General features: G+C 40.6%; 1 protein-coding gene across 1 annotated transcript; it reads left to right on the top strand.

Moving 5' to 3' along the window:
* The first annotated feature begins 7,862 nt into the window (after positions 1-7,862).
* Positions 7,863-10,843, top strand: LOC148035366 (trans-cinnamate 4-monooxygenase-like). Its single transcript, XM_087680401.1, has 3 exons — positions 7,863-8,781; positions 9,252-9,388; positions 9,628-10,843. Exons 1-3 carry the CDS (start codon positions 7,883-7,885, stop codon positions 10,326-10,328), a joined length of 1,737 nt encoding a protein of 578 aa, XP_087536527.1. The 5' UTR covers positions 7,863-7,882; the 3' UTR covers positions 10,329-10,843.
* Positions 10,844-72,089: the final 61,246 nt, after the last annotated feature.

Here is a 72,089-nt window from a genome sequence, read left to right on the forward strand (position 1 = left end):
ATACCATGTGTGAGAAGAGCTTGAGAAACTACAAAAAGTAACATTCATTTATGAAATTTAGCATATGGGTTGAGTACAACCCACCATCTTGAATGAAAAAAATTGAGTATGCATTAACCTCTTTATAAGCATCAACAAGGTCTGGCCCTTGGGCTTGGCTATGGGCTTCCCATGCTCTTTGTAAGCTTGTGTCCCTCTCATGGTAGATGGTGATATGTTAATTAATAGTCTCTACTAGTTTTGAATGGATAAACATTTCATGTAAAGCAACTACTAGAGGTCAAGCATTTTATGATATTTTATGACTTTGGTAGATGAATATTAACGTTGATACCCAAGGAGAAAAATTTTAAAGGAGTATCACCCCATGGTGGGATTAGTTAGTATGATGCATGATAGTTTTACAAAAGTTAGAATAAGTTATGTACTCATAATGATAATATGTATATTGGACAAATGCAAAAACTTATAGCTAAGCTCTACAATAGAGAAAGACAATTAGGATTCTCTTCTTTGACTTACATTCAATTGAGTTTTAAGTTAAACCTAGTTGAGATTTCTCTTAAAGAAAATTATATTAAAAAATGATGAGGTTCATAAAATAACATCATTTTATTTTAGTCCATGCTAAATATTAAAAAGAAAGCTAAGTACTAGCTAAAATAGTCTGAATGAAAGAAAAGGATAGCCACACCTGATCATGTTTCCTAGCAAGCCCTCAGAAAGTGGGGGATAGACTTGAATCAGTAGCATAATATGGATTATTTTGTGAGCTTTTCTAGTAGCTACCTCATTGAATCTAAAATGGATTACTCCATGATAAAGCAAGAAGGATTATTGATAATGTATACCATCAAGAAGTTACACAACTACTTGTTGGCTGTCCTATTCATATTTTTTGTACACCTCACCAAATCTTAAATGAATTAATCCATGATAGAATGGTAAGGATTAGCAATGGTGTACATTGTTAATACCTAGTGTCACTAATTGTTGGATATCTTTTTCACGCTTTTTGTAAACTATCAAGAGAACTACTCTATTTGGGTTAACAAATCTTGTGCTATAGGCCACATTGCTAGATGGTTTTTTATTTTTCTAGAGTTTGATTTTTCCATGGTTCTATGCATAAAAAAGTAACATTTTACTATTGACCACATGTCTTGTATAACCAATAGAGAGTAAGCAGTTGGGATTGCAATAATCTCCTTGATGTCCATTTCTTTCGTATCCACCATCAATATTCTTAACTCTTCAAGGAAGATCTTATACCACATTGGCTAGATGATATCATCCATATATTAGAAAATAGGCCATGAGAGTGATCCATTGAAAAGAAGTGTCTTGCCCATCTCCTAATCAAGATTTGACCCTATCCAATGATTGCTAGTCACAATTCTATCCACTAGGACAAGATGGTCATTTTTGCATATGCATTTATGAGTGTGAAATAATTTTTTTAAAAGGAAAACTTTGATACAAATCCCAATGCAAGAAAAAATATACATTTCCCATTATGGTGGCCTAGGTTAGGATTGGGGCTCGGGCTGGAGCTCGTGGACTGGGGGCACTTGTCCTTGGGATTGGGGCTTTTGGGGTAGGGGCACTTGGACCTAGAACTAGCTAGGGCTAGGGCTCATGGGGAAAGGGCACTTGGGCCTAGGATGGGGGGTCAAGCTCAAGATTATGGGGCTCAATCTTAGGCCAATGGGGGTTAGCACATTTTTTCCTTCTAGTTGGCAGGGCTAGGGTGCTCCTCATTCTCTTTATAAGCATTGACATGGTTTGGCGAGCTCTCTCTTGGGCTTGGCTATGGTGCTTCTCATGCTCTTTGTAAGAGTGTGTCCCTCTCATGGGAGATGGTGATATGTTAATTAATATTCTCTACTAGTTTTGAATGGCTAGGTCTTGTGACATTGTAATTCCACCCATTTATAATTGTATCCAATTTAATGTCACCAAAAATATCACCGATGTGCTTACTAACAACGTGGCTAATTACAACATCCTTCTATACTATTATTGGCTAGAATTAGGTCAACAAACATTGTATCCCATTGAAACAAAGCTAAGAATGTACAAAGGCTAACATTATTCACTATTGGGTAAATGTAAAGTACACTTAACAATGGAAACAAAAACCATTTTGATCTCCTTCTATGTTTCTAACTAGTAGAAAAGGGGCTAAAATCAAAATCTTATTGGAGAATTCATTTAAATTTGTCACAAACTACTATGTCAACATAGTTGAAAAGTGTATACACTTCAAGATTTCTAGCAAAAAAGGATTATGTTGGGCACTACACGCTCAATGTTAGGACTTTGCCATTTGGACACCCTCTTATTGATTCAAGAAGTTCAACCACTATGTCATGACTACCTCTCACATAGTCTCTTGTATACAAATCCATCTTTGTTTGTAGTGAAGGTGCAAAAGGTATATCTCCATGCACAAGAATGCTCTCATATGCCCTACGATGGAAGGTGCACTCCTTGCCTCTCAAACCCTCTATGTCCTTCATCATGCAAGAGGAGAGTATGGATAAGTCATGAGAGTGTACACGAGAATAGTCTGCTTCACTCTTAGTCCCTCACCACCCACATTCACTTTCTTTCCCCCAAATTATCTCAACCTCTCTCCCTTACTCCCTCTCCCACACAAGACAAAAGAAAGAATGCAATAGCCAATGGTTAGCACACACAAGAATATCTTGTCCCATTCTTTTTTATCCTTTTTATACAAGTTTTTAGGGCTAGGGTACCGCATCTCCCCTTGGGCATTCGAGCCCTCTTTTTTGCCAAGTGTTTGATCACTCCTCCATGCATGTACCTAGAGCTATTGATTTATGTATTTTCAACTCAAGTGCTACTTATTTGTGAATAAAAATTGCACAAGAGGGAGCCCCAACTCTCTTTACATATTTCAAAATAATGATCAAACAAAAAAATTCAAAGTAGTTGTGGCCCTTTTAAGCTTTTTTTTTTTCATATCTTCATATTGCTAACATTTTACCCCCTCTTCATAGTCGAGCGCTAGTCCCATGGCACTCATGTCATAAGAACATAGTGTAGATGGAGTAGACAACTAGGTTAGTTGATGAAGAGATCTTAGAGGGAAAGTGTTCTTTGATGATGTAGAGAAAAGGTGGGGTTGGCGGTGTTCTACAAGTTGCGATGAAGAGAAGGACGATTGTCACTAGAAGTGGAGATTGTAGGAAGAAAAAGATGCAAGCCATCTATTTTGATGGTCTTATATGTGCTTAGTATATTGGTCATATATTTATGCTCTCCATGAGGGGTGTGTTTACCTATTCTTTGCACTGTGGGTGTCCATGCTAAGCAATTGGAAGCTAGGTCAAGTTCCAAATATATTTCGAATGTTGTTCTCTACCCTTGCCCTTTTCCTTGCACTTGTCCTCACGCATTTTATGGCATTGTGGTCGAATATGCCCTGTTGTTCCATAATATTGACAAGTCAATGAGGACTTATGGCCATGGGACTTATTACGAGATTGTCCACATGATTGAGAATGAGACTCGTGAGAGTCTCTCACATGACAGTCATTACCGTTCCTACCATTATTGCATCAAACTGTCAAAGTATGAAAGGTGCATGAAGCATCTATATTCTTTCGGTTAACTTCTTCATTCAAGATTGCACCATCTACATCCTCTAAATCTAGGCCATCAGTAGGCATGTTTACACACATAGTAGTATAAAATGTATCCCATGATTCAAGCAATGTAACCAAGAGGAATAAAGGGGGAAGATTGCCCTTGAATTCAATCCCCTACAAAACAAATGGTTGGGAATAGAATGAAACTCATTTAAGTGGAGTGACATGGAAGTACCCTCCTTCGTGTGAAGGACGTCCATGAGTTGCTTCAACAACAAGTACATTTGAGAAGAAGGGCTTTTCTTGTCATAGACATCGTAAATATTTTTCTATAAGTTCCATGTAGACTACCAATCAGAGACAACATTATAGAACATCCGCTTAGAGAGGGACAATATGATAGTGGACTTACATAGCTTATCTAATTCGGCCCAATCCTTTGTATCAATACATTTGGGCCTAACATCCTCATGTTTCAAAGGTTTAACTTGCATTTTTTGCACTAAAACTCACTAGATTTGGGCCTTCCAATAGCTGTAGTTGGTGCAATCTAACTTGCCAATACAAAGATAGCACTATCCTTGGAACCACGAGCCATACTAAGACCAAGTAAATGCATAGAAGGGCAAAACAAGTTGTTGTAATAACCTACAAATCAGGCCCAAAACCACTGCCATATCAACTTCAAAACAAATATTACTGACCAAGTAATGAACTTTCCACAAACTCAATGCAAAAAATTGATAAATGGAAGTGATTGCTTGCATTAACAATGCAATAAATTGTAATTATAGCATGCTAAAAATGAAGTACAACAATATGAGATCAATGCTAAAGAGGGGCAATCACTTATATAAGACAAATTAAAACTGTGATGGAATAGCTCCAACTAGCAGTGGAGTGAATATGGGACTTGCACCGAGAACTGTCAAACAATCAGTGTGTCAGATTGAGAAACATTCCATAGGCATAACCATCATGATTAGAGTGTGTCTCATGGATAACATAAGAGACCAACCAAAGGCATAATGAACCAAGCAATGTAATGGAAGCTCAATACATAACCAACCAAGATGCATACATCACTAACAACATTGTGACAAAGAATATAGATTCTAGCCCAAAAGTAATGTTGGATCAGTCCACTAAGCATCAATTGCATACATAAAGCATGATAAGATCATGTGCATGTCACCAAGTCCCATGGTCTCACTTGAAGACCCTCAAGCTAAATTACATAACCAAATGCTCAATGTAATATTCAAGTGTCAAGTAGCGGCTCCCACTGGAACAAAATTCCAATGCCAGACAAGCAAACAAAGCTCAAAACATCATATGGAAGGCATCCATACATCCAAGACCCAAGTGACTTGCAAAGCTCTTACAAGAGTATAAAATAAGCATACATAATAGAAAATGAAAGCAAATGTCAAGATTCAAGGCTCCAATCTCAACTCAAAAGCAATCTGAAAGCATAACCAAGTATGTATGTTCCATGATATACCCTAGTGTACCATCGAAAATGCTTGAGAAGCATCCAAGAGCAATAGACATATAAGATCTCTGATAAAATAGTATGTTTTCCTCTTATTCCAACAATGAAACAACCTATGTAAACTAATCCAAATGAGCTTAATAGAAGCCCAACATGCATCCCAAGCATCAAGCTAAAATACAAACATTCATGTCAAGCCCTGTGACCATCAAATAGGTAGAGACAAGCTCAATACTTATTGTACACACAGGCAATATATAGCAAACTACTATAAATACATAGTCAAGGACTGAAATATGAAGGCTCAAATCCAACTCCATGAGCCAGTAACCAATGCCGGGTTGCTAAAGTGTGAATGCCCAGGAGTCAACCAATTAGTAGAGGTGAAGTGGGAGGTGGCAGAAGTGCCAGATGGAATAAGAAGAAGAGGGGTAGGAATAACAAGTGCAAATACACTCCCTATAGCCCCTCATGTTGTAGCTAATGCTGCCCTCAAGGGAGCCTAAGACAATGATTACTAGGGCCAAGGGAAGGCTTGGAACAAGCCTCAACAAGCACTAAATTGTCACAATGTGTGATTGGCCTTCCCTAAAAGAATAAATAATAAAGTGATAGTGATGGGTGCCTGCCACCTATAGTGTACAGATGTGTGGGTAACTAATACATGGTGTGGGTACTATCAATGTAACCAATACATGGGTAGCTAGGCATAGACACCCTTACCCCCAACAACTTGTTGACAGGCTATGGATGTGGGGAGGATATATAAGAGTTGCACAACTGTTATACTATTGTTATGCATGCATTTTATATTTTATTCAAAAATTTTAATAATTTTTGTCTATTTTTTGTTGTAGGGTTGTGCATAGGAGCCACTATGAGAGGATGAGATTTCAATTAAAGTTCCCATCCTTTTGTGCTTTATCTTCCCAATGGCTTAGTTTTATCATTATATTTTTAGACTCTCTTATTACTATTTGGATAGTTTCTCATTAGGGATCTCGTCATATTTTGGTTTATCTCATATATGGCCTAGTATTATCATTACATTTATAGGCTCACTTATTTATGTTTGGATAATAAACATTAACTCATAGATTCATATGTACTTTACTCTTCTTTTGGTCACTATTAGGCATCAAATTTAATGTATTTGTACATCTTATTCTCTCATCAATTGCTTCAAATACTCTTGCATATTGTTTGTTTTCGTTTCATAATAATTGGGTTAAGTAATCTAGTTGATTTTTTGACTCTTATATAGGCAGCAAACAACTAGTGCATGTTTGATAAGATTGTAGACATGGGTAGGGAGGATTTGGCCCTTGCATGGCCGGAATGCATGGTTTGTTTTTCTTCCATCGACCATCGATATTTGCATCAAGGTTCTTTCTATTTTTGCAATTGCCAATGTAGCCACATTGTATGTATTGGTATACATCAATGGGCAACCTAACACATATTATGATAATGATATCAATGAACATATCATCATATTGATTGTAATGGTTATTTGGATGTATATACCAATGGTAGGGCTTGACATTTCAAAACTTTTGGGCGATCAACTTCATTGAAGTACTCATGGGTATACCCTTCATGTATACAGACATACACATACACATACATACATACATACATACATATACACACAAACACACACACACATTCACACATGTGTGTGTGGAGAGAGAGAGAGAGAGAACACTCACCTAGTGATTGCACTGTCCACCTTTTGTTTTTGCTCTTTGTCCTAGTTCTCTATCCCAATGCTCCTACTTCCACTCTCTCCTCTTAGCACTACCATGTGTAGGATCATGGAAAATGTCGTATTAATAAATAGTATAGATTTCATTGACTCCACTCTAAAGTATGAGAGTCGAGCCTCTGTAGGTGGATGATGGACTTTAAAGTCTTAGACTATTCTAGCCATGTGCATGTTTTTTTACTGTGATGGAACCTAGCAAAGAATCGTTGGAGGAGGAGGAGGAGGAGGAGGAGGAGAGAGAGAGAGAGAGAGAGAGAGAGAGAGAGAGAGAGAGAGAGAGAGAGAGAGAGAGAGAGAGAGAGAGAGAGAGAGAGAGAGAGAGAGAGAGAGAGAGAGAGAGAGAGAGAGAGAGAGAGAGAGAGAGAGTGTGTGTGTGTGTGTATCTAAATTGAGATTAAAAAATATTTTTGTTATGATAAATTGCAAACAAATTTCCACCATTTTAGATGAACTTAGTTGAGTTCACCAAGTACCACTATTTTAAGAGGTACTTCATTGATCTCCCAGCTAGAGTTCCCTGTTTTGCAAAGTTAAAGTTGTCCTAAGCCTGCCACACATAGATCATTTGAATTACAATGGTTCGCGCAGGTTGGACCATCATGGCTCGTATCCAACCCATGCAACAAGTACCACAACTTGCTCTACTTTTAAGAGTTATGTGAACCAACTCTATGCAAGAAGGGATTTAAGAATATGTTATCTAATATCTAACCAAACAAAGAAAAACGTTTCAAAATAAAATGGCCTTGAGAAACGAGAGTATCTACGTGAGAAAAGCAACTAATGACATATGACTCATGAGTGGAGCTTATCATTTCTAAATTCTAGGTGGCAAAATTATCATTTCAGCTGACGTGAGCTTGCTGACCTCTCTGTGCGCGTCATCAGGGTGACGTCAGATGGTAACATATGCTGGCAAGTTTTGACTACATGACCCTATTTGCATCTATAAAGAAATGCTTTACTCCTCTCGAAAGCATGATTAGTTTCAGTTACGGTGAGATGGCAGCTATGGCGGCGTGGTTATCTTCTGCTGCAGGTCTAATGAGTGAGGCGCTGCTATATTGTGCAATCCTTCTCACTGTAGTGCCTTGGATCATGGTGGCCTTGCATACCAGATCAGGGGAGGGCAAGAGGAGGCAGGCTTCTTCTTCTTCTTCATCATCATCTTCTTCTTCTTCTATGCAGCAGCTCCGGTTACCTCCCGGCCCTCCCTTCAGCCTCCCCTTCCTCGGCCACTGGCTACAAGTGAGAGCTGATCAGATCACTGCCAGAAAGATGGCCAACCTTGCAGAAACATACGGCGACATCTTCCTGCTAAAGATGGGGCGGCGGAACCTCGTCTTCATAAGCTCGCCCGCCATAGCCAAGGAGATGCTGCACACCAAGGGGGTGCAGTTCGGGTCGAGGGCCCGGAACGTGGTGATAGACATCTTCACGGGGGCTGGCCAGGACCTCGCATTCGCGGATTATGGCCCCCACTGGCGGCGAGCCAGACGGATCCTCACCCTGCCTTTCTTCACCAGCCAGGCCGTGCAGCAGCGATGGTGGCCCGCCATGGATGATGAGACAGAGCTCCTGATAGGCCGACTCGCGCACAAGCCCAAGGCCTTCATTCATGGCGTCGTGCTGCGAGAGAGCCTGCACCTCATGGTTTACAATGTCCTCTACCGGGTGGCCTTCGGGAGGAGGTTCAAGAGCGAGGATGAGCCTCTCTACGTCCAGCTGAAGAGCCTGAACGACCAGCGCAGCCGCCTCCTGCAGAGCTTAGCTTACAACTATGGCGACTTCTTCCCTGCCCTTTGCCGTCTTGGCTTCATCAGAGGTTTCTTACAGACCTGCCGTGCCGTCAAAGAAGCTCGCGAAAACATGTTCAAATACTTCGTCTCGAGCCGACTCAGGTAATGTCACGCGCGCACACAGTACGCTCTCTTCTCTGTGCCTTTCATACTATTTAGTATTAAGCCACTGTTACAAAACACAAATTATGGTTCATCCTTGTATAACTTTGATTAGGTCAACACAGTTTATTATCATCTAGTTTCAACTATATATAGTGCAATTGTTATCCCAATTGGTACTATGAGTTCTATATGTACCTCATTTATTCTATTAGAAAACACAAATGGTTCATGCATGACTTTGATTATGTCAACAAAGATTATTATCATTTAGTTTCAATTATATAACGTGCAATTGTTATCCAAAATTTTTGTTTCGCTATGGTGAAGATATACCCACCCACTTAAAAGTATTGCACAATCTTAGTCTCTATGCATCTATTTGACTAATTTAACAAGGCAATCAACTCTAGTACCAAAGGTCTCACTTAATTATTTGCCTTAACACTCTTGTTTTATTGATTCATTAGGGAGCTAAATGGGCTAAAAGACCTTTCGGAAGAAGAGAAGAGGACATTAGGCATCGATCACATCCTTGTAGCTTTGGAGGACAATGAAATCAAAGAAGAAAACATGTTATACTTTGTAGAAAACTTAAATGCAGCAGGTAATTGATGGATTAACACTCAACACATAAGCATGCGGATTACAAAGGCTTGAGTATATATTTCAAAAGTAAAGGAAGATTGAATCTTGTTATTTTTTGGAAGTTGTCTTCTCTAGGTATGGAAAAACATATAGCTCATTAGCTCCATAGGAGAGATTTTGCAAGTGCCCACACCTTTATACAACACTAATGCTTTTGAAAGTGAACTAATCAATTGGCTTTCTTTCTATTTTGCATAGGAGTTGATACAATCTTGATCACACTTGAGTGGGTGATCGCCGAGTTGGTGAATAATCCAAGCATACAAGAAAAGGTATATCAAGAGCTCTTAAGTATCAAGACTCAAGAGCTAAAAGAGAATAAAGCTCACTCAAAAATTGTGGGAGATACAAACCAAATATTGAAGCTCCCTTACTTAGATGCAGTACTCAAGGAAACCATGAGGATGCACACAACAGCACCATTCATAGTGCCTCACATGAACTTGGAAAATGAAGAGCTAGGGGGCTACAGAATCCCATCTAAAAGTAGAGTAATAGTGAATGCATGGTGGATGGCCAATAATCCAAAGTGTTGGAATAGCCCAGAAATGTTTAATCCTGATAGATTCTTGGATATCCTACAAGAGCGGACTCTAGATATGCATGGAAGTCATTTCAAATTCCTTCCATTTGGGTGTGGGAGGAGGCAGTGTCCTGGTATAGTTGTGGCTCTACCCATAATTAAAATAACATTAGCCAAATTGATCCTAAGCTTTGAGCTACTTTCACATCAATCATTGGCATACAAAGACAAGCAAGCTTCTAGTGATATTTGTGATGCCCCCTTACTTGACCTTACTGAGAAAAATAGCCAATTCCTTTTGCCCATGGCAATTTCGCCAAAAGTATTGCTCAAAAGGAGAAATCATAGCCACTTTAAAGCAATATATTCAGAATAATCACATTAGCACTCCTTTTATTCTTGGTAGTTCTAGTTGCTCACATTATACATATGTAGCTTATAAACGTTGGCCTTTTTGGACCTACTTGTCACTAAAAAGAGCATAAACTACACCTTGAAATGCTTTTATAATTATTTGTAAGGAATATCAATAGTCTTGATTGGAAATACTGTTGTAGTTGTTATATGCAAAAGCATAACCTTTTGTTCTTATCCCTCCTATTTTATCGATTCAACATTTCTTACAATTTTGCACTTCAATAGAGGAGTAGCAGTGTACTTAAAAGTCTAGAGGCAAACATAATGCTTTGTCCTTTATATTATTTAAGATTTTTTTGAAGCTAGAAACTAGAGGTTTTCAAATTTGCACATGAAGTTTCAAATCATTCAACATAAAAGAGGTTTACAAGCCCTTCTTCATGTTTGTGAAACTTGAAGTAAGTGGTTGAGAATGATTATGTATTATTTTCAAGGAGCCTTCAAGCCTCAATTCATGCAGAATGAGAAACTCTTAAGATCATAACACGATTTTCAAGTTTTAAAGCATGTTTTTCACTTCTATCCAATGAGCCATGTAATATTTATAAACAAAACAAAATGATGATTAGATTCAATAACATAATTAAAATCAGGACTACAATTGGAAAGGAACCAAATTCATAAAATATATGCTAGCATTATGATCAAGATATTCACAAAAACTATTAACATAAGTGTCAAAATAACCTAAAAAGAAAGCACCATAAATCTCGTGACTTTCAACATTCGTTTTTATTGCTCTAATACTAATTCATTTGGACTCTGAAACAATGATAATTTTGAAAGATGCCAAAATCCTTATTTGATGATAATCACTATGGTTTGAATGAAAGTTAATCACTACAATATATGAAGCATATACCTATGAAATTTAAGATGAAAATGCAGACAAAATAATTTTGAAATATTAGGCCTTTGTGCTAGGAAAAGTATTGGAATAAGTGATAGAAATATGGTCAATAAATGTGACTCTCAAGGGGTTCACTATATATATCCTCACATGCACTCAAGGAATTTTTATAAATATCCTTATTTGTGAAATTTTCTTGAATAAAACACAATCCCTTTTTATTCAATCTATAGGTTACCCCTTTATATGACACCTTTCTATATGTAAAAAATGGTGTTTTAAAAACCCCTTATTTTAAACTCACATGATACATACATATATTCATGAGTTACCCCCCCAAGATGTGGCTACCTAGAGACATGGAAATACGAATACATAAATCATATTGACATATTTATTGATGGATGCACAAAGAGAAAAAATAGCAAGGACCTAGCTCTTTGGAAGGCAAGATCCATCCTATCCATGTCAATTGTCTTGTTAGACATGGGCTATTGTTTGGACTTGTAAAAAATCCAATGGAAGCATACAAAAAAAAGTGGTCATAACAATTTAAGTCTGATTAGACTCTATACAAAACAACAATAAGATATATAGAAATTATTATACTTAATTAAATCCACAAGATGGCACACTAAGCATTACTTTAATGTACTTAAAAGTGAGAGTGTTATATCAAAATTTTACATGGATACACAAAGAGAAATATCTAAAGAATATGAGGACAATAGAATTTGTACATCCATGCATAAGGAAAAGTGCACGTAATGAGGTTTCTAATTTGAGATCTCATCCTCCTACAATGGATGAGCATACCAATTTGACTATCTTTTTCCACTCCTTTGTCTTGAGCTAGTATTCTTCAACAAACCCGTCTTCATAATCTTCCTTCTTGCCATCTACATCATCCTCAAATATGCCCACAAGTCCTTCCACATAAGGTTGTACATAGTCTTTTCCTTCCAGGCATGAAAGCCTTCTCCATTGAACTTGGCTATTTGCTCAAGTTTAGACATTTTGAAGGAGGTATTACCACGAGTATACTCAGGCAGTGTCTATCCTTTTACAATGAGATTGAAGCTTACAAGAGATTTAATCAATTGGACATTCCACATTAAAAATCTTCACGTTTTTCATTGCAAGAATTGAAGTAAAACCAAAAAATGAATTGTTCTTGGATGTGTCAAGAAACATAAGTGCCAAGAAACACTAGGTTAGTATCAAGAGATACTAATGTTTTATAAGCTTATCGCTTTACTTGGCTTTAAACGATTATAAATGCATTCTAATGAAAATGCATATGAACTACCGCTTAGGAAAATAACCTAAGTAATATAATAATGAACTAGATAGTGAAAATAATCTTTCACTTGAAAAATGATTATATGCATGCCATTAAGAAAATATCCTAATTATATTTTATTTTGTGATATTTATTATTATTTCATTAATGACACATGTGATCATAATAACAAAAAAATGGTAGATGTTATTAGGGAAGGGAATATTTTATAATCTTTCCTTGAAAGTGATTATCTCTATTTTGTTTTGTTAATAATAAAAAGATGCATGTGAATTTTATAATAATTTATGGAAAATAATTTAGATAATATCATGAAATAATCAATGCATTAAATCAATAGAAAATTGTATAGAAAAATATATACTAGATATACATAAATTAGGTGTGTAGAAATATAATTTGATGTCTGAAAGATGAAATAAAAACTACACTTATGCTTTTTGCATTGCGTGGAATAAATTTTTTAGAAAAACAATCTTGCACCTACGATATAGCTAAATGAAAATTGATCTTTCTAGATAACGTTGAGAGTTCGGCAAATGATCCACACATCGTCAATTAAAGCATAGAATATGAGTAGAATAAAATAAAAATTATTTTCTTATTGAAAACATATACAATGTTAATATTAATGATTATATTAGCAAGAGCATCAATATCATGAGTTGACCCGCGTATGAATCAGTGAGAAAACCTAGCCTTAAATATCGAGAATGTTGAAGTGAAAACAACTATAAAATACTTGATAACCCTGAAACTATTAGTATCAGAAAATTAAATAAATATTGAAAGTTTGTAGGACTTGTTGGATATTGATAAGAATTTGTTGATACAAACTCTAAAGTCTAAATTGACTTGGAAAAGCATTTGAAATCCTGCTAAGCATAGGTTTGGATAGAGGAGCGCATGAATTGCTTGCCATAGACATAAATGCCCATATTATCTTTAAGGGCGGAAATACTAAATTTTTCATAAGGATAAAATTGACTTCTCATACTTCATCAGATTCATGAAATAACTTGTGGATCCCAAAAAAGAGTTGCAAGTAAGAAGCGAAACACTAAGAATAAGGTGAGACCTTAAAAAGAGAAACCCTAGATTTCGGTGGGGATACTTCCTATGCTAAAAACACTCATTGTTTCTTTTTTATTTGTGCATGCATTGATGGTTATACATGAAATATTGATTGTGCTTGTAGTAGTTAGATTTGATTGTAAATATATAGTCAGGATAATAAGAGGAAAGATCATGCTATGCCTCCCCCACACGGCTAGATGTGAAACCCTACTCCAAGGAGGATTATTTTGTACCACCCCAAGGAGCTTTGGACCACTCGCCCTGGTGTCGAGAGGTGGCTCGGTGAGGAACGCGTTAGGTAGGAGGAGGCATGAGTGCCATGGGGCTTTGGCATAAACCTCTCGATCGATCTTAGGAACTACCTAACCCTCACACGAATCAGGATGGGATCTTGGAGTCCCTAGTACTAGTGAATGGACGGAAATCTTGGAGAGTTTCTTTATAAAAATTACACCGCATAGCAAATAGAATCTGAGAAAGAGATAGAGATAGAGAGTACACAACATATAAGAGGAGAATTAGAAAATTTCTTTAGCTCCAAACAACTGATACAGAGATGGCTCTATCCACCCATGCGCTTCCACAGTGATGGTGATCTAGATAGAAGATAGGTGAAGAGCTTAAGGCTAGCTGGAACAACTCTGACTGGGTGATAGATAGATGATCATTGACTGTGAAGGGCTTTAGCTTTTATAGCCCGTGAAGGTGGTTAGGTCGGCATGACCATGCCGACCTACCATATGAGCCTCCACTAGTCGGCTAGGAAACATTCCAAGGAATATTCCCTTTACTGTCGGGTCGGGGGTATTGCCCCCACTAGGACCCCCGAGCCAGGGGCTACTTCCACTGCCCCTTGACCCCAAAATAGGGGCCCCTTTTATTCCCTTACCCCGCAACTCGATGTATTGTGCCTTGAGTTGCTACCAGCTTAACTACTCAGTCCAACCCAAAGACTAGACCCACAATGGTCACCTTTTTGCCATCCGGTCACATAGACCTCATCTGATATACAAGTTGGGACTCAACCAATGTCCGGGCTCACATTTTTCTTCTCCTCATAATGGGGGTCTTACAACTTTGAGCACCTTGGATCATTGGTGGCACCTTATGAGGGTGGGGCATTGAGCATATCTAACACCCCCCCTCAATGTCCACCCATAGGTGAACTATCTCCTCGACCTAATGCCAAGTCTCTGAAGATGAACTTGAAGCAAATCATTCGTAAGTGCTTTGGTGAAGATATCTGCTCCATTCTTCTTTATGGGACAGTAGACCAGTACCACTATCTCATCCTCCATCAAATCACGCACATAGTGATGTAAAAAATTACACGGTGCAGCGAATAGAATTTGAGAAAGAGATAGAGAGTACACAACAGATAAGAGGAGAATCAGTAAATTCTTTAGCTCCAAACAATTGATACAAAGATGGATCTGTCGACCTGTGCGCTTCCACTGTGTGAAGCTTAGATGGTGATCTAGACAGAAGATATGTGAAGAGCTTAAGGCTAGCTGGAACAACAACTCTGACTGGGTGAAAGATGAATGATGGATGGCTGTGAACGGGTTTAGCTTTTATAGCCCATGAAGGCCGTTAGGTCGGCCTGATCGACCTACCAGCTTAACCACTCTGTCTAACCCAAAGATTCCTGAACCCAAAGAGAAAATTCTTGAACCCAAAGAGAAACAATAACTAGAAACTGACTTTCTGGAATCATTGTCTCCTGCCCAATCTGAGTCACAATTCCCCACAAGAGAAGTTTCGAAATTGTATGTGATACCATAGTCAAGAGTTTCCTTCAAGTATCTGAGCACCCGCATTCCAACCTTCCAATGACTCTCATGAGGTTTGTTTGAGAACCTACTCAAAACACCAACAACAAAACTGATATCTGGTCTGGTGTTACACAAGTAGATCAGACTGCCGACCAACCTCCTATACCTCCCAATGTCTACTGCTGATGTATCCTCGATGAATAACTTTGCATTCACCTCCATAGGTGTAGCTATCTCCTTGCACTTGGTCATGCCAAATGCCTTCAAGATCTCCCATGCATACTTCTTCTGAGAGATGAAGATGTTTCCTGAGACTTCAATCCCCAAATAATAGTGTAGCAAGCCCAAGTCTTGTAAAATATTACACGGCACAGCGAACAGAATCTGAGAAAGAGATAGAGAGTACACAACAGATAAGAGGAGAATCAATAAATTCTTTAACTCCAAACAACTGATACAAAGATGGCTCTGTCCACCCGTGCGCTTCCACTATGTGAAGCTTAGATGGCGATCTAGACAGAAGATAGGTGAAGAGCTTAAGGCTAGCTGGAACAACATCTCTGACTGGGTGAAAGATAAGTGAGAGATGGCTGCGAAGGGGTTTAGTTTTTATAGCCCGCGAAGGTCGTTAGGTCGGCCTGCTGACCGACCTACCATATGAGCCTCCACTAGTCGGCCAGGGTATATTCCCTTTACCATCGGGCCGGGGGTGCTGCCACCGGACCCCCTCTAGGGGGGCCGTTGGCCCCCCTGGGACCCCCCAGCCAGCGGCCCCTGGACCCCACAATAGGGGCCCCTTTTAACTCCCTTGCACCGCAACTCGATGCAATGTGCCTCGAGTTGCTACCAACTTAACCACTCCGTCTAACCCAAAGATTAGACCCACAACAGTCACCTTTTTGCCATCCGGTCACATAGACCTCATCTGATATACAAGTCAGGACTCAACCAATGTCCGGGCTCACATTTGGCTTCTCCTCATAATGGGGGCCTTACAACTTTGAGCACCATGGATCATTGGTAGCACCTTATGAGGGTGGGGCATTGATCATATCTAACAAGTCTATCATTTCAAACTCAGAACTCAAAGCCTTTTGAGTTTGGTTGATCATATCTTCATAGTCACCTGTAATAAGAAGGTTGTCCACATATAGGATAATCACTACAGACTTTTTACCATCCCTGTAAACATACAAGTTAGCATCTGAGGCACATCTTTTGAAGTTTAGGTTTAAAAAGAACTTATCTATCTGCTCGTACCATGCTCTGGGGGCTTGTTTCAACCCATACAATGCCTTCTTCATCTTACACACTTTGTTCTGAGAATGGGGGGCCTCAAACCCTAGTGGCCGAGCCACGTACACCTCCTCCTTGAGGTAACCATTTAAGAACGTTGACTTAACATCCATTTGGTACACTGGCCACTTCTTGTGGGTAGCCACTGCAAGTACCATGCGAATAGTGGTCATTCTGGCAGTTGGGGCAAATGACTCTTGAAAATCAAACCCTTCAACTTGTAAAAATTCTTGGGCAACCAGTCTAGCTTTGTACTTTTCTAAGGTACCATCAGCCTTGTACTTTACCTTCCAGATCCACTTGGTGCCAATAACCTTTTGCTTTGCTAGTCGATCCACTAGCTCCCAAGTGTCATTATTCATTACGTTGTCATACTTTGCTTGCATAGCAGCTTTCCATGATGGATTTGCAAGTGCTTCTTCTAAGTCAGTTGGCTCCTTTACTTCTCTCATAATCTCAACCATCAAGGCCATATTGACTATGTGAGCAGAAGCCCTCCTTTGCTCCTCTATTCTTTGAGACCTCCTTGGTCTGTCTGCCTTCTCCTCAACAGATGCAGGCATAGGATTATTGTGGTCATAGAGCTGCTTCACCCAATGCGGCAATGGATTTTCCGGTGGGGTGATGTCAGGTTGTTGAACTTTTTCCTCATCATCTGAAGATGATGCTTCCTCCTCCTTAAGGATAGGGACAGCTCTCAGGATAGGTTCATAGTGGACTACTTCTTTGCTTGATGATAAAGTGGAAGAACTTACCTTCTCCTCCTCCACTGTATGCGTCTCCTCCTTGAACACCACATCACGGCTCGCGATGATCTTCTTTGCCTCTTGGTCATATAATTTGTAAGCCTTCTGCTCATCACTATAACCCAAGAAGATACATTTTCTACTTTTTGGTTTTAACTTGTTTCTCTTCTCATTTGGAACATAAGCATAACATTCACATCCAAAAATTCTGAAATGTGAGATAGATGGTTTCTTACTAGTGTAAGCCTCATGAGGTGTTTTTCCCTTGAGAGCCTTTGTGTAGCTCCGATTTAGAATGTAGACTGCAGTATTAACAGCTTCAACCCAAAAATGGTTAGGCAATCCCTTGCCCTTTAGCATGCATCTTGCCATCTCCACAATGGTGCGATTCCTGCGTTCCACAACACCGTTCTGCTGAGGTGTGTGAGGCGTCGTCAACTGACGCTTGATCCCTTTGCTCTTGCAAAAGTCTTCAAACTCCTTTGAGTTGAACTCACCACCACCATATGTTCTAAATTTCTGATGTGGATGTTGAGGAGCAAGTAGACCCACAGATGGAAGCATCAATTGCAAAAGTCTTAGATGTTGCTCAATTTAAAGCAGAGATAGTAATTAAAGTGAGCAATGTAGAGGTTGATGAAGTATCTGATGCCCCTTCCAACCTCATTGTTTCATCCTTGCCAACTTTTCCAATTAAAGACAAAGAGTACATATTATTTCTTGATCTACAGATCCTTTTCAATTTGAGGGAAAATTATTGCTTGGCAGACTCAGGTAAGTTACTCATGAATATATGTGTGTATCACGTGGGTTCAAAATAAGATATTTTAAAAATACTATTTTTATATATTGTTTTACATATAGAAGGGTGCAATATAAAGGGGTTATTTACAGATTACATAAGAAAGGGTTATGTTTTATTTTTAAAAAATCCACAAATAAGGATATTTATAAATAGACCTTGAACACATGTGATGTAGAGGATATACATATAGTAACTTACCCGAGTTGGTAGATTGTAGAGGCATCTGCAGATGCAGAAGGCATAGTGGATATTGAGAATGAATCCAAGGAGTACTTATAAAAATCAGATACTCAAGTGTTAGATGATAAGTTTATAGATGCATTAGATTCATTTTCCTTATGTTTAAGCAAGGTAAGAGATGCTGAGAGTTACAAGGCTGCTAACAATAAGTTTGACCAATTTCAAGAGAAGCTTCGAATCTCCAATTTTGGAAGGGAGGAGTCAAAATATGTTAAGGAACTCAAGGATATCAAGGATACATCAACTAGTTTATCAAGGATATCAAGGAGACATCAAGGACACAATGAGTTTGACCACATACATATTTTCATTTTTTTCATTTTGAATTTTGGTTTTATAGTTGGAGATTGTAGATAAGGATAATTTCTTGGGAAGAGGCAAAGGATCAAGAAATGGTGGTAGTTTCCCAAAGGATGTTGCACTTGGGCATTACATATTAAGGATTGATCCCAATATTCTATTGGTTTTGCATAGTACTTTCTCGAAGGAGGTCTCATGAGACTGATTGTTTGTATCAAAGCACTTACAAGGCCCCTTGGGTACTCAGGTTTGCAGTACAATGCACGCAAAGTCATGTTCCTAAAAAAGACAACAGCCATCCAAATATTTGGTTATGGTCTCCGCTTCTCTACCTCCAGGACTGGATACTTCCTAGCATTCTCATCTTATGCTTTAGTAGCAAATAAAACATATATCAAGTCCATAGCTGGATACAAGAGAAGAAAATTTTTAAGTTATAGAGGAAAAATGGCTGAGGAGGATGAGGATATAAAGGCTCTTGAAAGCTATCCATGTATAAAATATTTTGAAAATAGTATGGGTATTGTAGATTCCATTGCACTTTGTTGTGCTTTTCAGTCTTTGAAGTTGTCTTCAAAAAAACCAATTGAATAACTCCTCAAGGGCATTGGTTTTAATTACTCCTTCTCCGCATCTAGTGCTCCGAAAGAAACATGTACGCGCTTGGTAGTGAGATTTTTCTATACCTTGGCTACTTTAAGTTGCTAGGGGCCCTTGCTCTTCCACAAAATAAGGCCCATGAACAAGAAGATTATCCTGTGACAACCCATAAAAGCAAAAAACCATTTGAATCATTAAACCTCCTTTTCAAAGCACAAAGACTCAAACTTATGTCTATCTTACCAAGTAGAAAGTAATATCCTTCTCTCCCCAAGCTTCCTTGATTGCATGAACAAGATTTACAACTAGACATTTGTACTCTTCTGAATAATTGGATGTTATCTTTTGTTCCCTGAGTACTTTTAAAAATATGTCAAGATGTCTCCAAACCTCCATTCGTAGGAATGTCATTTGTGGTGTACTAGCCTAGCCACATTTGTTGTGATTGCACACAACTCTCTTCAGCACTCCCACAATGCACTCATTTGTTTACCTATATGATTTCCTAGAAATCGTCTAGCTTTTACACCCCCCATAGAGATGTCTTCTAAGACATATATTATTATTTTCCCTGAGGCTATTGGATCCTTTCTCAGGTGAACTTGACCTCCGTGAAAACCCATTTTTGAGAGCAAGGCCTCACATTTATCAATGTAGTCATCTCACAAAGATATTGGTTTTATTGAATATGTATATTCAAGATGCAACCTAAGCAACTTATCAATTACTCTAATCTTTGTGTGCAATGTACAAATATGAACATTCCTTAAAGAGGTTGAAAGAATATGATCCCATAAGCCATCCAAATTTTTGAACTTGCTCAAATCTATGGAGTTCCTAGTCAGGACTCTTCTTGCTGGCCACAAAGTACTCCATTCTTTGGATCCCAAACTCTCCATGCAATACATACAAAGATATTTTGCATTGGCCCCATTACTTACTCCAAGCATACATTTGATAGTTTTCAAGTCAGCACTCATATGCCACTCAACATTAAAATACCAACACAATTGACTATTGACATTTTCCCTTCACTTTGAGACTTTATAATATCAGGAATACATGTATGAGAGAACAACCATTTCACGATTTTATGACCTTCATTCGGTACTTGGACTGTGCAAATCCACCAAATTTCCATCTCACATTGTATCTTAAATTGTTGTTCTTGTCCTGTACTATTACTATAATCCAATGCATTGTTCATGACACAAATGCTCACTCTTTCTATCTTTTGTTCCTTTTGAATCTGTGCTTCATCCAATTTTAGTGAAAACTTCAAAACACCATCACATTCTTGAATAATAAATTTATACATACAGACCATTGCAATTTGGACTGTTTTAAGATCAATCCAAATATTATTAAATTTGTTGTATTCAAGAAAAGCCTTTGTTTTATGCTTTTCATAGGGCATAGATCCTTCTATATGAATATACTCCCCAAAGACATCTAGAATCCTACGATTCATGGATGTCCTAACAATTGAAACTATAGAAGGCTGAGGCTAACCAAATGCAATTATCCTATGATATCTAAGGTCTGTAAACCAGAATTTTGAGAGAACACGATAACCTTTATGGGGCTGATACCCATACTATTACATGTCTCCACTATTTCATTTGGTTTGATTTTTCCTTTTAAATCTTTCACTAACTCTTTCAGAGTTTGGCTTCTCAAGTCTACATTTTCAGGCGATTTTAGAATCCTCAAAATGTCCTTCTTTGTCATGGTTTCTTTAATAAGCTTAATTCTCTCATTGTTCTCTCGAATATCAATGCTTGAGAAATATTAGAGATACATCTCTTCGCAAGATTTAGTCTCCATTTTTTCACCTGACTACACAAGCCCATTATATTTTTTAGTGGTCTTTTTCTCTCTCTAAATCCTATTGGAGTTTCCTTCAAGTGTAGTAAGTTTTCTTGCAATGACTTGTTAGAATTTTCTAGAACATCATTCTTGTTCGTCACCTCAGAAATAGTTTTTTGTGTTGATGTTCATGATTCCTTCATTTCATGTATCTGTTCTCTAAATGCATAAGATGCAAAATATAATCTCATACAGTAGCCAAGAATCCCATCACAACCATCACCAATGTACCTTATGAAGTTGTAAATATTGTAAAAAGGAGGATGTTTACCTGTAGAAGGGTCTGGTGGATAAACATTTCCATCCACCCATATGTATACATGCTTCTTTCCTTGTAATCGTAACCTATTAGCTTTGTTCTTATCCAACAATGCTCAATGGTATATACTCCTCCAAGATGAATAAAGAGGATCTAGTTTAATAGTAAGTTTATACTTGTGAGGTGGGGCTGCACTTGTGTTACTAGAAGAGGTAGTGGTAAACATTTTGGTGGAGAATCCTTAACAGGGCAATAATGTCATAGAGAAGGAAAAAGAACAGAGGTACAAAAAATGAATGTCGAGGAACAAACGAGTGTCTTTTGGTGCAAAAATTCAAAAATACAAAATTTTGCAAGTTTCAAGAGAATGAGACTAAAAAGGTGACCCTTAATGTCCATTACAGAATGAAGATATTTAATGGCCAACCTCTTCAATGAATCATATATTTTCTTATTAATCACATCCAAGTAGCCAAACTTGGAGGGTTTTTTATTTCAAAACCTCCTCAAATTAGAAACTTAACAATTTTCTTAAAAGTGAATTTTTGAAATGTTTTTGGCCCTAATGACATTTTTGGACTCAGGCAGTTACTATTACCATACACTTGATAATTCAATCCCCATGTACTACTCTTAACTATCATAATACATAGGAAGTATAGTATGGAGAACCTCCCTCATATTCTCATTTGCATGTCTTTAGCTATTAGGATTTTTGCCATGTACCCAAGGACAAGTACAATAAGCTGGATCCTAAGTTTAGGAAATTCATCTATCTTGGTTATGGAGATGTTCGTGAGATGGGCTATCACCTATGAGATCTACATTCTTAGAAGGTTATTTACAACCATGATGTTATTTTCCATGAGGAGAAAATGTATAAGAAATTTGAGCATATCATTGAGGTATGAAAAATGATATTTCAAGAGGAGCCTCTTGTTACTATATAGCTAGCTAGATAGTCTGCTGCATTGGTAGCTCATGCTCTAGTGACCCAGGTCCCTCATGCTCTATTGGATGTCTAGGCTCCCCAGCCTCATTTCATCAGATCTACTAGATATAGACAACAACTTGCATGGTTTTAGCCCTCTACGGATTATGTTATGGTGACAAATTTTGGTGAGTCTCTTACTTATGGTAAGGCCATACACAAAGGTGATAGTCACTTTTGGGAGAGAGCCATGCAATCAAAGTATGACTCATTGCAAAAAAATCATATGTAGATTTTGGTTTCCTTACCTAGTGAAAAGTGTGATTTGCCATACAAGTGGGTGTACAAGTTGAAAAGTATCCCTTGAAGCCCAAAGCCAGCATACAAGGCCAGATTCATTGCAAAGGATTTCAAGTATAAGCATGGTGTGGACTTTGCTGAGGCATTTTCTCTTGTTATAAAGATTACCCTACAGTTGGTACTCACTTTAGTTGCTCAGCTTGACTTGGATACTTATCAAATAGATGCCAAGACAAATTTTCTTCATGGGGACTTTCATGATGAGATTTACATGGAGCAAGCTAAGGGCTCTTTAGAACCTATTAAGGACCACCTAGTGTGTAGATTGAGGAAGAACCTTTATGGTCTCAAGAAGGCACCTAGGGAATGATACTGCAAGTTTGATGCTTTTATGCATTCATAGGGATGTAAGGTGCCCGCCCCATCAACTATCCAAGAACGCTTTTGGCGGTCTATCGAGAAATGAATCTAAGCATCCCTGCCCATGTAACGTGTCCCCCTATCTACTTGTAGGACATGTCTTAGTAGCCCATCGGGAAGAGAGTCTACAAATCGCCGCCCGGCACTCCCAAGGAATGTCACAGGGTTTGCGATCTAGGTCCTCCGGAGTCTGCCATGAAGCAGAAGCATTTCGACCATTCCCACTTAGGTTTGACCTAAATCAAGATTTCCCTAATGGTCAAGTTCCTAGAAGGTAGCTAGCGTCAAGCCCTAGAGAAACTACTTTATGCAGAAACATCAGGGTCGAAGCGGATTCATGTTGCACTTGGTTCAACGAGAATGGGAAACGAGAGGGATGCGAAGCTTGACCTCTCTGCCAGTAAGGCATAGTCCCATTCTGTTCCCCTAAAACAGCACAAATCGGAACTCTAGCTCTAAAGATTCTAGGTCATCCTTTACCTTGCTGTCAATTCCTTTGAGAAAAGTTCCCGGCCAATCGAGACCACCCTTCTGTAGGACGGACCTAGGGTCACATCCACTGCACTTTCCTCAGGTTGTTTTAGTTATCTAATTACCTACCACATGTAGTTTGACAAGAAGAAATAGCTTCCTTAATTAACCAATTAATCACTGGTTCCTTCACGTAACTTAGGCACCGACAAAGAAAAACAATGTGAAGAAAGTTCCTTTTCAACATTTGATATTTATTTATCAGTCTTTGGAATACATCATATAATCTAGCCTGAAGGCTAATCCATAATCCGCCCGAAGGCAATTTCAGCAATCCTCAAGGATCACTATTCCAAGCTTCCGCCCGTTGACTAGTATGCGGGCCTCGAGATCCAATCTCGAGTCATATCGGCCTCTTTTGTAGAACCCATAGGCAAGGGATTTACGGATAGAGCCCCCCTGGCACCCAAGCGTCCTCCTGCTCCAAGTAGCACCCACAGAGAGACCTCTTGCGGCAGGTTCAGTCCACGTACCTGGCACGGCTAACAACCCCCTTGGATAGGGTCAGGCAGACAATCGGGGGTAACTAATACTGCCTCTCCCTCCAAGATTTCAACCTGAAGCATTAGTTATTTTCTAGCATTAGTTCCTTGAGCAAAGAAGAACAAACAGTGCTCCTAAGTGTACAAATACAAGCACTCCAGTGGTCATTTATACGTCCAACTGCTAAGGTGTGAATCCTTCTCTCCAAATACATCCAGCATTCGATCCGGGATCAATTGCGACTTGGCAAGATCCGAAGGGTCTCGTAAGCTAAATTGCTTGTTTACCCTTTATCCTTGGGTTAGGGTTTATACCCTGTTAACCCAAATTGTCAATACCTTAGGTTTCCTTATATTAAGGTCAATACATCCTAGACAACCCCGTTGTCCTCACTTGATTGGTCAATTGCTTGCTAGGCAATTCATAACTTTCCCTAACTTGGCAAATCAGTCCCAAGGAAGGGTGATGTAGCAGGATGATGTAGCAGGATGACTACTCATCCTCTAGAAAATTACACTTGTACTTAGAACTTGTGAAACTTGTTCTAAGGAGTGGCAATACTATTTTGTGATTTAGGCACAAAATCATGTGACGTTGCAACTTGTTGCACGAGATAGGTGTTGCACCTAACTTGTGGGATTATTTCTCCCATCACACGGTATTCCATGGTCAAGAATACTTTTGGTCAAGATGTAGGGTTTGGGAATCCTCTTGACCCAATCCAACCTTAACCGTACTAGGCCAATAATGATTTGGTCTTAGGGTTCCTAAATTCATATGGAAGTCTAGTATTTGGCCCAATTGATCCTTAGGGTGAGAACCCTAGATCATTCTTGCATGGGCATTCAGATAACCCTAACATTTTCGAGAATGTAGGTAGGATCTTTAGGATCGAAAATATTAGGCCGGCAACCCAAGTGTAATACTAGGCAGAATTTTAACGTAACTTAACCCTACCTAGCACTTTGAGGTGATCGTCATATGCAATCTAATCGTACCTTTATGATTTTCATGTGAGCTACTCAACTATAAGTGGATTACTTAGTTGATCCATCCAACCCACAAGTAAAGATGATCTCACTTTAAAGATGCAAATATATTCTTCTAAAATTAGCAAGTACTTTCTCCTAAAAGATGCAAGTAATTGGGAGATAGGTGAGATGCATCATTCCATGCGAGTATGCAACTTCAAACCATAGACCTTCTGTTTCATGCAACTTAGAGATCATTCTTTTCCTTGCCCTAAACTATAATGATTGACATTCAAAACTAACTCGTATAAGCCCTATGTTGATGCAACGAAGTCAAAGCTTTAATACTTTTAATGAGATGCATTCAAACTCTGATAAAGGAACTCTATGCATGAGTGAATGCTATGAGTCCATCATTGACTTAATCCTTCTTTTAGCACTTAACCCGACCTAAAATGAACTATTATCGCATGCAATTTGCAAGATACATAAATCCTTTCCATGCATTGTAACTATTCGGACATCATTTTATGTCTGTCTATGATTTATCTTATACACGAATCACAACTAGGAAATTACTACGTAAGAGCAGTATGTGTTTATGCCCTATTGTTTTTCACGATGCAACAAGATTCCTTTGCACAATTCCGTCTTTCAATTTATACATCATACGTTTAGAATTTCATCCTGACCATGGAAGTCCAAGCAATTGCAAATACACGACATGCAACTAAATTTTATAAATTGGGCGAGTAAATAAATTTCCCAATGTATTTAAACTTGCCTACGAGAATTAAACATACTTAAATGCATCCTTTTCATGCAGGAAATTTATCGGAACCTGGCCGTTAAGATTCGGGGTGTTGTCCACTCGCATACTCGAGGTGGAAGCTCCCGCGTGTGCTCCTCTCACCTTTAGCTTCGGAGCCATTTATGCAGTGAATTTCGTTGCAGCAACTCCCCCTTGGTTTACTCACGTGTTCCGAAGTTTGTTAGTCCAAGATCTCCTCTTCTGCGCAGGACACGGGCCTTGGAGTCATGGGTTTTCAAAAACTCGAGGGGTTAGGGGTGAATAAGGCTTATAAAAGCCTTATTGGAAGCTTCCAATTTAGAAACTTCTAAGCTTCTGTTACCAGAATGACGTGGAGAGAGAAAAGGATGATGGAGAGGACGATGAGGATGATGACGAGGATGGTGATGATGATGATGATGAGGGGAGAGGTGGCAGCGGACTGGCAACGACGGAAGCTGGCGGCTCCTCATAGCGGCAGCTCCACATGATCTCTCCTCCCCTTCTCTCTAGCTTGGGGGGAGTTCTTATAGGCTTGAAGGGGGGGGAGGGGATAGCCACACATGTGGCTAGTTGCATGCCTCCTCCCCCCCCATGCTCTCCTACTCCACACCCACTCCTCTCACACTCCCTCTCCCCTGCCATGCAATGGCTAAAGGGGAGGGGAGTTTATCCATAAAATTTTTTCCCAAAAATTTATCCATGATCTTTTTCCCCCTTGAAGGGGTGTTCCCGCATAGGCCTACAGTGGCTTGCGGTTTTCAAGCCATGGCTTCTACACACGATGCGGTGTTGAGTTTGCTAGTGCATGTGGAGGGAGTACTTAGCCCAAAATTTTATTGTTGCAGGAGATTACTTTAAACCGCTTCTGCGCGAGATTTTGGGTCTTGAATATTTCGTAGCGGAAATATTACATTCTCCCCCCTTAGAGGAATCAAGATGTCCTCATCGTGAGAAGAACTGAGGGTATTGTTGGTTGAGAGTACTTTCATCCATCCAAGTGGCATCCTGTTCAGGGTAATCTTTCCATTAGACAAGGTGTTCTCTCAAGGTCTTGGATCTCAAATGCCTCTCCCTAACATCTAAGATCTTGTCACACTGTAGCTCAAGGACTCCTTGGCTAGGCATTACAACTTGTTGATCATGAAGCACGTGACTAGGGTTGGACACATACTTTTTCAGTAGACTGATATGGAATACATTATGAACGTTTAGGTTTTCGGGGAGTTGCAGTCTGTAAGCGTTAGGCCCTAGGCACTTGAGAATCTTGTAGGGTCCACAATACCTTGGACTTAGCTTTTTGCATTCCCAAGCATAGGGAACTCTTCTTTGGGCATACGCGAATAAAGACCATATCACCTTCAGTGAAGGATCTATCTTGACGTTTCAGGTCCATATAAGCCTTCTGTCTGTCCTTGGCGGCTTGGATGTCTTGTCTTATTGACTTGATTTGGTCATCCATGTCTTCCAGCATCTACTTTGAAGCTTCAACCCTCAAGGTTGGATCCGAGAGGTTCAAAGGACTACGACAATCGTGCTCATACAATGCTTGAAAAGGGGTCATCTGAATGCTTTGTTGGTAAGAAGCATTGTAGGCAAACTCAACCAGTGGCAAATATGGGTTCGCGACAATAGTGTGCCCTAAGCATGTCTTCAATGACTTGGTTTACTCGTTCTGTTTGACAATCAGTTTGGGGATGATAAGTTGTACTAAAACAGAGTTGAGTCCCAATGGCCTCGAAGATAGCCCTCCAGAAGTGTGATGTGAAGAGAGAGTCATGATCACTAATGATTCTTTTGCGTAACCCATGTAATTTGAAAATCTCCTTGATGAATAACCTCGGATGTTCGAGGCTTTATAGTTTGTCTTAACAGGAATAAGATGTGCAACCTTGGTGAGCATATCCACCACGACCATAATGGAGTTGTATCCTCCCTAAACTTGGGGCAGGCCAATGACAAAGTCCATACTAATGAATTCCCATTTCATTTGGGGAATGTCAAGTAGTTGCAATTTCCATAGCATTTTGACATGTTATGCCTTAATATGTTGACAAGACAAACATTCCGTGACATATTTGAGAACATCACCTTTGAGCCTGTCCCAGTAATAGCTCTTCCTGACTGTATTAAGGGTCTTGGCATAGCCAGGATGTCTTGAGAAAGGGGAATCATGGGCTTCCCAAAGTATCTTCTGCTTGAGTGATTGGCTTGCCGGTATACATAATCTTATCCTATAGTAGACAAGTCTACTATTGATAGAGAATTCTTAATACTTTGTTTGTAGCTTCGGGTCTTGATCCTTGATGGGGATCTCCCTTAGCATCTTCTGATAGGTTGGGCCATGGCATGCCTCTTCTTTAGCTAGCTCAAGAATTGGGTTTTTTTGGCATGGATACCTTTGTGGCTAGAGATCTTGCTGTTGATGGATCTTGCAAAATCAGAGAATTGAGAAATGCCTTGCGACTGAGTGCATCGGCAACTACATTCTCCTTTCTAGGCTGGTATTTCATTTCAAAGTCATATTCCTCTAGCACTTCAATCCATCGACGTTGCCTCATATGGAGCTCATTCTAGGTAAAAATCTATTTAAGACTTTTGTGGTCTATCACTAAGGTAAATTTGTTACCCAACAAGTAGTATCTCCAAAGTTTGAGAGCATGTATGACAGGCAATAGCTCCAGATCATAGGTAACATAGTTTTTTTCATGGCTCTTTAGTTTCCTTGAAGAGTATGCTACGGGATGACCTTCTTGCATAAGCACACATCCTAAGGCAAGTGTGCTGGCATCAGTTACTTCAAACTTCTTACTAAGATCCGGAAGTTTCAGGATGGGTGTTGATATCAAGCTTTGCTTTAGTTTGGCAAAGCTGGACTGTTCAGCAGAGGTGACCATACAATTGATACTTGCTTCTTTAGTAGATCAATTAGAGGTGTTGCAATCAAGGCATAGTTCTTGATAAAGACCCTGTACTAGCCTGTCAATCCAAGAAAACTATGTATTTCTTTGACAGAAGTTGGTGTTGGCCACTCCATAACGTCTCTGACCTTGGCCGGGATCTACTGAAATTCCTTCCGCTGATACAATGAATCCTAGATATTCAATTTGTCACTTGAAAAATGCACACTTCTTCTTCTTGGCATAAAGATTGTGTGCTCTCATTGTTTCAAGAACAATGCGAAGTTGGGGTTCATGATCTTCTTCCTGTTTGGAGTAGACTAAAGAAGACAAGTACAAAGTCATCAAGATAGGGCCGAAAGATATCCTTCATTAGCCTGTTGAAGGTAGCAGGAGTATTTGTCAGCCCGAATGACATGACGAGGAATTCAAAGTGTCCATACCTTGTGCTGAATGTCGTCTTTGGGATATCCTCTTCCTTGATCCTTATCTGATAATATCCAGACCTGAGATCAATCTTAGAGAAGTTCTTCGCACCTTGAAGACGGTCAAGAAGTTCATCTATTCTTGGAATAGGGCATTTGTTCACAATGGTTGATTGATTCAACCCTCTGTAGTCAATGCATAGCCGAAGCGTTCCATCTTTCTTCTTCTGGAACAGCACTGGAGCTCCCCATGGTGAACTGCTAGGATGGATGTAACCTTGGTCTAGCAGTTGCTTAATTTGCTCCTTTAGCTCAATCACTTCTGGGATGGACATTCTATATGGTCTCTTTGCGATTAGTGCAGCTCCTGGCACTAGCTTGATTTTGCGATCGACTTCCCTTTGAGGAGGAAGTTCAGTCAGCTCTTCAGGAAATACATCTGTGTATTCCTTTAACCATGAAGGTTCTTCTCTAGATTCCTGATTTTGTTCTAGCTTATTTAGCTTAATCAAATAGACAGGTAGGCCCTTCCTAACTCCTTTTATTATCCGTGTTGCTTTGGCCAGTTGAAATTTTGGCCTACTAGCCTCTCCTTGAGTTGTGACTAGTTCCCCTTTAGAATTTCAAAAGGAAACTTGGCCCTTTCCACAGTGAATGTGGGTATCATTGGGTATTAGCCAATCCATACCGAGCAAACATTCGTGGACACCTAGGTTCATTACCCTGAATCTGCTGACCGAAGTCGACTTTCCACCCAGTAGGAATTTCACCTTAGCAGTTTGCTTGGTACAAGTGACCTCACGACCATTTGCTAATTCCATAAGTAAGGTAGGTGCATCTTTTGTGGCTATTCCTAATCTTCTTGCATAGACTAGTGAAATGAAGGAATGTGTATTGCCACAATCAATCAAGGTTTTGAAGCTTTTACCTTGGTAATCCGAAGGGGTTTGAATCACCGAAAATTGGCGATTCAAGCCTTTCTTGTGAAAAGTGGCGTGAACTGTTGCCCTCTCAATGTCAGCTTCCATGGATGGGTCTTCTTCATCACACAACTCCTTGCTGGCGACACTGGAGGTTCTCCCTCTGGCCCTGATGGTGGCTCCTTGCCCATGGGCGGCTCCTTGGAATGGCCCTTGACATTGTCCTCTACTAAGCTTGGGACATTGCCTTTTGAAGTGACCAGGCTCATTGCAATGGAAGCAACAGAGATTGCGGCCATTACCTTGTGCAGGAACGAAGTTGTTAGCAGCGTTCGACCTAGCTTTCTTCCTTTGTTCCTGGTTTTGGCCATGCGCTCTCTTGGTCTGAGACCTATACACTCCCTTGTTTTGATCCTTGTAAGACCAAGTTCTATTATTTCTTAGCTTGGTCTAAGACCTCCCTACACTCTCTTGGTCTGAGACCTATACACTTCCTTTTTTTGATCCTTGTAAGACCAAGTTCTATTATTTCTTGGCTTGGTCTACACCTCCTATATTATCGGTGTAGCCCAAATGAGTGCGCCCTGAAGGTCTGTTGGGTGCATTGATTCCAGGCGGGTGTTTATGGGTGGGTTTAATCCGGCACAAAACTTTGACACCTGTTGTGTCATATCCATTTTTGGCGCGTATTTTAAGAGAGAGACGAACTTTGAATAGTATGCATTAAGGGATAGACCAAGCTACTTTAATTCATAGAATTCATTCATCTTCTGTGTGTGGTAGGCAGGTGGCAGATATCTCCCTTGCACAGCTCTTTTAATCTTCTCCCAAGTAACTGACCCTTTTGAGATCCCTTGGTCTCTATACCATTTCTTCCACCAAAGTCTTGCTTCGCCGGTAAGCTTTAGTTTGGCGAGCATCGCTTGGTTAGCGGGTGCAGTACGTGCTGCTTCAAAATAATCCTCCATGGATTCGATCTAGATCTCGGCATCAGTTTGGACGGTCCTTCCCTTACCATCGAATTCTGGTGGCTTGATTTGTTTGAGATTTCCTCTCCTGAATTACAGCCGTACTTGGTGTAGGGGTCGGACTAGGAATCTGCACTTGAGGTTGCGCCTGGGTAATAAGATTCTTTACGTTAAAAACTTGCTAAGCATTTCTCACATTACATTAACATGCCGAGTTTAGTTTTTAGCCAAGTGACCTAATCACTTAACTCCTTTACGAACAATTACAACCAAGACAGATAGTGATAAAAAATCTTATTATATCATTTGGGCATAGCCCTTTCGAGTATAATTATTTTTTAGGAAGATAGTACAAGATGATACATTAATTTGGGGAGAATAAGATTGTGTTAGATTCAGCTATGAGAACTGAGTAATAATATGGATTGGGGTCATGGATTTTCAGGAATCAATAGGTCATAGGAAGCTTGGGGTATCGTTTCCTTTGATACCCATTCTTCTCATAATGTCCTAATACCTTGATTCTGTCGACAGGGATTATTCGAGTCACTTCCTCGTACACATACTTGTTCTGCTTGACCTTTCGTCTGCCAACATGTAGGGTTGCGTTTGCATGAGCCTCAACAAAGATGAACAGCTTCATGATCTTTAAGTCCTCCATCCACTTGATTCTCTTCAAGTTGGTCTGAAGGTACGCAAGTCAGTGGGCAGCTATGTAATAAATTCCTGAATCACCCGTCGATCTCCGTTCCATGTACAGGGGTGAAGGATTGTAGATGCGGTCTAGGATATTCATCATACCTAGCCTTCATCGATAATCCGAAGCACACATCGCAGTCATAAACATAACCTGGAATACCAAGAATTTGTTCCATGCTTCGCGACTCTGCATGCCAGCATCGATAGGTAAGTAATGAAATGTTCTTAACATCAACATTTTCTCTACTTCTCAACATTAAGTTTCCTTGTAAATATCAAGTCTCGTTGGTTCGCTCAGATACCAACTGTAACGTGTCCCCCTCTCTACTTATAGGACACATCTTAGCAGCCCATCGGGAAGAGAGTCTAGAAAGCACCGCCTAGCACTCCTAAGGAATGTCACGGGGTTTGTGATCTAGGTCCTCCCGAGTCTTCCATGAAGCGGAAGCATTCCGACCGTTCCCACCTAGGACCGAACTGAATTAGGGTTTTCCTAATGGTCAAGTTCTTAGAAGGTAACTAGCGTCGAGCCCTAGACAAACTACTTTATGCAGAAACATTAGGGTCAAGCGTCGAGCCCTAGACGAACTACTTTATGTAGAAACATTAGGGTCAAAGCGGATTCATGCTGCACTTGGTTCAAGGAGAATGGGAAATGAGAGGGATGCGAAGCCCGACCTCTCTGCCCATAAGGCATAGTCCCATTCCTTCCCCTTAAAACATCACAAATCGAGACTCTAGCTCTAAAGATTCTAGGTCATCGTTTACCTTGCTGTCAATTCCTTTGAGAAAAGTTCCCAGCCAACTGGGACCACCCTTCCGTAGGACGGACCCAGGGTTACATCCACCGCACTTTCCTCAAGTTGTTTTAGTTATCTAATTACCTACCATGTTTAGTTTGACAAGGAAAAAAAACTTCCTTAATTAACCAATTAATCACTGGTTCCTTCACATAACTTAGGCACCGACAAAGAAAAACAATGTCAAGCAAGTTCCTTTTCAACATTTGATCTTTATTTATCAGTCTTTGGAATACATCATATAATCCAGCCTGAAGGCTAATCCATAATCCACCCGAAGGCAATTCCAGCAATCCTCAGGGATCGCTATACTAAGTTTCCGCCCATTGACTAGTATGCGGGCCTCGAGATCCAATCTCGAGTCACGTCGGCCTCTTGTGTAGGACCTAGAGGCAAGGGATTTATGGCCAGAGCCCCCTGGCACCCAAGCGTCCTCCTGCTCTAAGTAGCACCCACGGAGAGACCTCTCGCGGTGGGTTCGGTTCACGTACCCGGCGCGGCTAACAACCCCCTTGGATAGAGTCAGGCAGGCAGTTGGGGGTAACTGATACTGCCTCTCCCTCCAAGATTTCAACCTAAAGCATTAGTTATTTTCCAGCATTAGTTCCTTGAGCAAAGAAGAATAAATAGTGCTTCTAAGTGTACAAACACAAGCACTCCAGTGGTCGTTTATACGTCCAACTACTAAGGTGTGAATCCTTCTCTCCGAATACATCTAGCATTCGATCCGGGATCAATTGTGACTTGGAAAGATCCGAAGGGTCTCATAAGCTAAATTTCTTGTTTACCCTTTATCCTTGGGTTAGGGTTTATACCCTGTTAACCCAAATTGTCAATACCTTAGGTTTCCTTATATTAAGGTCAATACATCTTGGATAACCCCGTTGTCCTCACTTGATTGGTCAATTGCTTGCTAGGCAATTCATAACTTTCCCTAACTTGGCAAATCAGTCCCAAGGAAGGGTGATGTAGCAGGATGACTACTCATCCTCTAGAAAATTAGACTTGTACTTAGAACTTGCGAACCTTGTTCTAAGGAGTGGCAATACTATTTTGTGATTTAGGCACAAAATCATGTGACGTTGCAACTTGTTGCACGAGATAGGTGTCGCACCTAACTTGTGGGATTATTTCTCCCATCACACAGTATTCCTTGGTCAAGAATACTTTTGGTCAAAATGTAGGGTTTGGGAATCCTCTTGACCCAATCCAACCTTAACCCTACTAGGCCGATAACGCTTTGGCCCTAGGGTTCCTAAATTCATACGCAAGTCTAGTATTTGGCCCAATTGATCCTTAGGGTGAGAACCCTAGATCATTCTTGCATGGATGTTTAGATAATCCTAACATTTTCAAGAACGTATGTAGGATCTTTGGGATCAGAAATATTAGGCCGACAACCCAAGTGCAATACTAGTCAGAATGTTAACGTAACTTAACCCTACCTAGCACTTTGAGGTGATCGTCATATGCAATCTAATTGTACCTTTATGATTTCGTGTGAGCTACTCAACTATAAGCGGATTACTTAGTTGATCCATCCAACCTGCGAGTAAAGATGATCTCACTTTAAAGATGCAAATATATTCTTCTAAAATTAGCAAGTACTTTCTCCTAAAAGATGCAAGTAACTGGGAGATAGGTGAGATGCATCATTCTATGCGAGTATGCAACTTCAAACCATAGACCTTCTGTTTCATGCAACTTAGAGATCATTCTTTTCCTTGCCCTAAACTATAATGATTGACATTCAAAACTAACTCGTATAAGCCCTATGTTGATGCAACGAGGTCAAAGATTTAATACTTTTAATGAGATGCATTCAAACTCTGATAAAGGAACTCTATGCATGAGCGAATTCTATGAGTCCATCATTTGATTTAATCCTTCTTTTAGCGCTTAACCCGACCCAAAATGAACTATCATCGCATGCAATTTGCAAGATACATAAATCCTTTCCATGCATTGCAACTATTCGGACATCATTTTATGTTCGTCTATGATTTATCTTATACACGAATCACAACTAGGAAATTACTACATAAGAGCATTATGTGTTTATGCCCTATCCTTTTTCATGATGCAACAAGATTCCTTTGCACAATTTCGTCTTTCAATTTATGCATCATATGTTTAGAATTTCATCCTGACCATGGAAGTGTAAGCAATTACAAATACATGACATGCAACTAAATTTTATAAATCGGGTGAGTAAATAAATTTCCCAATGTATTTAAACTTGCCTACGAGAATTAAACATGCTTAAATGCATCCTTTTCATGTAGGAAATTTATCAAAACCTGGGCATTAAGATTTGAGGTGTTGTCCACTCACGTACTCGGGGTCGAAGCTCCCGCGTGTGCTCCTCTCACCTTTAGCTTTGGAGCCATTTATGCAGTGAATTTCGTCGCAGCAACTCCCCCTTGCTTTACTCACATGTTCCGAAGTTTCTCAGTCCGAGATCTCCTCTTTTGTTGTGCAGGACACGGGCCTTGCAGTCACGGGTTTTCAAAAACCCGAGGGGTCAGGGGTGAATAAGGCTTATAGAAGCCTTATCGGAAGCTTCCAATTTAGAAGCTTCTAAGCTTCTATTACTAGAATGACGTGGAGAGAGAAAAGGATGATGGATAGGATGATGACGATGATGATGAGGATGGTGATGATGATGATGATGAGGGGCGAAGGAGCATCCTGGCGGTAGCAGACTGGCAACGGTGACAGCTAGCGGCTCCTCACGGCGGCAAGGCGGTAGCTCCACACAATCTCTCCTCCCCTTCTCTCTAGCTTGGGGGGAGTTTTTATAGGCTTGAAGGGGGGGATAGCCATACATGTGGCTAGTTGCATGCCTTCTCCCTCCCCATGCTCTCCTACTCCACACCCACTCCTCTCACACTCCCTCTCCCCTGCCATGCAACGGCTGAAGGGGAGGGGAGTTTATCCATAAAAAAATTTTGCCAAAAATTTATCCATTATCATTTCCCCCTTGAAGGGGTGTTCTCGCATAGGCCTATGGTGGCTCGCGATTTTCAAGCCATGGCTTCTACACACGATGCGGGGTGGAGTTTGCTAGTGCATGTGGAGGGAGTACTTAGCCCAAAATTTTATTCTTGCGAGAGATTACTTTTAACTGCTTTTGCGCGAGATTTTAGGTCTTGAATATTTCATAGTAGAAATATTACAGCCCGACACTCCCAGGGAATATTCTAAGTTTTGTCGCCTAGGGTTTCCCGAATCTGCCTTGCAATGGAATGTTCACGGTCGAACCCACTAGGATCGACTTGAAATTTGGGCTCCTAGTGACCAAGGCCTCCTAACAGCATTCTAGCGTTGGATCCTAGACATCCTACTTTACACAGAGATATCCAAGCCAAAGAAGACCCATGCCGCACTTGGTTCAAAGAGAATGGGAAAGGAGAGGGATGAGCCGCTCAACCTCTCTGCCCGTAGGGCATAGTCCCATTTGGGTCCCCTAAAATGGCATGAATTGGGTTCTAACCTAACAATACCTAAAGGTCAAACGACAGTAAAATCTTGTGAGAAGACTCCGAATTCTCTAGGATCACCCTACCATAGGACAGACCCGTCGAGGGTTCCGCCCACCCACTTCCCTTAATAGCTTTAGTTTTCTAATTAGGTCCTACCACATTTATGTGTGACACTTAAAGTCAGCTTCATTAATTAAGCCTTTTAGGGAACATGGTTTGTTTGCATAACTTATAGCACAGACACAAAAACAAAGCAAAGCAGTCTTTGACAGTCACTTTTCTTGATTTTTCTTTTTATAAAATCTCCAAAACTAACTTGTCTTTTCTTTTAAATAACATCCAGTTCTATAAATCTCCATATCTTTTTTTAGGATAATATCTAAAATATCTAAAATATACTAGTTTTGTCCAAAATCTAATATTTTTGGACCATCCAAACTATACACATTAATACTAATGATTAATATAGCTCATAAGTCTCGTTCACGTTGTAACTTACATGAAGGGTGGCTACAATCCTTGTCAATCCAAGAAAATATCGGATTTACGACTCTTAAATTTTTAATGTATATTGTTAATTAAATAAAAATCCTTAATTATTAATGTCAATTAGTTGTTTTCTTAGTTAATCTTTAGTAATAAATCTTACTAACTTTTTAATTGACTAACTAACTTTCAAACTAACCAACTAACTTTTATTGTGTGGAAATATTACATCCTGATCTTCCCCTTAGAGAAATCAAGATGTCCTCATCTCGAGAGAAACTGGGGATATCATTTTGGAACGTGTGGGTTATGGGCCTACCATGCTTTCGCTACGCTACTCTGATCACTCATAGGCATGCGGTCTTTTGAAACAACAACCTATTGTATTTGATATATCCGAGTCTTGATTACAAGGGAAAATTTGTTGTAGATACATTTCATGGATATCTTCTAGGTTTTTCCTAAGCATCTGGTATATTCTGGATCACTCGAGCTTGTACAACTTCATTTCTTGTAAGCTCAAGTTCCTTTCGAGTTCTATTGGGACAATTGATGTAGTTATGTCCAATGTTGTGGTACTCAAAGCATCGGTGTTTAGGGTGCTTTGGACATTCCCTTTTGAAATGACCTAACTCCTTGCAATAGAAACATCACAGAACTTTATCACTTGTGGTCACAAGATTCGTGGTTGTCCTTGGTAGGATTTTCTTCTTTAGAACAAATTGTCATAGGATCCTTTTAGTGGATTGGAGTGGTCCTTTATCTTGGAAACTATGCTCCCAAATTATCCTCTTCTTAGTTCGGGACTGAGCTCCATGGACAATTGGCTTTGCTTGTAATACTAAAGAATAATTCCAAGCTTCAACATTCTGGTAAGACCCAATCTATATTAGTTGGGAAGAAACAAGTAAATAAAAATTCATTCATCCTCAAAGTCTGGTAGGTTGGTGGAAGGTATCGTCTGTGTACAACATCTTTCAACTGAGCCCAAGTGACAACGGCTTTGAAAATACCTTGATCCTTGCAACATTGCTTCCACCATAACCGAGCATGGCCATCTAGCTTAAGTTTGGCTATCATTTATTGATTGGTAGAAGCAGTTCGCTAAGCAATGAAATAATCATTCATCAACTCAATCCATATCTCCACCTTAGCTGTGATGTCTGTTCCTTCTCCACCAAACTCGGGTGCCTTAATTTGCTTTAGAAGAAATTTTGTCTCTTGCATGTTAGCATTTATGGGTGTAGGAGGTGCCTAACAATCAAGTCATACCATTTAGGCTATTCTATTTAGGATATGTCTATGAACCATATATTCATCAATCACGCGTCATTACGAAGTTTGGCTCTAATACCAATTGTAAGGTGCCCACCCCATCGGCTATCCAAGCACGCTTTTTGCAGTCTATCGAGAAACGAATCTAAGTGTCATTGCCCAGCACTCCTACGGAATATTTCAAGTTTTGTCACCTAGGGTTTTTCGAATCAGCCTCGCAACGGAACGTTCACGATCGAACCCACTAGGATCCACCTGAAATCTGGGCTCCTAGTGACCAAGGCCTCCTAATAGCATTCTAGTTTCGGATCCTAGACATCCTACTTTATGCAGAGATACCCAAGCCGAAGCAGACCCATGCCACACTTGGTTCAAAGAGAATGGGAAATGAGAGGGATGCACCGCTCAACCTCTCTACATGTAGGGCATAGTCCCATTTCGGTCCCCTAAAATGGCATGAATCGAGTTCTAACCTAACAATACCTAAAGATGAAACGATGGTAAAATCTTGTGAGAAGCCTCCTAGTTCTTTAGGACCACCCTGCCATAGGACAGACCCGTTAGAGTTCCGCCCACCCACTTCCCTTAATAGATTTAGTTTTCTAATTAGGTCCTACCACATTTATATGTGACACTTAAAGTCATCTTCATTAATTAAGCCTTTTAGGGAATGGGGTTTGTTTGCATAACTTATAGCACAAACACGAAAATAGATCAAAGCAATCTATTGACAAACAAGTTCCTTAACTTATCTTCAAGTTATTCTTTGTCTCCCGCCCATACATGAGAAATTATGTATCCCTTCTGTCAATAGAAGTATCCCTTTTGCCCTGCAGAAGTAACTGGTCCAAATCTCATGGCACCACAAACTCAATCCTTTATCTAGAATAGGTGTTTCCTTGAAGAGTATGCTACAGGGTGACCTTCTTGCATAAGCACACATCCTAAGGCAAGTGTGCTAGCATCAGTTACTACTTCGAAATCCTTACTGAGGTTCGGAAGTTTCAAGATAGGTGCTAATACCAAAATTTGCTTTAGAATATCAAAGCAAGTTTGTTCAGCAGGTGACCATACAATCGATGTTTGCTTCTTAAGTAGATCCACCAGAGGCACTGCAATCAAAGCATAGCTTTTGATAAAGACCCTGTACCATCCTGTCAATCCAAGAAAACTGCATATTTCCTTGTTAGTTGTTGGTATTGGCCACTCCAGAACGTCTCTGACTTTGGCCACAGATCCACTGAAATTCCTTCCGCTAACACTATGAATCCTAGATATTCAATCTGACGTTTGAAGAATGCACACTTCTTCATCTTGGCATAAAGCTTGTGTGCCCTCATTGTCTCAAGGACAATGTGAAGCTGGGGTTCATGATCTTCCTCCTGTTTGGAGTAGACTAAGGTATCGTCGAAGAGGACGAGTACAAAGTCATCAAGATATGGGTTTAATATATCTTATATTAACCTATTGAAGGTGGCAGGTGCATTCGTTAGCCCGAATGACATGACCCTGAATTTGACCGAAGTGGAATTCCACATTACATTACATGTTCACTTTCATCTTTTAGCCAAGTGACCAAATCACTTTACTTCTTTATCAATATACAAATTTAAGAAAATCATTGATAAAAAAAAGTCTTATTTCATTCATATGGGCATAGCCCTTTCAGAGTACAATTATCCTTGGAGAGATGGAACAAGTTGATACATCAATTTGAGGAGAATAAGATGTTGTTGCATTTAGCTATTGGAACTGAGTAATAGTATGGATTGTTAGAAGACATGCATAGGAACCCACAATAAGCAAGGGAGTATAAGGACAGATGAGTGTGAATAGTCCTAGGGGCAGGGAAAACCCTAACCCTAGCTTGGCAAAGGCTATATATACAGCCTATGGGTCACTATCAAGTGTGGGAGAGTGTACCCAAGTTGTACTCTAAGCAACGTAGTAAGCAAGATTTTGTTCTTGTACTTTGAGCTCTCTTCTCCCTCTTTTACACACATTCCAATGCTGCAACTCTGGTTTCCAACATGCGATCAGAGCCTCCTCAGCTTCCTATACTCTCAGCTACCACTAAGTGCACATGAGATATCATTTCCTTCATCTTATCCTTCTTTCCTCCATAGCTGCCTGCAACCTACCTCCATTGGAGGACTTGGGGAGGACAAAGGAGGCCATATCAACTCGTACTTTCTTTTGGAGATCTCTTCCCCACATCAAGGCGCAACTTCTCGTCAAGTCTACCCCCAACATTGTCCACGACTGAGCCCGACATTGTGTAGTTTCCAGAAATGGCGCAGTTTCTGACAGCCTGGCGTCTTCAAGCATGGTGTGGGCAACAGGCGGCGCAATCTTAGCCACCATCATAGGGCTTCTATAGCCCCCCTAGTGGGCCATCCTCCCACAAGAGGGCTGCTGGAAATTCCTCCCACAGAGAGATCTCTGCCAAACCCTAACTGTGTATTTTGTGGCAGCCATAGCCAACAACCTCTAAGCTTGACATTTTGTCATTTTTTCACTCTGAGCTTCATTAATAGTGATCCTAATCACTGAAGCATAATCTTTGAAGCTTATTCCAGATTTAAAAGCTCTTGGGCATGCTCAATGGACATCACTAATTGCATTGGGAAGCCGACTTCCAACTGGGTTCCATTCAAGCACTTCACTAAGCTTGACAATAGTGTTTCTAAACACTAATCATGAATCATCTAATCATTTGCTTGTTGGGCATTCACTAAAATCTAGTGAGTTTTTTATTCCTCTTCGTATATTTTTGTAAGGTTATGTGTACAATTATAAACACATAGACCATCATACACTAGAAGTGTATTGCATACCGTGAGTGACTTTGTTTCAAGTACACTGGTCAATGAAATCAAAAGGATAAGTGTCATCCATTAAGCCATACTACAAGGAGGAGCCTGAAGTCCAGTCTAGGTTTACTTTATTAAAACCTAAAAAGACTATTAAACCTCGGAAGAAGTTTGCACATAAGAAAGGACCACTACACTCATACTTTGAAATATTACATTTATATGATTTTCAGCCTTTCTCTTCATTGCAACTTTGATTTCAAATTGTTTGATTTGCTTCCGCATTCAGTGGAAAATTTGTAAGGGACTAGACACTTCCCTTGTCCTAACAAGTGGTAAGACCTTCCCAATGACCACAACATATGTTGATGTCCGTCCTCAAATTCGAAAGTTTGATGGCAAAGATTTCCACCCATTGCAGGTACTTATAAAATACAAAATGATGGAGAGAGGATATTGGCCTCTCATTCAAGGCAGTAGAGCTGTAAACTCTACAAATCTAGTTGATATAGAGGATGACCAATGTGATCAAGCAATCATAATGTTACACTTAGATGAATCCCTGATTCATCATGTTGATCAACTAAACACTGCTAAAGAAAAATGGGATGAGCTTGAAAAGCTCTATGGAGCCACTGGTAAAAATACTAAAATCTTCCTTAAAATTGAATTCTTTAGCTTGGAATATCGATCAAGAGAAGATTTGGAAAAATTCATCTCTCATATGAAGGGACTTATGACACAGCTTGCCTCTGTACAAGCTCCAATACATGAAGAAGATGCTATTGCTATACTCCTAAAAGCTGTAAAATAGGTGTTTCCTACTCTTGTAACCACTCTCACCAATATTCTAGATCCTACATTGGCAAGTACCATTCAATCCTGTTTGGATCAAGAAAAGAGAAACCACAAAGAAAGTAGCAACGGTCAGGCATCTTTAAATTCCCGTGATCAAGTATTGGTACATACAACTCTCACTAGATGTTCTTTCTGTAAGAAAAAAAGACATCTTGTAAACAACTTCTGGAAGAAGTATCCCTAGAAGATGAAATGTAACAAATGCAAGAAGACAGGACACATCACTAGTAAATGCCCCAACAATCATGATATACCCAAAGAATTGGTGGCCAACTATGCTTCCAATCCATCTGAAGATTGATTGTTTTGACTCTTTAAATCATCTACCTAAAACAACCTTGTAAGCCTGATTTATATAGGCATCCCAAGAAGGGGAGGAAACTCTTACATGCTTTATAATCCAATGCCACCTTGGCATTGAGGGGGGGGGGGGGGTGTTAGAAGACAAGCATAGTAAACCACAATAAGCAAGGGAGTATAAGGGCATATGAGTGTGAATAGCCCTAGGGGTAGGGGAAACCCTAACCCTGGCTCGGCAGAGGCTATATATACAGCCTATGGGTCACTATCAAGTGTGGGAGAGTGTACCCAAGTTGTACTCTAAGCAACTTAGTAAGCAAGATTTTGTTCTTGTACTTTGAGCTCTCTTCTCCCTCTTGTGCACACATTCCAATGTTGCAACTCTGGTTTCCAACATGGATTGGGGTCATGGATTTTCAAGAATCGATAAGTCATTGGAAGATTAGGGTATCTTTTCCTTTGATATCCGTACTTTTCATGACGTCCCAACACTTTAATCCTATCGGCGGGGATTATTTGAGTCACATCCTTGTACACATACTTGTTTTGCTTAACCTTTTGACCGCCGACATGTAGGGTTGCCTTTGCGTGAGCCTCAACAAAAATGAATAGCTTCATGATCTTTAAGTCCTCCATCCACTTGATTCTCTTCAAGTTTATTTGAAGGTACGCAAGTCAGTTGGGAAGCTATGTAATAGATCCGTGAAACACCCATCCATCTCAGTTCCATGTACAAGGGCGATGGATTGTAGATGCGGTCTAGGATATTCATCATATTGAGCCTTCGTCGATAATCTGAAGCATGCATCGCAGTCATAAACATGACGTGGAATACCAAGAATCTGTTCCATACTTCATAACTCTACAAGACAGCATCGATAAGTAAGGAAATGTTCTTTACAGCAACATTTGCTTTACTTCACCTTATTAAGTTTTCTTATAAAGACAGATCCTTCGTTGGTTCGCTCTGATACCAACTGTAACGTGTCCACTTGTTCGCTTTCAGGACATGTCTTAGCAGCCCATCGAAAAGAGGGTCTAGAAAGCTCCGCTCGGTACTCCCTTGGAATGTTACGGGGTTTGCGATCTAGGTTTTCCCGATTCTGCCAGGTAGCGGAAGTATTCCGGCCATTCCCACTTAGGACTAACCTGAATCGAGGGTTTCCTCTAGTGGTCAAATTCCTAGAGAGTGACTAGCGTCGAACCTCAGGAAAACTACTTTACGCAAAAACGCCAGGGTCGAAGTGGATTCATGCTGCACTTGGCTTAAGGAGAATGGGAAATGAGAGGGATGCAAAGCTTGACCTCTCTTCCCATAAGGCATAGTCCCATTCCGTTCCCCTAAAACAACATAAATCGGGATTCTAGTAACCTAAACTCTAGGTCAGCGTTGCGTGCTGTTCATTCGAGCAAATTTCCCTGCTGTCGATTCCATTTGAGAAAAGTTCCAGGCCAACCGGGACCACCCATCCGTAGGATGGACCCATGGCCACATCCACCGCACTTTCTTCAGGGTTGCTTTAGTTCTCTAATTATCTACCACATTTAGTTGGACATGCAAAGACAGCTTCCTTAATTAGCCAATTAGACATTGGTTCCTTCACGTAATCTTAGAACTTGACATAGAAAAACATTTCCAAACAAGTTCCTTTACATCAATCGATCTTTTTTTATCTTTGGAATACATCCATATAATCCATAATTTGTCCAAAGGCAATCCATAATCTGCCCAAAGGCAATCCAGCAATCCACATGGATTACTAATCCAAGATTCCGCCTGTAGACTAGTATGCGGGCCTCGAGATCCAATCTGGAGTCACATTGGCCTCTTGTGCAGGGCCCGGAAGGCAAGGATTTACGGCCAAAACCCCCCTAGCACCCAAGCATCCTCCTGCTCCAAGTAGCGCCCAACGGAGAGACCTCTCGCGGCAAGTTCAGTCCACGTTCCCGGCGTGGCTAACAACCCCCTTGGTTAGGGTCAAGCAGACAGTTGGGGGTAACTGATGCTGCCTCTCCCTTCAGGCCTTCAACCTAAAGCATTAATAATCTTTCCATCTTTAGTTCCTTTAGCAAACAATGCAAACAATGCTTCTAAACTGTTACAAGCACAATCAATCCAATGGTCGTTTATTTGGCCAACTGCTAAGGAGTGAATCCTCTTCTCCGAATGTGTCCAGCATCCGATCCGGGATCAATTGCGACTTGGCAAGATCCCTAAGGGTTTGTTTGTTTACCCCTTTTTTCCTTGGGTTAGGGTCATACCCTGCCAACCCAAATTAACCATTACCTTAGGTTTCTTAAGTTATGATAGTGAATTCTGGCGACCATGTCACTCTAACTTGATTGATCCTTTGCTTACTAGGCAAAACATAACTTCCCTTAACCTGGCAAATCAGCCCAAGAAAGGTTATGTAACAGGATGTCTACTCATCCTCTTGCAAGTTAGACTTGCACTAAAACCTGCTAACCTCATTCCAAGGAATGGCAAATCTATCTTGTGATTAAACCACAAGGCCATGCAACGTTGCAACTTATTGCACAAGTGTCGCATCTATCTCATGGGATCATTTCACCCATTGAATGGTGTTTCCTGGTCAAGGAATTTTGTTTAGACAAGATGTAGGGTTTAGGGTGTCTTCTTACCCAACCCAATCCTAATTGTACTAGGCCGACAACGTTCGGTCCTAGAGTTTCCAAACTCAATCTGAGTTTTATCATTAGGTCAGTCGATCCAAACCTAGATCGTTGTTTGCATGGGCGTCCAACTGACCCAAACATTCCGTGAATGTGGGTAGGACCTTTGGGTTTGATGGTCTCGACTTGGCATCCAAGTATGATACTAGGATGCATTTCTAACGTGCCAAGCTCTAGCTAGTACTTGAGGTGTTTATCGTACCAACTAGTTATGCCTATACGAATCCCTTGTGGGTTAGGCGATTTAGCTAAATTGGACTACTTGTCTTGCGACAGGGAATGATCCTTCCCTAGAGATGCTAAACTTGTTCTAAAGGAGTAAATAGCTCCAAGACGTCACCATACATGTAAACATGTGATTCATTGCTTATACGCACCAAAAGGTTTACAATAATCCTATCTTTTCTTGCTAAAGTCAATATGCATGACCATTGGGAGAATAACTTACATAGGACCTACTAGGATTTACATCAAAGAATCATGCGTACAACCCTTTTGTCTAAGCTTTAGAATTTCATGCTTTGATAAGCCATGCAATCTTTTCTAAATGCAACTCGATGAAATGAAATTTACGAATATGTAACATGCGACCCTTAGGTACAACATCATAAATGAATTTCATGCAAGACTAAGGCTAGTGTTGACTTAATCCATTTCCAAGCATCTTTTGCATGCAACTTGCAAGTCCATGGTTCCATTCCCATGCTATGCAATTTTTCGGACAACAACTAACAGACATTAATGATTTTCCCTCATGGGAATCACAACAGGAAGTTATTGCCTAAATGCAAAAAACACTTTATTCTTTCCATGGCCAATCAAAAATGCACTTAACAATTTCATCTTTTGCCCTAAGTAATAGGCGTTTAGAATCATTACTTTGAAAATGCACCAAAATAGCAACATGCGACTATGCTCGCAAGATGAATAAGAAATTTATATTCATAGCTTCCCTATGAATTTTTAAACATGCCCAATGTGGAATTTACTCCAAGAACATGGTTATGAGGACTTGCGGTGATGTCTACGTGCATGTTTCGGTTTGAGGCTTCCACGCGTGCGCCTTGCAACTTGGACTTTGGAGCAATCGTGGACATAGTGAAATATCGACTCCGCAGATTCCTCCTAGCCTTTATTCCCACTCTTCGAGGCTGCCTGTAGGTTGATGCCTATTCTCTTGCGTAGGAATTTGAGCTTTATAAGCCGGTTTTTGAAACCGGGGAGGGCACGTAAAAACAGGGCTTAAGGAAGCCCCTTGTGGAAGCTTCCAAGGAAGGGGGGGAGGAATGTAATGATTGATGGAGATGATGGCGAGGAGTATGACGATAGCCCGGCACTGGGCGCAGTAGGGTGGCAGATTTCGACTGTTGTAGCACGGTAGGTGGCGGTCCTAGGCGGCACGACGGCCCTTCTTTCCTGGTTGTGCCTCCCCCCAATGCCTAAGGGGGAGGTTATATAGGCTAAGGGGGGGGGAGAGAGACTCCACACACGTGGAGTTTTCATGCTCCTCCCTTCTCCCCATGCACTCCACCTCTGCACATCCCTTTCCCACTCCCTCTCTTTCAGCCATGCATCGGCCGGGGAAAGGGATAATTAATAAAGAACTTTGCCTAAATTTCATCATTATCCATTTTACCCTTTTTCCCATAAGGGTATTCTCATGCGGCTTTGTGGTTTTGAACCCCGGCCTTGATTGCACCTCGCGGATGGGGATTTTTATCGTGCGCGCTGGGTAACCACTTGGCTACCGTCATTAGTCGACGCGGGAGATGATTTTGCATAGTTTTTTTGCGGCGTGCGGTGATCAAAGCTCCTTAATATTTCGAGCGAAAATATTACAAGCTAAATCCTTCTCTTCCTTCTTTAGTATTTCTTCTACCTCTGCCTTTGCTCTCCTCCTTCTTTCTTCTTGAAGCCTCTTTGACTCTCCACTTCCTTCTCTCCCAAATCCTTGGTGGATACAACCTTTCAACTGAAACCCATCTAACAACATGTACATGGAGGAGCTAATAGATTATGAGGCTTTACAAAATCCCACATATGTGTGCAAGTTAAAGAAGGCACTCCATTGGTTGAAGTAAGGACCTAGATCATGGTCTAACAAGATTAAAAACCATCTTGTCAACATTGGCTATTATGTTTCTGATACTGATTGCTCACTTTATGTGAGAAAGGAAGATGCAAGTTCAGTCATCATAGTCATATATGTGGATGTCTTGATTATTACATGTGACAATGACAATGGGATTACTGAAGTCAAATGTTTTTTAAAGAAGAAGTTTGAGATGAATGATTTGGGTAATCTAAGGTACTTTCTTGATATTGAGGTAATCAAATGTGATGTTGGTACATGGCTATCGCAAAGATAGTATGGCTTGGATATGTTTTCGAAGTATGGTATGCTAGCATGTAAGCCTCTTTTAGTGCCATTGGAGAAAAACGTAAAGTTGAGTGTTGTTCTCAAGGAGTCCACCTTGTAGAATGTGTAAGATACCATGTGAGTTTAAAAGAAAGGGTATTACATTAACGCAAATTTACAAGATTATATGTACAAAGGGGTTTCTTAATTACAATTTGGAATTGTAACGTGTCCACCTGTTATCTTTAGGACACGTCTTAGCAGTCCATCGGGAAGGATGTCTAGAAAGCTTCGCTCGGCACTCCCATGGAATGTTATGGGTTTTGCAATCTAGGACTTCCCGCATCTGCCATCTAGCGGAAGTATTCCGGCCGTTCCCACTTAGGATCGACCTGAATTAGGGTTTTGCTTATTGGTCATTTCCTAACGGCAACTAGCATCGAACCCAAGCAAACTACTTTATGCAGAAACGCCAGGTCTGAAGCGGATTCACACTGCACTTGGTTCAAGGAGAATGGGAAATGAGAGGGATGTGAAGCTCAACCTCTCTGCCATAAGGCATAGTCCCATTCTATTCCCCTAAAACAACGTAAATCGAGATCAATTATAACTCTAGGTCAACGTGTTTGTTGCTCGTGTTCTTTGACGATCTTCTGGCTGTCCATCGTGATTTGAGAAAAGTTCCCGACCAACTGGGACCACCCATCCGTAGGACGGACCTATGGCCACATCCATTGCACTTTCCTTAGGTTGTTTTAGTTATCTAATTACCTAACACATTTAGTTGGACATGTAACAAGCAGCTTCTTTAATTAGCCCATTAGGCACTGGTTCTTTCACATAATCATATCACTTGACATAGAAAAACAATGTCAAATAAGTTCCTTATTAACAGGTTATCATATTTATCTTTGAAATACAAAAGTCCAGCCCGTAGGCTTATCCACAATCCGCCCGAAGGCTATCCAGCAATCCACAGGGATCACCAATCCAAGATTTTGCCCATAGACTAGTATGCAGGCCTCGAGATCCAATCCCGAGTCACGTTAGCCTCTTGTGCAAGGCTTGGAAGGCAAGGGATTTACGGCCAGAGCCCCCCTGGCACCCAAGTGTCCTCTTGCTCCAAGTATCGCTCAACGGAGAGACCTCTCGCAGCGGGTTCGGTCCACCTTCCCGGCGTGGTTAACAACCCCCTTGGTTAGGATCAAGCAGGCAGTCAGGGGTAACTGAAGCTGCCTCTCCCTTCAGGCCTTCAAGCTGAAGCATTAGATATCCATTTATCCTTTAATTTATTGATCAAACAAAGCAAAACAGTGCTCTTAAATCTGTAACAAGTACAAACATTTCCATTGGTCATTTTATTGTTGGCCAACTGCTAAGGAGTGAATCCTTCTTTTCGAATGCATCCAACACTCGATCCGGGATGACTTGCAACTTGGCAAGATCCCCTATGTCTTGGGTTAGGATTGTACCCTATTAACCCGACTTGGTCAATACCTTAAGTTCATATGTTATACCAATTTATTGGTTTGTCCTTTGCTCCAAGCAATTATCTTTACTCAAGAAAGATACTATATTAGGATGATTATTCATCCTCTTGCAAGATAACTTGCGTAAGGACCTGCCAACCTCATTGCAAGAATTTGCCATTCCCTTGTGATCCAATCACAATATCATACGACTCCACACTTGTTGCACAAGTGTTGCATCGAACTATGAGACTATTCTACTCATCAAATGGAGTCACGAAACAATTTGTTCCTGATTACATTAGGCTGACGTCGTCAGTCCTAGGGTTCCAAGTTCCATCTTTTTAGCGTAAGATTCTTAGGGACAAACCCTAGATCACTTCTCAAGTATGTTCTGTGTTCCCTACATTCGGTGAATGTGGGCAAGTATTTAGGGTATAGGAGTTTCGGTTTTAGCAATACGTGCGACTAGGTCACGTATTAAATCCTAGCGAGTTCTTTGGAATTGAATTAACTCTTTCTAAAACGAGTACTCGCGGGTTTTGGTGTTTAGGTTTATGCCGATTTAATCTATCTATTTTTGGCGATAATTACGCTATCATTTCCATAACTATATGTAACGTGTCCCCTAGTATCATCCAGGACACGTCTTAGCAGTCCATCGGAAAGGATGTCTAGAAAGCTCCACCTGACATTCCCATGGAATGTTACGGGTTTTGCGATCTAGTTCTTCCCGCGTCTGCCACGTAGTGGAAGTATCCTGGCCATTCCCACTTAGGATCGACCGGAATTAGGGTTTTCCTAATGGGTCACTAGCTAATAGCAACTAGCGTCAGACCCGAGCGAACTACTTTACGCAGAAACGCCAGGTCCGAAGCAGATTCACGCTACACTTGGTTCAAGGAGAAGGGGAAACGAGAGGGATGCAAAGCTCAACCTCTTTGCCATAAGGCATAGTCCCATTCCGTTCCCCTAAAACAACGTAAATCGGGTAAGACGTAACTCTAGGTCATCGTTCTCGTTATTCTTTTTGATGATGATGATCATTCCGCTGTCTTTCGAGATTTATGAGAAAAGTTCCCGGCTAACCGAGACCACCCAACCGTAGGACGGACCCATGGTCCATCCTCCACACTTTCCTTGGTTTGTTTTAGTTATGTAATTATCTAACACATTAATTTGACATATAACAATCAACTTCTTTAATTAATCTTGTTAAGCACTGGTTCCTTCACGCAATCTTATCACGTGACATATAAAAACAATATCAAGCAAGTTCTTTTAACATCTCATCATTTTATCTTTGAATTACAAGAAGTTCTGTCTGTAGGCTTGTCCATAATCTACCCAGAGGCTAACAAGTAATCTCCAGGGATTACTATTCCAAGCTTCCGCCCGTCAACTAGTATGCGGGCCTCGAGATCCAATCTCGAGTCGCGTTAGCCTCTTGTGCAGGACCCGGAAGGCGAGGGATTTACGGCTAGAGCCCCCCTGGCACCCAAGCGTCCTCCTGCTCCAAGTAGAACTCAACGGAGAGACCTCTCGCGGTGGGTTCGGTCCACGTTCCCGGCGCGGTCAAACAACCCCCTTGGTTAGGGTTAGGCAGGCAGTTGGGGGTAACTGAAGCTGCCTCTCCTTTCAGGCTTTTAACCTGAAGTATAGATACTTATTTAATTTGTAATTCATAAATCAAACAGAGCCCTAAAATCTCTAGCAAGCACAAACATTTCCATTAACCAACCTAGTTGTATGGCAAACTGCTAAAGCAGTGTTCTTTCTTTTTTTGAGTGTATCAGCAGTCGTTTTCAAGATGCCTTGTAACTTGGCAAGATCCCTTATATTCGGATGTAGGGTATACCTAGCTTGGTTAACCCTAAGGTACCTTAGATATGCTAGTTTCTATTTTTCAACTTTCCTTATTTTGAAGGATATAAAAAAACTACGTCTTTTTGCAAGATAACTTGCGTAAGGATCTGCCGTCTTTGAAAAGGGTTTTTTCCCTTTTCTCTTTGTGAATTGATCACAAAATGATTTCATACATGTTGCGCAAGTCCGGCGACGGAATAATCTGTTTAGATTCCTTAAGCTGACATATGTCAGGCCTAGGGTTTCTTCATTTAAGAACCTTAGGGACGAACCCTAATTTCTTATCTTTATGAATTTATTGTCCTTGCGGTAAGGTAAGTAGTCCAGTGTTTTTAGGGTATGAATGTTTCTATGTTTAGATTGGTCCAGTTAGCTTTCGGAAAGATTGGTTTGGTCAGCTTTTGGGAGGTAATCTTTAATCGTCTTGTCACGGTTTTACTATCTTTGATTAACTTTCTCAGTCAATACAATTTAATTTGGCATATAGCATAATGCCATAATGATACAAAGATACTCCTTGGGACAAAGGCCTAGCTAATGAATTGGTGAATACACCCTTTATTAGTTCCAAGTCCTCAATTTGCAGGGGAAAAGTGTTAATAGAGTGTCATCCAGCAACTTCCTATTACATTTTCTTTCCAAATGAGTTCGTATATCAATTTTTTATACTTATTAATTTCTAACTTTTAACTTCTGTTTCTTTAAAGATGAACTCATGCTAATTACAAGAGTTGCCTTGCTAAGATGTGCAACTAGCAAAGATAACTCTCTCGTAATTTGAGCATCAAAAGAAATCTTTCATGAATTTAGCCATTTTGCCATGATTCGTTGCGAAAGGAATAAGACTAATGGTGCAAGATATAATTTCTTCATTTTAGGACTATATTACTATAGTAAATGGATAGTTTTTGCCTATTATTCTATAATGCTTGATGCAATTTGAAGAAAGCCAATTGTCATTTATAAGCTAACTACTTCGTTAAAAATAACTTGAACAAATAAATATATTTCCTTAACAATTATACTTTGCATGATTGACTAAAAACCTGAATTAGCAACAAGAAGAAAACCTGGCTTTGAGGTGAGATATCCACATGGATACCGGGAGATGACCCTCCCGCGGCGGCGCCTTGGACCTTCTTAGGAGGCATCGCAATTGTAGTCCGTTGAACGTGGAAGCAACTTTATAACTTCTCCTTAGAACTCCACCGTCGCTCCTTTGCACGTCAATACTCTTCTTCTCTTTTTCGAGTAGGGGAAAAAACCAATTCCCAAGGGTATTTTGAGAAGGCAAGGAACTGTTAAGGGTTTAACCACGAGGATGGGGTAATAAGACCTTTAAGGCCTTAATTCTTTTGGGAGGGAAAGGCTTACAAAGCCCAAGGAAAAGGCCCTATAGGGGTTTATACATGGGGGGAAAAGGGTGTGTGTGTGTGGTTCTAAAAGGCATAAGAAGAGGCCTTGGAAGAACTTTGGACAGGAAAAAGGGGTGAATAGTTTTGAAGCCCAAATAAAAGGGGTTACATCCGGGGAGGATAAGGGTCTTTAAGGCCTAAGGAAAAGGCTTAATGAGAAAAATATGGGGGTTCTAACACCCATCAGAAAGGGGGTTCAGACACGGGGGAATGTAGTTTCGAGGTCAAGGGAATGAGGCTTTAAGGTTTTAAGCACGGGGGGAGGGGGAATGGAAGGCGGCTTAAGGGATTTTAAACCCACGGGGAAAAAAAAAACAAAGGGATTAGTAGGGTATAGGAAGGGGGTTTAAAGAGGCCCCCCCTTTGGAAGCTTCCAAGCTTCCAGAAGCTGTGGGGGGGTGGTTATGGCCGTCCGTCCTGACGGCGAATTTGGAGGCGTCTCCTCCCTCCCTCAACGGCGACTCCTATCTGCTGTCCTAGCGGCCAATCAACAGTGTCCTTTCCCCTTTCTCTCACAACGTTATGATCTTCGGCAGCGGCATTCGATTCTTCTCACGCACCCCCCCCCCCCCCCTAGCATTCTCCGTGTACTGAGGCCCGTCCCCTCCCCTCGTTTAAATAGTGGAGGGAGGGAGAATCTTCTCCTCCTACGTGTCGACACACATGCCCTCCCTCCCTCCACAAGCTCCACCAAGGAGCTTCAGAACTCCTTCTATTCCCCTCCCCCTCCAGCTCGTCAGTCGGCTGGAGGGATAAGGGGGGAAATAAATAATAATAATTTTTTTTTTCAAAAAGCCCGATCCATTAATTCCCATGCAGACTTTTACATTTTCTCCCCCTTGGAGGAATCGAGATGTCCTCATCTCGAGATAAACTGGGGATATTGATGGTTGAGAGTGCCTTCATCTACCCAAGTGGCATCCTCTTGGGGATAATCTTTCCACTAGACAAGGCATTCTTTCAAGGTTCTAGATCTTAACTGTCTTTCCCTAACATCTAAGATCCTTTCTGGCCTTAGTTCAAGGACTCCTTGGCTAGGCATTACAATTTGTTGGTCATTAAGTACATGATTAGGATTGGGTATATATTTTTTTAATAGACTGATATGGAATACATTATGAACCTTTGGGTTCTCAGGGAGTTGCAATTTATAAGCATTGGGTCCTAGGCATTTGAGGATTTTATACGGCCCACAATACCTTGGACTTAGCTTCTTGCATTCTCCTAGGGATAGAGAACTCTTTTTAGGGCGTACTCGAATGAAGACCATGTCTCCTTCTTTGAAGACTCTTTCTTGACGTTTCAAATCTGCATATGCCTTTTGTCTATCCTTGGCTGCTTGTATGTCTTGTCTTATTGACCTTATTTGATCATCCATGTCCTCCAACATTTGTCTTGAAGCTTCAACTCTTAGGGTTGGATCAGAAAAGTTTAGGGGACTTCGACAATCATGACCATATAATGCCTGGAAAGGGGTCATTTGAATGCTCTGCTGGTAAGAAGCATTGTAGGCAAATTCAACTAATGGCAAGTATTGAATCCACCTCTTTGGCTCTCGACAGCAGTATGCCCTAAGCATATCCTCAATGATTTGATTCACTCGCTCTATTTGTCCATCCGTTTGGGGATGGCAGGTGGTGCTAAAACAGAGTTGAGTTCCAATAGCTTCAAAGATAGCTCTCTAGAAGTGGGATGTGAAGAGAGAATCTCAATCACTAATGATTCTCCTAGGTAACCCATGTAGCTTGAATATTTCCTTGATAAACAATCTTGCAATGTCAGAGGCTTTATAGTTTGTCTTTACTACAATTAGGTGTGCAATCTTGGTAAGCATGTCAACCACAACCATAATGGAATTGTAACCTCCTTGGACTTGGGGTAAGCCCACAACAAAATCCATATTGATGAATTCCCATTTCATTTGGGGAATGTCAAGCGGTTGCAGTTTCCCTGGCATCATGACATGTTCGGCCTTGATACGTTGGCAACACAAACATTCAGTGACATATTTGAGAATGTCACCTTTGAGCCTCTCCCAATGGTAGCTCTTCCTAACTGCATTAAGAGTTTTTGCATAGCCAGGATGTCCTGCGAAAGGGGAATCATGAGCTTCCCATAATATCTTCTGCTTAAGTGACTGGCTTGTTGGTATACACAGCCTTGTTCTGTAGTAGACAAGTCCATTATCAATGGTAAATTCCTGATACTTAGCTTGTAACTTCAAATTCTGCTCCTTGGTAGATATTTCTTTTATCATTGTTTGGTAGGCCAAATCATGGCTTGCTTCCTCTCTAGTTAGTTCCAGTATAGGGTTCGTTGGCATAGATACCTTTGTAGCCAGAGATCTGGCCGTTGATGGATTCTGCAAGATTAGGGAATTTAGGAATGCCTTGCGACTGAGTGCATCGGCAACTACATTCTCTTTCCCTAGTCGGTACTTGATTTCAAAATCATACTCCTCCAATACTTCAATCCACCGACGTTGCCTCATGTTGAGCTCGTTCTGGGTAAAAATCCATTTGAGACTCTTATGATCGGTTACTAGAGTAAACTTGTTACCCAATAGGTAGTGTCTCCAAAGCTTTAGAGCATGGATGACAGCTAATAATTCCAGATCATGCGTGGCATAATTCTTTTCATGACTCTTCAATTTCCTTGAAGAGTATGCTACTGGATGACCTTCCTGCATAAGTACACACCCCAAGGCAAGAATGCTGGCATCAGTTACTACCTCGAACTCCTTATTGAGGTCAGGAAGTTTTAGAATAGGTGCTGATACCAAACTTTGCTTCAATTTGTCGAAACTATTTTGTTCGGGAGTTGACCATGTAATAGAAGTCAGCTTCTTTAGTAAGTCTGTAAGAGGTGCTGCAATCAAAGCATAGTTCTTGATAAATACCCTATACCATCCTGTCAAGCCAAGAAAGCTACGTATTTCTTTGACGCATACTGGTATTGGCCATTCAAGCACATCCCTGACTTTGGCTGGGTCTACTGATATTCCCTCTGATGATACTATGAATCCTAGATATTCAATCTGACGCTTGAAGAATGCACACTTCTTCATTTTTGCATACAGCTTATGAGACCTCATTGTCTCAAGGACAATCCGTAGTTGAGGTTCATGATCTTCTTCCTGTTTAGAATAGACTAAAGTGTCATCGAAGAAGACAAGGACGAAATCATCAAGATATGGTCTAAAAATATCCTGCATTAATCTATTGAAGGTGGCAGGTGCATTTGTAAGCCCGAATGACATAACCAAGAACTCAAAGTGTCCATATCTTGTATTGAAGGCCGTTTTTGGAATATCTTCTTCCTTGATCCTTATTTGATAGTAACCTGACCTGAGATCAATCTTGGAGAAGATCTTTGCACCTTGAAGGCGATCAAGAAGCTCATCTATTCTAGGAATAGGATACTTGTTCTTGACTGTTGATTGATTTAACCCACGGTAATCAATAAATAGTCGAAGTGTCCCATCTTTCTTTTTCTGGAATAGTACTGGAGCTCCCCATGGTGAGTTGCTAGGCTGGATGTAACCCTGATCTAACAGTTGCTTGAGTTGTTCCTTCAACTCAATAGCTTCCGGTATGGACATTCTATAAGGTCTCTTTGCAATTGGCGCAGCTCCAGGCACTAGCCTTATTTCATGATCAACTTCTCTTGGAGGCGGAAGTTCAGTCAATTCCTCAGGGAATACGTCAGCGTATTTCTTTAGCCAAGAAGGTCCTTCATGAGACTCTTGCTTTTGATCTAACTTGTTGAGTTTGATCAGGTAAACGGGTAATCCTTTTCTGACTCCTTTTATGATCCGCGATACTTTGGCTAACTGGATTCTTGGCACTCCTGCCTCACCTTGAGTTGTAACAAACTCCCTTTCAGAGTTTCGAAAGGAAACTTGACCCTTTCCACAGTGGATGTGGGCGTCATTAGGCTTAAGCCAATCCATCCCGAGTAGACACTCATGGATACCTAAATTCATGACTCTGAATTTGACTGAGGTTTTCTTTCCTCCTAGAAAGAATTCTTCCTTAGCAGTTTGCCTTGTACAAGTTACCTCAAGACCGTTTGCCAATTCCACAAGCAGGGTAGGTGCTTCTACTGTGGCTATTCCTAATCTTTTTGCACATGCTGGTGAGATAAAGGAATGTGTACTGCCACAATCAATCAAGGTTTTGAAACCTTTACCTTGATAGTCTGACGGTGTTTGAATCACCGAGAACTGGCGATTCGGCCCCTTTTTGTGTAAAGCGGCATGGACTGTCGCTCTTTCGAATTCTGCTTCCATAGTCAGATCTTCCTCTTCTTCTGCTTTGCATCTTTGCCTATTGGTAATGCAGGCAGTTCTTCCTCTTCCACGGGTGGCGGCTCCTTAACCGTGGCCTGCACCTTGACGATGTCCCTCGCTGAGTTTGGGACATTGCCTTTTGAAATGACCGAGTTCGTTGCAGTGGAAACATCGGAGGTTTGGGTCATTACTTTGAGTAGGAACAAAATTGTTGACGTTATTTGTCCTTGCTTTCTTCCTTTGTCCCTGATTGTGACCTTGAACTGTCTTCACTTGGGGTCTGAATGTCCCTCTGTTCGGGTCGCTATAGGACCAATTTTTGTTACCCCTTGGTCTAGCTTGCACTTCCTGAATTATAGGCGCTGCTCTGATGAGTGCATCTTGAAGATCTGATGGACGCATAGATTCGAGACGGGTATTTACGGGTGGATTTAAGCCCGTGCAAAATTTGGACACCTGCTGCGTCATGTCCATTTGTGGCGCATACTTTAAGAGTGAGACAAATTTAGAGTAGTATGCGTCAAGGGTGAGTCCTAGCTGTTTTAGCTCGTAGAACTCATTCATTTTCTGTGTACGATATGCAGGTGGCAAATATCTCCCCTGCACGACTTTCTTTAACTTCTCCCAGGTAACGGACCCCTCTGAAGTCCCTTGATCCCTGCACCATTGTTTCCACCATAGTCTAGCTTTGCCGGTGAGTTTTAACTTGGCGAGCATGGCCTGATTGGGAGGTGCAGTACCAGCTGCCTCAAAGTAATCCTCCATAGATTCAATCCAAATTTCAGCATCAGACTGGACGAATCAGCCTCTCCCGTCAAACTCGGGTGGCTTTATTTGCTTGAGGAGGAACTTCTTCTCCTGGATCACAATAGTACTTGATGTAGGGGGCGAATTTGGAACCTGTACCTAGGGTTGTGCCTGGATAAAAGTTTTTCATAACGTTATTATATGATAATTGACGTTAGCTTATCTTTAGTTCAGTTATCTCGTAAATCTTGAAGCTACTTAACTTTTTAACAACTCTGATGCACAGTCAGATATTGATAAAAGAAGTCATTATTTATATTTACATGGGCGTAGCTTTTATACAACGTCTCGTGTGTTGATAATCCAATCATTACATTTAGTTTGGGGAGAACAACGTTGTATTGCATTTGTCTACATGAACTGTGTAATAGTAGGGTTTTGGGTCATGGATCTTTAGAAATCGATAATTCATTGGAAGTTCAGGATATCCTTTTCGTTGGAATCCATACTTCTCATGGCGGCCCAACACTTTAATCCTGTCGGCTGGGATTACACGGGTTACTTCCTCATATACATATGAGTTCATTTCAACCCTCCGACCTTGAATATGTAAAGTCGAATTTACGTGAGCTTCCACAAAAATGAACAGCTTTACGACTTTCAAGTCTTCCAACCACTTCATCCTCTTTAGGTTGGTCTGTAGATAAGCGAACCGGTGGGCTATGTAGTAGATTCCTGAAGACCCTGTCCATCTTCGTTCTATGTATAAAGGTGATGGATTATAAATCTGCTCCAGGATGTTCATCATCCCAACTCTTTGTCTATAATGCGGAGAATGCATTGCAGTCATAAACATGACCCGGAACACCAAAAACTTGTTCCACGCTTCATAGTTCTGCAAGACATTATTGAAGATGAGGAAATGTTTGGACAGTAACAATTTCTTTACTTCATTTTATTGAGATCTTATAAAAACAATTCCGTTGTTGGTCGGCTCTGATACCAACTGTAACGTGTCCCCTAGTATCATCCAGGACACGTCTTAGCAGTCCATCGGAAAGGATGTCTAGAAAGCTCCACCCGACATTCCCATGGAATGTTACGGGTTTTGCGATCTAGTTCTTCCCGCGTCTGCCATGTAGAGGAAGTATCCTGGCCATTCCCACTTAGGATCGACCGGAATTAGGGTTTTCCTAATGGGTCACTAGCTAACAGCAACTAGCATCAGACCCGAGCGAACTACTTTACGCAGAAACGCCAGGTCCGAAGCAGATTCACGTTGCACTTGGTTCAAAGAGAAGGGGAAACGAGAGGGATGCAAAGCTCAACCTCTCTGCCATAAGGCATAGTCCCATTCCGTTCCCCTAAAACAACGTAAATCGGGTAAGACGTAACTCTAGGTCATCGTTCTCGTTATTCTTTTTGATGATGATGATCATTCTGCTGTCTTTCGAGATTTATGAGAAAAGTTCCCGGCTAACCGAGACCACCCAACCGTAGGACGGACCCATGGTCCATCCTCCACACTTTCCTTGGTTTGTTTTAGTTATGTAATTATCTAACACATTAATTTGACATATAACAATCAGCTTCTTTAATTAATCTTGTTAAGCACTGGTTCCTTCACGTAATCTTATCACGTGACATATAAAAACAATATCAAGCAAGTTCTTTTAACATCTCATCATTTTATCTTTGAATTACAAGAAGTTCCACCTGTAGGCTTGTCCATAATCTGCCCGGAGGCTAACAAGTAATCTCCAGGGATTACTATTCCAAGCTTCCGCCCGTCAACTAGTATGCGGGCCTCGGGATCCAATCTCGAGTCGCATTAGCCTCTTGTGCAGGACCCGGAAGGCGAGGGATTTACGGCTAGAGCCCCCCTGGCACCTAAGCGTCCTCCTGCTCCAAGTAGAACTCAACGGAGAGACCTCTTGCGGCGGGTTCGGTCCACGTTCCCGGCGCGGTCAAACAACCCCCTTGGTTAGGGTTAGGCAGGCAGTTGGGGGTAACTGAAGCTGCCTCTCCTTTCAGGCTTTTAACCTGAAGTATAGATACTTATTTAATTTGTAATTCATAAATCAAACAGAGCCCTAAAATCTCTAGCAAGCACAAACATTTCCATTAACCAACCCAGTTGTATGGCAAACTGCTAAAGCAGTGTTCTTTCTTTTTTTGAGTGTATCAGCAGTCGTTTTCAAGATGCCTTGTAACTTGGCAAGATCCCTTATATTCGGATGTAGGGTATACCTAGCTTGGTTAACCCTAAGGTACCTTAGATATGCTAGTTTCTATTTTTCAACTTTCCTTATTTTGAAGGATATAAAAAAACTACGTCTTTTTGCAAGATAACTTGCGTAAGGATCTGCCGTCTTTGAAAAGGGTTTTTTCCCTTTTCTCTTTGTGAATTGATCACAAAATGATTTCATACATGTTGCGCAAGTCCGGCGACGGAATAATCTGTTTAGATTCCTTAAGCTGACATATGTCAGGCCTAGGGTTTCTTCATTTAAGAACCTTAGGGACGAACCCTAATTTCTTATCTTTATGAATTTATTGTCCTTGCGGTAAGGTAAGTAGTCCAGTGTTTTTAGGGTATGAATGTTTCTATGTTTAGATTGGTCCGGTTAGCTTTTGGAAAGATTGGTTTGGTCAGCTTTTGGGAGGTAATCTTTAATCGTCTTGTCACGGTTTTACTATCTTTGATTAACTTTCTCAGTCAATACAATTTAATTTGGCATATAGCATAATGCCATAATGATACAAAGATACTCCTTGGGACAAAGGCCTAGCTAATGAATTGGTGAATACACACTTTATTAGTTCCAAGTCCTCAATTTGCAGGGGAAAAGTGTTAATAGAGTGTCATCCAGCAACTTCCTATTACATTTTCTTTCCAAATGAGTTCGTATATCAATTTTTTATACTTATTAATTTCTAACTTTTAACTTCTGTTTCTTTAAAGATGAACTCATGCTAATTACAAGAGTTGCCTTGCTAAGATGTGCAACTAGCAAAGATAACTCTCTCGTAATTTGAGCATCGAAAGAAATCTTTCATGAATTTAGCCATTTTTCCATGATTCGTTGCGAAAGGAATAAGACTAATGGTGCAAGATATAATTTCTTCATTTTAGGACTATATTACTATAGTAAATGGATAGTTTTTGCCTATTATTCTATAATGCTTGATGCAATTTGAAGAAAGCCAATTGTCATTTATAAGCAAACTACTTCGTTAAAAATAACTTGAACAAATAAATATATTTCCTTAACAATTATACTTTGCATGATTGACTAAAAACCCGAATTAACAACAAAAAGAAAACCTGGCTTTGAGGTGAGATATCCACATGGATACCGGGAGATGACCCTCCCGTGGCGACGCCTTGGACCTTCTTAGGAGGCATCGCAATTGTAGTCCGTTGAACGTGGAAGCAGCTTTATAACTTCTCCTTAGAACTCCACCGTCGCTCCTTTGCACGTCAATACTCTTCTTCTCTTTTTCGAGTAGGGGAAAAAACCAATTCCCAAGGGTATTTTGAGAAGGCAAGGAACTGTTAAGGGTTTAACCACGAGGATGGGGTAATAAGACCTTTAAGGCCTTAATTCTTTTGGGAGGGAAAGGCTTACAAAGCCCAAGGAAAAGGCCCTATAGGGGTTTATACATGGGGGGAAAAGGGTGTGTGTGTGTGGTTCTAAAAGGCATAAGAAGAGGCCTTGGAAGAACTTTGGACAGGAAAAAGGGGTGAATAGTTTTGAAGCCCAAATAAAAGGGGTTACATCCGGGGAGGATAAGGGTCTTTAAGGCCTAAGGAAAAGGCTTAATGAGAAAAATATGGGGGTTCTAACACCCATCAGAAAGGGGGTTCAGACACGGGGGAATGTAGTTTCGAGGTCAAGGGAATGAGGCTTTAAGGTTTTAAGCACGGGGGGAGGGGGAATGGAAGGCGGCTTAAGGGATTTTAAACCCACGGGGAAAAAAAAACAAAGGGATTAGTAGGGTATAGGAAGGGGGTTTAAAGAGGCCCCCCCTTTGGAAGCTTCCAAGCTTCCAGAAGCTGTGGGGGGGTGGTTATGGCCGTCCGTTCTGACGGCGAATTTGGAGGCGGCTCCTCCCTCCCTCAACGGCGACTCCTATCTGCTGTCCTAGCGGCCAATCAACAGTGTCCTTTCCCCTTTCTCTCACAACGTTATGATCTTCGGCAGCGGCATTCGATTCTTCTCACGGCCCCCCCCCCCCCCCCCCAGCATTCTCCGTGTACTGAGGCCCGTCCCCTCCCCTCGTTTAAATAGTGGAGGGAGGGAGAATCTTCTCCTCCTACGTGTCGACACACATGCCCTCCCTCCCTCCACAAGCTCCACCAAGGAGCTTCAGAACTCCTTCTATTCCCCTCCCCCTCCAGCTCGTCAGTCGGCTGGAGGGATAAGGGGGGAAATAAATAATAATAATAAAAATTTCAAAAAGCCCGATCCATTAATTCCCATGCGGACTTTTACACTATATGACTCATTGTCTATGCATAAGTTGATTTTCAATCCTAACTTATCAATTTAAGATCAAGCATAGGTTAGGTTATAACCTGATTCCAACTAATCAACTTGCGAACAAGATTCACGCTAAACAAGCAACCTTTTACTAGTAATTATGCAGTTGAAAAACGATAAATGACCAATTTATGCAACTTTAGGAATCATTTCATGCCTTGCACTTTCCTATGGATTCTTAGCACTTCCCATGATGACTCATTGCGAAGAAGATATGGCCTAATAATGCGACATGATTTTATACTTCCATGCTTAAATGGAGAGCATTATCTTAATTTTGTTTTGTAACTATGGACAATAATCTAAGTTCAGTTCATTGAATGCACAAAAACTAAAGGCATATCAATTTTTTGCTCACTTTATTTTTGTTCGTTTTCTTGGAAATACTAACAACTGAACTTGTCCGTCGTAAGCTGACTCTTTTAAACTAACCAAAATATTTAATATGGGAAATGCATCCTTTCTCCAAAAAAATCATCTATGTGTGATTGAATTATAGCAACGAAAAAATAAAAATTAGGAAGGAAAACCTGGACTTGTGGTGAGATGTCCACGTGGATGCTAGGAGACGATCCTCCTGCGGCTGCGCCTTGGGCTTTCTTAGGAGGCATCATGAATGCAGCCTTTCCGTTGTGGATGCAGCTTTGCGAATTCCCTTTTTGAAATACCGCCGTCCTTTATGAGTCTTCTGTTCTTTCCTTTCGTAGCAGCTCTTCGAAGGGATACTTGTGGGGGAGGGGAGAAACCACGAAAAGGGTTCCAAACCGCGAAGGGGGTGTTTCAAAATCTTTCGCGAATAAGGCCCATTAAAGCCATGGGAAAGGCTTAATGGCCTTTTTAAAGACTCACACGAACGGGGAATAATTGGTGTAGAAAACCTTATGAGGGCTTTTGTATGGGGAAAGAAGGTGTCACAAAAACCCTTAACACCCTCTTTTCTTTTATGTGTGGGGGAAAAAAAAACAAGGTATGAGAGGGCTAAAAGGGGTATTTTTTCATGGGGAAAAAAAAAGCTAAGGGGGCCCTTAGGGGGATTTGAGATACGGGGGAGAAAAATGGCTTTTTTAAGGTAAAAGCTTTAGGGGGGGGGAAGGGGCTTAAAGACCTCTTAAAGGCCCTCCAAGGATAATTTAGGGGGGAAAGGGGGCCTAGAGAGCCCTAAGGGGGAGATTCCAGGGTGGGGAAAAGGTAGCCTTAAAGGCTATAGGAAAAGGGGGCCTAAGGGGGCCCTTAGGGGAATTTAAAAATACAAGGAAAAGAAAGCCTTTAAGGATAAACCTTTTTGGAAGGGGGGAAAGGGGGCTTATAGAGCCCCCCTCTTAGAAGCTTGGAAGCTGTGGGGGGGTACAGTCGACAGACGGCCGTCACGGAATGGCGTATGATGGTAGGGCGATCTCCTTGGAGCGACCAATCTTTCGTTGCTACTGCAGCTCACGGCTTCTCCTAGTAGCGATGACCACCTCCCTCTTTCTCTCTCGCCCAGCATCACGGTTCTCCCTTCACGACTACCCTCCCTCACAGAGCCTCACTCTCTCCTTCTCTGAAATTCGGCGGTGTCTCCTTTAGGCTATCATGGCAGTGCCTCAATCGTCTCAGCAACCACCCCTCTCTATGATTTTTATAGGGAGAGGGAGAGGTTCCTCCCTCCCCTACGCGGCAGCACGCATGGCTCTCCCTCACTCCAAACTCCAACAAGGAGCTTAATCACTCCTTCTATTCCCCTCCCCCTCCAGCTCATCAGTCGGCTGGGAGATAAGGGGAATTAAAAAAAATTGTCATTTATCTAATTCCATTATCTTTTATTGAGGCAGTTCACGCGTGCCTTCGGGATGTTACAGGAATAACTTTATAAGTTTAATAAAATAGAAGGGATCATTTTAAGGCCTTATGGCATGTAAATAAATGCTATAGGATATTTCTTAATATACTTTGAATGCACATTATATAGATGGTTTCTTATAGGTAGACCCCCTAGGGTGCTAATGTTGGGGATGAGATAGAAGACCCTACTATGTGTAGGAGGATAGTAGGAAGCCTAATTTACATAACTATCAAAAGGCTAGATTTGAGTTATAATATTGGACTTGTTAGTTAGTTTATGTAGATGCCTAAAAAGCCTCATTTAAATGCAGCTGGATGCATATTGAGGTATGTAAAGTCCACTTTGCATTATGGAATTATTTACGAGACAGGTAAGGATATGCCCGTGTTTGGATACATAGATGCACATTGGCCTAGGGATAGAAGATCTACGAAGCGAATTCATATCTTCCGTTGGTAGTGTAGCAATTACATGGCATAGAAAAAGGGAACCTACAATTTCTTTATCAAATACAAGGGCTAAGTATAGAGGTGCTGCTATGGTAACATATGAGGTGGTATGGCTGCAAAAGTTATTTGGTGATTTGGATGTGCATCACAATGGTTTGATTGTCATTCACTATGACAACATGAGCAGTAGACAATTACTCAGGAGCCTAGTGTTGCATGCTAGGACAAAACACATTGAGGTGCATTACACTTTGTGACAGAGAAGGTACTTATAGGTGGGATTGACTTGGTATATGTAAGCACACAAGATCAGATAGTCAATATTTTCACAAAGGCATTGGGTGTAGAGGAGCTTCCAAAGTTTTGAAGCTTACTTCAAGTTGCAGAGATACAAATCAGCTTGAGGGGGAATATTGAGATGGCAAGCTCAACATGTACAAACATTGATGGTGATGGGACACATGGTTACATGGGTCCATGAATCTATAATTATCACATTGGTGGTGATTATGATCCTCACATGGCCATTGACTTATCACTTATTATAATTAGTTTGTTGCAACTACCTCCAACTGGTATAGTTATAGTGTCAGTCAATTAGTATAGTCAGTTATGTATTGTTTGACTTAGTAGGGCACTTTCTTTTATACTGTATCTTATATATACTTTGTGTACATTGTATTATGTGAAAAAGAAAACGAAGAAAGTAGCAAGAAAACGTTTTGGCATCCATCTCTCTTCTTGTGTTCTAAGCTTTTTCTTGTGTATATGGTGTGTGTTTGGCGCAATAGTTCAAATAAGTCCCCCCACCACCTAATTTGTGGTGATAGCAGGGAAGGGGGGAAAGAAGGGAGGGAGAAAGAAGAGAGAGTGAGCGAGAGAGTGAGAGAAGAGAAGATGAAAGGGGGGATGAGAGAAGGGAAGGAGAGAGGGTGGGGAGAAAGAGAGGGAGGGAGGAAAGGGAGACAAAACAAAGTAGAGAGAGAAGAAAGAGAGGAGGATGAGATAAAATATCTTAATAGAGAGAGAAAATAGAAAATTATAATTTTATTGATCTTTGATTTGGTATAGGTTTATATTGCGGTATTTGAGCAACTAAGAAGAGTGCTTGGAGCAAGCAATGGCATCAAGTAGATGTCCATATCATCGAGCTTATTTAGATGTGTACATAAACTTTAAATTTAGAACAATATTTATTTTACATTACATGAGTTTTACTTATTGATCTCATAAATTTAAATTTAATATTTAATTAATATAAAAATAAAGTGTTTTTTAGGTTTTAAATGTATTTAGTTCAATGTGAATTGAATTTTTATTAGTTATAAATATTAAATAATTAATTTTCTACTTAATTAAGATAAGTAAGAAGAGAGTGAAGGGATTAGAGAGAGAAGATAGTGTGAAGAGAGAGGAAATATGAGAGAGAGAGAGAGAAGAGGAAATAGAATAGAGTATAGAGCTCAAAACAAGGATTAACTTCATGTGTGCAGTGGAACGACAGATGCTTTATACATGCAACAAGGAGTCTTTGGATAAATTTTTGGCATCATAAGCTTAAATATTTATTGTTTGTAAATCAATAAATAACAAGACTAAAGTCTGTGTTTGAAGCAAATGGAGGATTTTACCTATTTCTTATACATACTATCAATTGGAATCATTCCTAATTGATAGTATGTGACATATGCTAATTGAATATTGGGTTATATCTTGCTTTATGAATATTGGGTTATATCTTGCTTTATGAATTCTATGCTTGGAATTGGGTCTTATTTATGGCATTTGTTTTTATGTGAATAGAGTATTATTTGAGCCATCAACTTAGATTGGGCTATCGTCCCAATAGAGACAAAGTTTTTTTCAAATACATGCATGTAAGGGTTTATCTTTTTCTAACTAAAATCTTTTTCAAAGACTTCAATATAGTTGATTTAGGATGATTCTGGTATCTCAAATACATTTTCTCTTAATTTTTCTTGAACTTTCTTATCCCTATTCTCTACACTCTCCTCTCTAAATCTCCATGATTAAGGCCTTTAACTAAATCTCCTAGCAATATTTGGTGAACCTAATGGGAAGTCTATCAAAAGGGTTGCAAGGTGACTAATGCTTCATGTTTCTCTACAGGATCATCTAATGATGTGAGACTATTAATGCATATAAAGCAAGAACCTATGGCTACAAAAGCTGTAGAGATTGTTTAAAGGCACCTGAAATTGGTTGATGGTTAGACTGTTGTGGCCTATCTCAAGCTATATATTTAACAAATGGATTTTTTGGGGGTTGTATAGAGATTAGTTGGAGTAGGTATTTTGTATTTCTCATCGTGCATGAAATGAAAACATGCATAATTGAGTTGTATATGAAATATGTAGACTGGGTTGAACTCAAGAAGGCATTAAGAGAAGAATTTTAAATCTGGGATGCAGGCTTGGTTACTCATAGGACTTTCATAGAGTGGGTGACTAATCCTAATAAAGGATTTGGAATCATAAACTTCATACGTGAGTTTGAGCATAGGTATAAGTAGTTGGATGAATTTAAGCATAAGGCTACTTTGGAGGCTTTTTCACAAGCTACAAATCCTACCTTACAAGTGAGCTTAGAAGATGAGACGAAAAAATTGGGGATGAAAACAAGCTAGTGAAGGGAGTGAGCCCAAAGTGAAACCGTGCAAGCATCAAAAGCAAGAGCTATGGTGGAAGGACCAAGAGAGTAAGAGATATATATATATACACACACACACACAAACAAACAAGATGTGGGAAATCCAACACTCACAATGTATGACTAGTCGTTCCTTTATTCAAATGCCACTGGAAGAATAAATAATGGAGTGATAATGGGTACTCGCCACCTCCAGTATATAGCTATGCAGGTATTGTCAGTGTAGTAATAGACAGGTAGCCAAGCATAGGCATCTTTACCCCCCAACAGCCTCCCACTTAAAGGGGAATGTGCCCCTACACTAAGGAGAGAATAAGAATAAAGTGAGAAAGTACAAACATACATAAGTACAATAGGATGAGGAAACACGTCATCTCATCCAATGCCCATCAACTTCATAAGGCAAAATGTTCCACTTGAGAAACCTTTCATAAGAAAATCTACTGGATTTTGGTCAGTTGAGATCTTAATAAGATCAATAGAGTTGTCCTTAACGACCTCTCTAATGAAGTGGTAACACACCTCAAAGCATTTTGTCTTCGTATGGAAAATTAGATTCTTGGCTAATTAGATAACACTCATCGAATCTGAATGTAGTGTAGGGACCACATTAGTAATACCAAGGTTTGCCACTAAATGGCCAAACCTCTTTGCAAGCCTCAATGGTGGTTGCAGCATACTTGGTCTCGGTGTAGTAGAGAGGATCGTGCATTTCTGTATCCTCGATATCCAAGAAATAGCACCTCTAGAAAAGCTGAAGAAATAGCTAAAGGTTCCCTCTTTGTATGTCTTACATAATCAAAGCTAGTGTACCCCACGACTCCTATATGTTGACCACCATAACATAATGCTATCTGCCAAGTGTAGCCATACAGCATGCCAAAACTCCCTAGCACTGCAAATGTTATGTCACGACGAGTGCCTATCATGGTATATATCAAACCACCCATGGTGGATGCATAAGAGATCTTGGCCATCTCGGCCTTTTGCTCATCACACTCTAGAAAATCAACCCAACTAACCTTTATATGAGAAGGTAGATGATAGCCAATAGGCTTATTACCTTGCATATGAAATCGCTCAAGGATCTTCTAGATATACACATTTTGTGATATAGATAAAGGAGCCCCTTAGAGCAATCGCACATGATATGCATCCCAAGAATATGCCATGCATGACCCATGTCTTTCATCTCAAAGCTCTTCTCTTGAGCTAAGTTTTCAAGGTATCTAACTCATCATGAGCTCTTCTAACAATAAGCATATCATCCACATAGAGTACAAAAATCATAATGCTACCATCACGAGCCTTCTTCAGTATAAACACGAAATCATAGCCCTATGGATATATCCCTTAGAATGTATAAAAGCATCAAACTTGTGGTACCATTCCCTAAGTTCTTGCTTAAGGCCATAAATACTTTTTCTACATTGTCTTTTTCTTCAAAGCCTTTGGGTTGTTGTATATAGATCTCATCATGCAAGTCCCCATGTAAAAAATTGTATTTACATCCATCTAAGTAGTAGTAGTAGTAGAGAGAGAGATTTTGTTAAAGGTGCACCTTTGGTGTGTTCGAGAAGGTGAGTACTAGTAGTAGTAGTGGTCTGATGCAATACCAGGGGACGGAAAATACTCCCGGAAAATACTCCGTCATATGGTAGCTACTTCCTCGTTCCCATGCATAGCATATTGATGAAGGTCGTGATGTTCAAGATCGCGAGGCGTATCTTAATCAGTGTGTCCCATGTCCTTGCTCTCAATGTAAGTTGACAATTAGACAAAAACATCGATTGTCTATGGAACACATACGACGCTTTGGTGAGTTTCAATTAGAGATCATTGATTACGAGATCTCATATTTGAGCAAACGGTAAGAAAAGTGTATATCAATCATGCATTGTATTTGCAAACTAATTGAATATCATATACAAAAACATTGGATGTGGCCATAAAATTTATTATAGAGAGGTTGTATCTCATCCCAAGGAGGAGTGCACCCTTTGCGGCTAGTTAGAAGAGTTCGTGGGAATGCAATGGATGGAGTGTCTGAGCCAATCTACCACTTGGAAGGTACTACCCAATCTATACTATCAATACTAGAGGAGATATGTAGCCTTCTAGAAATTTCTACAATCTTAGAGCTTGAGACAGAGGCAATGATTGATGCATTGATGCCCATGAATGTCAAAACATCTGATCCGCTTAAAGAGGAAGCATCTATACCATTATATAATGGGTACCAAGTATCTCACCTAAAGACACTGCTTGCACTCCTAAGTATGCAAGCAAAATACGGATGGAGCGATGTGAGTGTCATCGACTTGTTCAAGTACCTTCTACGTACGCTTCGTTGATTTCTTTTTGACATCATCATAAAAAACAATTGTGCTTTTTCAAGGTGTTTTATGCTTTTTTTTAAAGGTTACTAAAGTATCATATATTACCACTTGCAAATACCATGCCTGAGTCTCGTGATGATGCTCAATATATTTTATGAAAGCTTGGCATAGACTATAACAACATCCATGCATGTGTCAATGATTGTGTATTGTTTCGATGACAATATGAGACTATGGAGACATGTCCAAAGTGTGGTGCTCACAAGTGTCAATAGGACTTGCAAGGGTAAACCATCCCTAAAAAAGTTCTTAGAATTCCACTTATCCCGCATATACATCATATGTTTCGTACGTACGACATGGCAAGCTTCACAATGTGGCATGCGCAGAATAGATCCACAGATCGAGTCCAACAAATATCAGTGGATTCACACACATGGAGCCACATTGACTCTACCTTTCCAGGCTTTACTTGAGAGCCACTCAGTCTTGCTATGGATGGCTGAACCCATTCAGTCTGCGCTCAACTTGTTACAGTGTGTGACCTATAGTCCTTGTTAACTACAACATCCCTCCATGGCTTTCTACGAAGAAAGGACACTTCATCCTTAGCTTGCTCGTTCTCGACTGCTACAAAGTTAAGAATATGGACGTGTATCCTCGTTCCACTAGTTGAGGAGCTTAAGATTTTGCGGGAGGAGGGGGTCGCCATGGAAGATATGAGCAAACGCGATGGTCGACAGTCCACCAATATTCGAGCCATTCTCATGTGGACCATCCATGACTTTCTAAGATCTGGGGAGTGCTCAGGTAAGTAGGCCTCCATTCTCGTTGGTAATATCTATCATAGCTCATTCAAGTTTGTATTCACTGGATAGAGGTGTTGGGACAGGTTTGGTTACCTTAGGCTATCATGCATGTACTAAATATTTGAGAAAACCTTCCCTCAGCTCATGATCCTATGGAAAGAAAGCGGTGTATCCTTCATAGAAGGAGATTAAGACATCCTCTATTGAATCTGCAAGGCGGGGAGTAGTGGTGATGGTCTATCTCTTTAAGAAGTACCTGCCGACTAGCAAGCTCACGATATAAACCCACCTTTTGGTGCATATTGTAGATGAAGTGGAGATTATTGAACCTCTCCATACGTGATGGATGTTCTTTTTGGAGTGCTTCATGAAAACCATGAAAGGGTTTGTGCGACAATGAGCTCGGCCAGAAGGTAGCATGGTTGAAGGTTGGTTGGTGTCTGAGGCGTTAGTGCATATTTCACAGTGGCTACTAACGGTGGATTCAGACAACAGTATGCTATGGTCGCTAAACGATGATGATAGAATGATCGGAGATATGGTGGTTGGAAATGGGATGGAAAAAAGAATGGATACTACAATGGATAAGAAAGTGAATCGTTTTTGTATATTGCACTATGCCTCCTTGGAGATGTGGCTGGCTAGGTATGAGCAAACCAGGAAAGATCGAGAAGAAGCGCGATTTGAATTTCGACGTATTATGCGCCATCGACCGATTCGATATCCTGAGGGCATGAAGGAGATACCACGGTTTATGTCAACGCAATGGTTGCATGGAGCTTTGAGCACAGTGTCTCGCGAAGGGGCGGATGTCTCAATTGAGGAGTGGGAATTCTCAAGGGGATGTAGTCCAAAGGTGACGATGTATTTAGGATTTGTCATATATACATTTTATATGCGATAACTAGTTGACTATTTCAAAGTACAGTACAAAATAAATAGTACGGCATGGTCGTGCGGATGCCATTTCCGCGTGGAGTATATCAACAAAATGCGCTCCACAGCAGATTGTGGTATCTTAGCAAATTTTGAGTAAGAGAGCACGTAAGCAACAGATCCAAACATAGTTATAGATGAGATTGAGTATTTTGGAAACTTGCAAGATATTATCACGGTGAATTACTATAGCTTCTCCATGATTCTATTCAATGTGCAGTGGTTCAAAGTGGTACTTGAAGGAGCTGGGAAATAGTTCGACGAGGTCCATCTGGATTTCTCGAAATAGATTTTGAAAAAATATGGACAAATTTGCGTGATACGTTTGTATTGCTGGTCCATTGTGAACATGTGCATGAACCCATATTTTTTTAAATTTTATTAGGACATGGTACATGTCACAAAAGTTAAATCTCTCTTGTACGTGATTTTGAACATGTAATTTTCTATCAAAACCTCGACAACCTTGATGGTAGTATATTGTATCTTCAACTCCCTGAAGTGCAAGAGTATATGATCAAAGCAATGTTCCCAAGGTAGATAAGGACAATATGCAAATAGAGGGGTCGATATTACAAGGGGTAGAGGATGCCGAAAGCTTGGAGCATGTAGAGGAGCCAGATTCGGTAGCAATGATGGAAATACAAAAGTCCAAGAATTCTTTGAGAATGAGGTCGACTCGTCCTTTTGTAGTAACATGTCTATCGACCTTCTAGTGTATGCAGAGTTGTGTCAGGAGATTGACATGGGATCATAGGGTACGTCATACTTGGAGTGTCCACCTACTCAATTCATTGACGAATCGCTTATAAGGGTACATAAGATACGTGTTTTAAGTAAGATCATTTTTTGAAGATTTATATTACCGTGCTTTGCTTGATTTATATTGATTATGCTAACATCAATTTTAGTTTGTGCAGGTGACATTTGTGGATATTTGGATTCGCATGATGAGTGGAGAGATGAGCAACGAGGAGATACATGAGATCTTAACACGTATGTCTCCAAATTAGATGGCTTGATTCAGAGATATGGTGAACCAGGAGCTATCTCAAACACCATCAGGCCTTTCTATTAGATCTACTTCCGTGCCCTCTGATGCTTCATTTTCAGTAGACGAGATTGATGCTCCAGACTTGAGCCAGACGGAGGGGGTGGTAGTGGGGGATGGTGGAGAGACGTGGATGTAGTGAGCCCACGGTCGGCTCAGGATACAAGTGCTACTCCTCGCCCTCATGCATGCTCGAGAGAGCGTGGCTCAGGTGGTTGTTATGGAGGTACCAACGCAGTGTCTCTGTCTGGTTGTGCTGTGTCACCTATGGGATTTGTCACACCTGTGGGGACATCTACTCCAGTCACCCTAGCTTTTGCTCAGTCATCCACATGTGGCACCCCTATTGATGCTACTCCGAGAGATACTACCCCTATAGGTACACCAGATGTACAGGGATCTCCTGGATATGCCCAGGAGTATGGTCGTAGGTGGGAGAGGACACAACTTAAGCATATCCAAGAGGGGTATGGATACCTTGTACATGATAGGACAGAAGCCGTCATCATGAATGATGAGGGAAGGAGGATAATGGCTCATATGAGAGAGTTGTGCCAACAAGTTTTTCGGCACATTATCTTGGATCATTGGAAGAACATACCAGAGGGAAGTAAGGACTACATAGTAGCATCCTTTCATGAGGACTTTCCGGTATCCATCATAGTAGATAGGTTTTCCATGGGCTGGATGATAGAGTGCATGTATGCGTACATGTCACAGAGACGATCGGACACATACAAGACACTTAAGAGTAGGGCGTCAAAGCCCGAGTAGCCAGACA

This window comes from Lygodium microphyllum, chromosome 6, assembly GCF_053477565.2.
Source record: "Lygodium microphyllum isolate KBCC chromosome 6, Lygodium_microphyllum_v1.1.10, whole genome shotgun sequence".
In the NCBI taxonomy this organism is placed as follows: Eukaryota; Viridiplantae; Streptophyta; class Polypodiopsida; order Schizaeales; family Lygodiaceae; genus Lygodium; species Lygodium microphyllum.

Coding starts and splice junctions, on each gene's coding strand:
- LOC148035366 (XM_087680401.1), top strand. CDS start 7,883: ATGGCAGCTATGGCGGCGTGGTTATCTTCTGCTGCAGGTCTAATGAGT. Junction 8,782..9,251: donor TTCGTCTCGAGCCGACTCAG/GTAATGTCACGC, acceptor TTGATTCATTAG/GGAGCTAAATGGGCTAAAAG. Junction 9,389..9,627: donor AGAAAACTTAAATGCAGCAG/GTAATTGATGGA, acceptor TATTTTGCATAG/GAGTTGATACAATCTTGATC.